Consider the following 72,089-nt stretch of genomic DNA (forward strand, 5'->3'; position numbering starts at 1 on the left):
TCCTTCTGCGATTCATCAGTCTTTTCCATGTGTCCATGCCCGTGGTTTCTGCTCCTACATTGAGTCTCTGCCCCCTGGTGGTCAGTGCGTATCATAGCTATCAGCTGGTTGGCTGATGGCTGGTTACTTAGGCTTTTATATATATAGACTAGAGGCCTGGTGCACAAAAATTTGTGCACTCGGGGGGGTGGGGAGGGTCCCTCAGCCCGGCCTGTGCCCTCTCACAGTCTGGGAACCCCTCGGAGGATGACCACCTGCTGGCTTAGGCCCACTCCCTGGGGGATTGGGCCTAAGCTGGTAGTCAGACATCCCTCTGGCAACCCGGGAACCCTCGTTGGATGTCCACTTGCCAGCAGGGAGCAGGCCTAAGTTGCAGTCGGACATCCTTAGCGCTGCTGAGGAGGTGGGAGAGGCTGCTGCCACCACCACTGTACTGGCAGCCATCAGCCTGGCTTGTGGCTGAGCAGAGCTCCCCCTGTGGGAGCGCACTGACCACCAGGGGGCAGCTCCTGCATTGAACATCTGCCCCCTGGTGGTCAGTGTGTGTCATAGTGACCAGTCATTCCTAGTCATTCTGCTGTAGGGTCAATTTGCATATTACCCTTTTATTATATAGGATGGTTGCTTTAAAGTCTTTATTTTGTGAAACAATCATCTAGGCCAGTGGTCGGCAAACTGCGGCTTGCAAGCCACATGCGGCTCTTTGGCCCCTTGTGTGTGGCTCTTCCACAAAATACCACGTGTGGGCGTGCATGTACAGTGAGATTGAAACTTCGTGGCCCATGCGCAGAAGTCAGTTTTCAGCCTGGGCGAGTCTATTTTGGAGAAGTACTGTTGATATTTGGCTCTGTTGACTAATGAGTTTGCCGACCACTGATCTAGGCCTTCTTACAGGCAGTTTCTATTGCCTGTTTTTGTTCCTGTACACAAGTCACACATTTTTTCTTTTCTCCAGATCATGTTGTTATTGTTTGTTTGTCTACTTACTCAGTGATTTAGCTGGACTGTTTTAATGAAATCCATTTTCCCCAGAGTGTGTAATTTCTAATGTCACTCCTCAGAAGGCACAGCCTAGGATGCACATCTTCACCCTGCAATGACAATGGCTTTAGCAGGGTTCTCTTTGACTTGCTTATGCCCCTTTCACTATTTTAAGCTGTCTTCTTTTTTGGGGGTATCATACCTAGCTGTTAGCCTCTACTAACTGCCAATTATTGCTTTGTTGTTTTTGACAATACCCTAGAACATAAATTGTAGGGTATATTTCCTAGCCAGTTTTTGAGGTTTGTTATAACCCCAAGATGACTCTTCTTAGCTGTTTTTTTTTTTTTTTTTCCCTTGCCCTCTCTGTTAAACTTGCGGGCCTAAAATTTAGCCTATTCTCATAGAAATTCTGGACTCTTCTTAATTGTTTATCTCAGAATCTCCCTTTGTTGAGGACCAACTTAGGCTCAAATTTCCCCACATTCTGCTCAAATATAATCAGTTTCATGGGGAGAGCTTTTTAGGTCTCTGTCTGTATAGCCTGCCTCTCTCTATAAGTAAAAATCTCTGAGCTACTGCTTCAGAACTGAGAATGGGGATAGTGTCTCATTTCTGTTGGGAGGCACACAGGTTTTAAGAGAAGCACTCTGGGCTGAAACAGTGTGTCTGGTATTCTGAGTTTACATTTTCTAAGATAGGACCTAAATTCTAAATGTAAACTGGGACAAAAGTGGGGGCCCCATTATTCTCAGTCTATCATCTATCCATTAAGACCTGGGGGTTAAATGGAGAAGGGACCCCATGAACTTGACCAGGATTTGGCTTCTGCAACATAGCACTAGGACAGATGAGAAATGCTCATGGCCTGCCCCTTCTCCAGAGATGCTGTAGCCCTTGGCTGCAGCTGACTGGGAAGTGAGTCTCGCCTTTTTGGCCACATGTACCCAAGGTGGATCTTCCATCAAAATGAGCTGGGTGTTTGGGAACTGAGATGGCTCTTTGTAGCTCAAGTGACATAGACTCTTATTCTTTTTACAGATTTATTTGATTTTCTTGAATAAGTAATTTAAGAAAATTTACTTGCAGCATATCCTTAAAACAGCTTCCAGATACTTTCAATGGTAGAGGTTTTTTTTTTTAAAAAAAAAAAACAAAAAAAACAAAAACAAAAACAAACAAAAAAAAAAAACACAAATAAATATCATCAGTCTGGGTTGTTTTGTTTGAGAATGCACCTGCAAAACTTCCCATGTCACTATTTCAAAAATTGTTCTTTTTCTGGGGCATTTGAAACTAATTTGCTTCTGATTTTATCATTGTCTTCCTATTCTTTATCTTTTTTTAATTAAATTTATTAAGGTGACACTGATTAGTAAAACTATATAGATTTAAAGTTCACAATTCTATAATGCATCATCTGTACACTGTATTGTGTGTTCAACACCCAAAGAAGGTCTCCATCCATCACCATTTATCCCACCCCCCCTATCCCATCCTCCCGCTTCCTCCCAACCCTCCTCTTTCTGGCAATTACTAGTTGTCCATGCCCATGAGTTCTTTCTCTATTTCTTTTTCTTTCTTGTCTAGAATGTGAGTGTAGAATAGAGATGGAGCAGCCAACCTATAATCAGCAGGTGACCAGAATGAGCAAAACAACAACAAGATTATTTTGCAGCAGAATAACAGCCACTTCTCATCTTTGGATTTACTGTTCTATAAGAGAAATAAATCAGTGTGGTTAAGTCCGATTGTGGGTTTTCTGTTAAATGAAGACAAATAGGATATTAACTTATACAGATGCGTATTTCCTATTTTCTTCAGAATATAACATATGACTTAAGGCATTCCAAACAGCATAAATAACCCCAAAGTCTTCTTCCTTCATTTCCCCCCATTTTACTCTTGCCTTTTTAAAGGCTTCAACAACTCCAGTCTCCCTAGTCCAAAGTGAGTATGATGTCTAATACTGTTCCATTTCCGACATCTACTGAGTCACAAAATCCTATTGTTACCTTTTTAACAATTCCTTAGGTTCCTTCTCTTTTCCTAGCAGTACTATTTTATGTGAACTTGATCAAACATCACTTGAAATATTGTAGGAGTCCCATAATTGTGCTTCATTTTTCATACCGTGCTACAGATAAGTTACGCAGTTTAAAAGATACTTTTGACACATCCCTCCCCTATTAATATGTTTTCAATGCTTCCTTTTTCTGTAAACTGTAACAGGCTGTAATCTTTCTTAGCATAGCAGCAAGGGTCTTCATAAACTCACCTATGATCAACTCTTCTGCCTTGTGTTTTACCTACCACTCCCCAAACAAACCCTGTACCTTGGACAAGCTGAAGGTGGTACTCTCTTACCTTTAAGTGTTTTGGTCTATTCCTTCCTCTACCGGAAATACCGTCTTCCTTTTGTCTGCATTCTGAATTACATTAGTCTTAAAATCCTGCCAAAATATGACCACAAGAAGAAGACTTTGACATCTTCTTTTAATATTATAATGGATACCATATTGCAATAAATGTTTCTTTGTTATTTTCCTCTTCTTAGAATATAAGCCCCCAAAGTTCAGTTCGTTTGTGTTTTCTGTGTGTGTGTGTGTGTTTAATTATCAGGGTTCCTGATACAGTGAGTGACTGAGATGTTGCTCATTAAATTGTTAAAGGGGAAAAAAATAAAAAGAAAATGCAGGAAGACATTTTGAGTTTATGATCACAAGAAAGAACATGTAAAAAATAAATGTTATTGTGAAAGCAGCACATATACAATTGGTTCTTGTAAGTACATGGTAGTAGTCAAAGAGACATTAAATATCTTATTATATCAGAATCTAATGAAGAAGTTACTAAAGCTTTCACATGAAAAACAGCCCCTTTCTTAAGCTGGGTTAAGACAACTCCAAATGTATCCCAAGTTTTATATGAGACCATTGAAATAAATAAAGTAGAAACATTAATTCTTCAAATGATTGGATACACATCCCCATGTACATTCTAAACCAGTATTTTCTATTCTGATAATAAAGTCACATAACAATATTCTCTGTATATGCAAAAAAATGCAGTCAAGAAAATATTTTAAAAATCATGGTGCCTTCGAAGGCTGTCTATGAATTAGCAAACAGTTTACCTATACAAAGGATGTTCCCATGAATTCTATTGTCAATGTTAAGCACATAAGCTCTAATTCTCAAAGAGTTAAGAATAAAAATGAAAATGGGATAATGCACTTATAATACACATAATTATATTCAGCAATAAAATGAAATAGGTGCTGTGATATAAGTATAAGGCAGTGGGCAAAACAGAGTAATCAATTCTGACTTGAAGAGGTAATGTCAAGTGAGGAAAGGAGCAAGAATGCCCTTGAAGTGATATCTCATTGTGGCTTTAATTTACATTTCCCTGATGGTTAGTGACAATGAGGACTATGTTTGGGAAAACAATTTGTAACGTCTATGATTGTCTAACCAAGATACTGTACATCTGAAACTGATACAAAATAACACTGAATGTAAACTGTAATTGAGAAATTAAAAAATAATAAAGAAGAAAAATAATGCCCCTGGAGTAGAATGATGCTTAAGATAACTCTGAAGGGAAATAGTTCATTAGAATTCACCACAGGAAGCAGAGTAGCCTAGAGAGTGAAAGCAACTTGAACAAAAATATCAAGATTTAGTTTCCCTGGTGTCTTCAGAAAAATGTTAAGTAATGTATTCAGGGGGGAAGGAGGTCAAGGTGATCCAGTATGAGTCTAATATTACGATGAGCACTGAGGCTAGAAAGAGGTAGAGGGAAGACTGTAAATGAAGGGCCTTGAATGCGAAGGATTTAGGTAGAACTACTAAATTGTTCTAAATAAGGTGGTGTCATCATTAGCTTTCAGTTTTAGAAGGATTTCCCAAGCTGTATGGCAAAGAGATACTGGGGATCAGCCACACTAAAGAAGCAGAGGAAGAGCAGGTAAAAGCCTGTGTCAGTCGTGTGGACAAGAGAGTATGATCTAGCCTGGCCAGCATGGCTCAATGGTTGAGCAGCCAGCTATGAGCCAGGAGGTCAGGTTCCGATTCTCACTCAGGGAACATGCCTGGGCTCGATTCCCAGTGTGAGGTATGCAGGAGGCAGCCAATCAATGATTCTCATCACTGATGCTTCTATCTCTCTATCCCTCTCCCTTCTCTAAAATCAATAAAACTATGCTAAAAAGAGAGAGAGGAAGGTCTAGATCAATTAATTAGAAATGAGGAGATGATTACATGTAGATCATAGTCATATATTGTATTGATCTAGAAAGACTTCCAGTTTCCTGAGTTCGATGGCTGGAATCTGGATGACATGATAAATCTGGAAGACTTGATTTTAGATGCAGAATGGATCATTTAGTTCAGCCTCTTTATTTTAGAAGTGATAAAAATATATAGATGTTGAGTGATTGGCCCAAGTTCTGGCAGCTGTTTGTCTAGTCCTAGAAGGACTAGAATATGACTCCCAATTACCATTGCAGCCCACTTTCTAACATAGAGAACTATATTCAGATATCCAGTGCTCTTTCAATTTTCATGCCAGGCAAGATGACATAATGGAAAATAAAATAGATGGTGTTCCAGCTTCCTAATTGTTATAATAGGATTTGGGGACTATCTATCAGACAATGACAGATTTGCCATTTGAGGATGTTATCTAAAATTTATGAGACAATTATTATAATCTAATCATTTTATTTTTAGGAATAAAGGTTCAAATTCCATCCAATTTTGTAATGTTAAAAAAATCATGACACTTTTTCTCAGTGATATATCATTTATCATCAGATGTAAAGAAAGTGAAGTTTTATGTTTAATAATAAGGCAAGCTCTCCTCCTGTAATGTCAGGAAAAGTTTTAAAGATAAAATTGGGTTCAGTTAATTGCCTTGGCAACTTTGCATATATAAAAATGAATATGGGTCAATTTTCAAAATAGGAGGGTGTATACAGTGGAGGCATTTTGGAGAATATTCAGATAGATTTGTGTGTGTATGCATGCATGGGCTTTTTATTTATTAATTTTTTTTGTCCCAAGACAATTTTACAGATCACAAAACTAAGTATAAGACAATTTATGCTTGTCACCGATGTATGAGAACCAGTACCAAGATGTGACCCTGTGCATGAAAATAGTGCAATCCAGGCGAAATCTTGATCACTGCAGCTATCCTAATGGAGGGAGTCTGGAGTCTGCACCAACTTCTCATCTATTAGACTGCCTCCTCAGGTCTGCTGATGGAACAGAATAGGACTGGTAGAAGGGAGCATTTTCTGTATTTTTACATTTAAAAGTTAAACCCAACTTTGTAATAAAATTTCATTAACAGTGCTCACTCTATTTCATAAACCTTCCACAAATAATACCTTTTTTCTACTTCTCAGACAAAACCGCTTAGTCTTCCTGTGCTTACTCTTCCTGTGATGGGTTCATTCATCTGAACTTAACCACAGGCCTTGCACTCTGACAATATTTGTTTGTGGAGCTCCTTTTCCTTGCTTCAAACAAGTAGCTCTTTTTAAAGTCAGTCCTTTCCACAAACTTCTGTCAGCAAACATAGCTTCCCAGCTGAAGTAAGTCCTCTTTTTTAAATTAACCACCATAAAGACACCAGTTGACTAAAAAAACACTGAAGGTCTTAAGTTACCCTGTATATCTTGGTTCCTCTATCTTATGACCCCTTAAGTCATTAAGCAGTGGATAATCATGGACAGTAATTTCAAATGGGACAAAAATTTCTTCTAAAGTAATGAATTCTCTTCATTTGGTTCCTCAACTCCACGTTAATTCCTTATGTGACTGTTCCCCGTCTAATATAAGACTTAGTACAAAAGCACAGTGCCTCCTGGCTGGCATGGTGCTCAGTGGTTGAGCATGCACCTATGAAACAGGAGGTCATGGTTCAATTTCCCATCAGGGCACATACTTGGGTTGTGGACTCTATCCCCAGTGTGGGAAGTGCAGGAGGCAGCCGATCAATGATTCTCTCTCCTCATTGATGTTTCTATCTCTCTCTCCCTCTCCCTTCCTCTCTGAAATCAATAAAAATATATTTTAAAAGACAAATCAAAAGCACAGTGCATCACAGGCCTGGTGTCGGACCCTGTTGGCCTTAAAAAGTCATGGAAACTAAGGTAACTTTCATCATTTGCTGATAGAATCATTTGACTGAAAAAAAAATTGTTCTTAACTTGGATAGAGACTAGGAGAGAAATAATCAATAATAGTTTAACACTGTTTACATTCTTATTTATCTAAGAACAGATAAATAAGTACCATAGTATGGCTTGTAACAAAATTTCAAACCATTCTAGAACCCCTCTGAAGAAAACCTAGCATGCATAGAACCTGAAATGCCCTCTCTCCTGCACTGTTGAGATGAACTGGTCTGAAATTACTTCTAAACAACCTTCAGCTCTATCATCATATGATTTATCTAAAGCATATCTTACAGTTCAATGTAACCCATTTAAACTCACCATCACACTGATACTAATAAATATCACTGAAAATCCTTTCACACATGGAAACATTAATGAATTAATTATTATCTTAATTCACTGCACATATAAGTACCGTGTGTCTAATATGTGGCAGGTTTGAACAGAATAGTTTCCAGAAGGTGTCACAGATTAAACAAAAACAAAGCTCAGAAAGTTAAATACTTGTCCAAGGTCACACAGCCAGTAGTTAAACACATGGTCAAATCATACCAAAGTCCATGTGTTTTTCATTCCATTCCGCTGACCTCAAGGAGCTCCTGGTTTAGTGGAGGAAATGTATAACCAAATAAATAATTCAAAATACAACAAGAAGGTGTTTTGCTCTAAAGTCCCTTGGAATATCCTCTTTCTCTGAGACCCTTTATAAATCTAAGAAATACCACTTAAATGTCTTCTAAAGTAGATGAAGTCTGAGTAGCTCATGAAACTCACATGTAATATAGCTTGGATGTAGTTTTCTTTGCTGATGGTTTAAAATGTAAATATGTATTGGCTTTAATTTTGACTTTTACAAGAACAGTTATTTTTACTTGGAGAGTCTCAACATGTAAATTTCTGGGCACCCCACGAGCTACCCTTGAAGCAAGTAGGAGGCCAGGCCTCTGCCAGTTTGATCACTTTTAATTAAAAACCAGACTCTATGAGCAGAGAGGTTGGTTAAGGCTTCTTTCTAAGGCAACCTAACAAAGCACATCTCACCCTTGGCCATGTGGCTGCTATTGTGGTTCTGAGCCCTAAGGATAGGGAAGTTCCCACATTTCTTTTTCTTAAAGATAAGATTCCATCTTTCTCCAGAACAATCACTGTCAGAACAGCATGGCTGCCCCTTGCTCAGAAGTGCTTATTCTCCTACTCTGCATAGAGGGATCAGAGATTGAAATCTTAACTGTCTACTTTGGCTTGAGCATTTCCAATGTTCATTCCACTGGTTTGCAGAGGGAAAATGAAAGGAAATTAAGATGTATCTCTTTTATTTCATTTTATATGTGTCTCTGCTTTTGTATACAATTCACTCACTCAAAAGAAAAGTAGCCTGCACAAGTTTTACTACAAAAACTAAAAAAAAAAAAAAAATTTAAAAAATTCACCAGACATACCTAAAGGCTGTAACTTAGCTAACTATAAAAGGCAAAGAAGCATGGAAAAGAGAGGAATGAGTCATGATTAAGAGCAGGAAAGTCCTGAAGATGTCATAGAGAAGCCAACATTGCATCAGAAGAAAAAAGAAAAGGAATTTTCAAGCTAAGAAGGGCAGGAATTCCAGGCCAATTAAATGGCCTGGGTGTTTTTAAAGTCCCTGTTGAAATCTGACCCCAGGGTACTCCAGGAAGGAGAGAGGGAGGTAGTTGAAGGCTGAGTTGGTTAAGACCAAATTATAACTACCATTCTAAGGAGACTGAACTTTTACAACAGGGGTCATTTTCACAGATTTCTTTTTCTGAGTTTGATTACTCAGGAAGAAAACATGAATGTAGTGATGTCTAAGCAGTAGCAGAAAAGTGTTGCTGGTTTTCATGACTAAAAGCATTGATCTTTATTTATTCTTCCCTCTTAAATATTTGCTTCCGGAAGAAAAAACTCTTTTTAATTATTTACAAGTTAGATAGTTTATCCCAAAGGTATTTTGGTGCATAGCCTCACACTGTCACATTTTTTTCCATGCAACTTTCTCATAAAATTAGAGGCATGCTGCAAAAACAGCAAAGCACCCAAAACAGAAAACAGGAAATTCTTCTCAAGCCAATGTATCATTAACTCATGAAATTCGCCACTGCCTGAGAACACCGAAGTGGTTTAGAACATTTTTTAAATGAGATCATAAATTCATATAAAGTAAATTATATTTTAAAGTTATTAGAACAACTCAAACAAAAACATAAATCCTTAGGCAGCAATATCCAAGTTGATCAGCAAATATATCAGGCACTAAATTGCCTTCTGAAATTATACTATAATTTAATAGCTTTTGCATAAAAATTGGAAAAACATCTTTGAAAGTAGCTTATTTATGATTCCTGATTATCTTCCTATTACATTATTAAAATAACAGGCATTTATACAGCAGTGTTTATAGTCTATCCTGTGATTTGTTTACATATATTGTAAGATATGACCTTTATAATAAAACTGATTTTCACAATAGCACTGACATAGTTAGCATGTTTTCTATTTTACAAATGATGAAACTAAGACTAATTGTTTACTCAGCTGTATATACCAGCGTAATAAGTGAAAACTTTGAAATCAACCTTAAAAATATAACTTTTTATTTTTAAAAGAATTGCAAGTCATTTTATGAGAATATATAACTTAGATATAGTTTACTTTCTTTTCTTTTTTTTCATTCACTAGTTAATCCTGGAAGGAACAATCCCTTCATAGTCAGCAAAGCCCCAAGATGTCAAGATATCAGATCACAAAATATTAAGGCATGTGAACATAAAGGATGGCAAGAGAGGAAGCAGGGAGACAGGGAGGAGGCTGTGTGGTCAGTCTGTGAGAAATGATTGTGACTTGCACTAGGGGGTTTACAGTGGGGAGTGGGGGGTGTGGCTAAAGCTTTTCAAGAAACTGTATTACACTGCTGGTGGGAATACAGACTGGTAAAAACACTATGAAAACTGTGTGGAGTTTCCTCAAAAAATAAAAAATGGGACTGCCAATTGACCTGAAACACCAATCAGAATGAATATCCTATATAACAAAAGAGAAACATGGTAATTAGCGTACGACCGCTACCCTTCCCACTGGCTAATCAGGGAGATATGCAAATTAACTGCCAGCCAAGATGGCGGCCGGCAGCCAGGCAGCTTGAAGTTAACATGAGGCTTGCTTGCTTCAGTGAAGGAGGACTCTAACTTTCCCTGCCTGCCTTGCAGGCCTCTGAGCTTGCAGTTTAAGAAACATTGTAACAAATATAGAAGTTAAACAAAACCCCAGAAACCTGTTTTCAGCAAGCCCGGGATCTCAGAGCTGGAGTTATATATTGTTTTGATTATAGAACTGAAACAAACCAGATACCTTCTTTCAGCAGCAGAGGCCTCAGAGCTCAAGCCAGAGCTAAAGCTGACCCAGAATAAAAAAAGAAAAAGAAAAAAAGGAGCAGTTGGGAGCTTCAGTCGGCCTGAAAACAGCCCTCAGCCCCTCACCCAGACTGGCCAGGCACCCCAGTGGGGACCCCCACCCTGAAGGGTGTGTGACCAGCTGCAAACAGCCATCAGACCCTCACCCAGGCTGGCCAGGCACCCCAGCGGGACACCCACCCTGATCCAGGACACCCATCAGGGCAAACCAGCCAGCCCCACCTGAGGCAGGGGGTCCCGCAGGGGTGAGGCCGACGGAGTCCTAACGAAGCATGCCCGACTCTGGAGACCAGGTTCAAAGACGCAGATCTGAGTTTATTGTATAAGTGCAGCAACATATATAACATTCCAGACCAATCAGAAGTTTACAGCATCCTTACGGCAACCAATGGTAGGAAAGATCAGGGTACTATGTAGGGGCTCTAGGGGGCTTACTCAGGCAGGCGCTGCCACTTCCCAGTGTGCCGAGGAAGCTTGTATAGGCGGAGTGCGCTCACGCCATTGCATCTGCCACTGCACTGAGATAAATCTCCTGAGCTCTTCCCACACCCACCCATGCACCAGGCCTCTATCCTATATAGTAAAAAAGTAATATGCAAACTGATGCTAACAGCAGAAAGACTGGAATGACTGGTCACTGACCACAAGGGGGCAGATGCTCAATGCAGGAGCTGCCCTCTGGTGGTCAGTGAGCTCCCACATGGGGGAGCTCTGCTCAGCCACAAGCCAGTCTGATGGCTGCCAGTACAGCGGTGGTGGTGGGAGCCTGTCATGCCTCCTCAGCAGGGCTAAGGATGTCCAACTGCAGCTTAAGTCTGCTCCCCGCTGGCAAGTGGACATCCCCCGAGGGCTGCCGGGCTGTCAGAGGGATGTCTGATTGCCAGCTTAGGCCCAATCCCCCCAGGGAGCGGGCCTAAGCCAGCAGGTAGTCATCCCCCGAGGGGTCCCAGACTGTGAGAGGGCACAGGCCGGGCTGAGGGACCTTCCTCCCCCCCGCCCCCCCGAGTGCACAAATTTTTGTGCACCAGGCCTCTAGTAGAAATATAACTTGTTTAACAACTAATTTAAGTATACACATTAAAGTGGCAATATTTAGAAACAAGAATGAGAAGAACCATTGCCTATAAGGCACCCAGTCTATGAAGCCCAAACTGATGGTGAAGTTAATAGTGGTTCAAACTGATTAGACACCAGCCCTCTTATTTCCTGGAATTCAAAGGCAATGCTATGTCAAATCATGCACGTTTTCTTTCCTATTAGTCAATCTGTACTTATTCTATACACCATAGTTGCAAAAGCAGTCTACTTACAACTAAAATCTGCAAAGTTAGCCAAGAATATACAATAAAGGATTTGCTGCTATATTTTTACAAGCTGGAAAAGAATTTTGATCTGAAGAATGTGGGTATAATGCAGAGAGCCAAATGTTCTAACAACTGCAATAAGATTCTCTTCATGAGACTCTCAAACTCCAAAAAATAGATCCCACTGCACCTAAAACATGCTGATTTAATTGGAGTCATGAATTAAAATAAAATTTTATTTTGATTAAAGGGAATGAAGTCACTACATTGAAGGACTTCTAGTCATAAAATAAATCAGTATAGGTCCCCAGGCAAAAGAACTTCGAAGTCTCCAGATATATGGTCAAATCGAAGAGCACTCAGTTAATTTGTTTACTACACTAAAATGTTTCCATGAGTCTTAATATAGAAAAACAAAAGTGACCAGTGGTCTGTTATACTTTTCAAGTCAATGATTAATGTTTTGAATGAAAAGACTAATTTATAAGCACCGCGCGCTAACTGATTGCACCATTGGAGCTCCTGAAAGACTAATTTATATCAAAATAATTTCTTTCCATTTTGGTTCCTTCTTTTACAAAATATTTCAATATATTCATACTTGTTTTATGTCATAGTGAATCTATAAATACAATGGAAGAATTAAAAACATCTATCAACTTAATCCTTAATTCCTATAGAACAGTAATGTCTAATAAACACTTAAGATTCATGAATCTGGTCAGAAAACCTGTTACGGTAAATGGTTTTCTTATAAAATATTAAAATAGCTGTTTCTGCAAATGTGTTCAAGTAAAGGGACAGATGTGGGTGGGAGATGGATGGTAGTTTTGACATTTGACTGCTTCCTGGTATGTTGATTGGACCAGTGGATGCAGGTGTTCAAAAATCGAACTCCCCATGTGTAAGTGGGTGACAGAACCTCTGGTTCTCTTTCTTTATTGTATGAAGTTTGGGGCCTGTTATCAGTTCACCATTAAGTTTCACGCGACAATTGTCGCTCATAAAAGAGGTATGCGTGCCCATGTCACAGACTAAAAACTCAGAATAAGGACTCAGTACTCTGTGTATCTGAATGATGTCATCCTGTTTCTCAATTTGCTTTTCTCCACCATCCTTAGCTAGACACCAGTCTCAACAAAATCATCAGCTTTTACCCATAAAAATAGGAAATGCTTGGTTTTCAGAGGAATAAAAGATCCTATCAGATGGTTAAAGCTAATTTCTTCAAATACATGATTTGTCAGAAATAGTTTCTGTTCCCTTCACAGGAAAACCAACTTTTAAGGAGAAAAATTCATGACAGATATCTTTTTAGTCTACCTTAAAATCCATAGTCCTTGCAGCTTTTGGAACAATGAAAAAATCTTCATGATTCAATAGCTAAAATGTCTTCTTTTCCTCCAATTATCTTTAAACTATTTCTATATTTACTGCAATATACTTTAGAAAACACAGAAATGTTATGATAATACAGAGATACTTTTAAAAAACATTAAAGACAATTTTAGAAAACCCCATGATTTTACAATGGAGATACTGATTGTATAAAAGACAAACCCACCCACATTATGTCAAAATGGATGACTTATAGCTCAGATTGTTTTACTATGAAACAAAAAACTTTCCTGAAGCATACTGGAATCCCAAATACGTGACTAAGCTACATCCTATAAATAGAAGTGGCTCCAATTAAATTATCAGTGAGGCAGTAAGTTAGAACATTCTTAGAGTTCACGAACATCATGTGATCTGTGTGTACAAAGATTTTAAAAATAGAAATTTGATTCAAGAGAGAAACTATTCCCAGAGCATTTGTTTATGAGCATAGTGTTGAGGGGGGGTGATCTCTGTACTCTTCCCCACAAATGATTTGCTTTGAGTGTGTGTGTGCACGTGCACATAGGCATACGTGCACGCAGGTTTTATGTGTGTTTATCTTATAGGCCTTATTTAAATTTGCACAGGGCAGAATGAACAGTTACTGAGAAATCTAACAGATATTTTCTTTTATGGGAGCTGCAAAATTACATAAAAGAGAAATGGCTATCTTTTGTATCCAATTGACTGCAGCAGAACCCTTTGCAAATGACTGAAATATCCATTGCTCTTATGATCTGAAAAATATTCCTATTTTTGAGCACAGTATTTTAGTTTAACATCTGCAGTAATGCAGCACATTAACTATTAGGCAAGTTAGCATGGCCTTTTTTTAGATGGATTGATGGAATCCATTTTATGTGTAGAAATAGAACGAGATTAATTCATTTTAAAAGTAATAAGATGTAATCCAAGTAAGATTTTTTGGTCATTAGATAGTACATGTCTATTAAAACAGGAAAGAAGATTCTTCTGAATAATGGTAGTGGGTACTATATAATTCATAGTCAAACCCATTCAATTAAAAAAATCAGTTGATAATTTTCACTATTCATTGTTTGTATATTTCCATAATTATTTGAGTTACTCAAGTGCACGTTCAGTATGATTTGGAATTAGATTCACATGATTTTGATTCTGACAGTGTTAAGTCCTGGGAAATAACATCATTGTATCTACATCAAACACCATTCAAGAAGGAATGTCTTGGGAAGATTTTGTTTCTGGGTGGAATAAAATGCTAAGACTCCTGCAACTTTATCTGTGAATTTAGAGAAAAATTAAAATATCTTGCAGGCTTACAGAAAAAAAAACACATTAATATAGCATTTTGAAAACCAAACATATGCTCAACAAACGTTGCATGTTGTACTAGAGAAGACAACTTGGAAATTCTCTCTGAGATGAGTCTTAGAGTCAGTACTGTTAGAGCTTCATTTATTTTCAACACTTCCCATGAGCACTTAGTGGCAAATGAACATATTAAGCTATCATAATTTATTTGTGAAACTCCTAAAATAGAATTTGCAGAGACTGAATTTTTAAATGAGGAATGATAGTTCTGAAAGTCTGGATTTCAATTTAACTATATTCAAAAATTTCTCCTCAATTTTTACTCTTCTTGATTGGAATATATGCCACTTCCAAAGGAAAGAAATGATGTAGAAAACTGTGAAGTTCTGAAAATCTATACACAGCTTCTACACATTGAAGTTAGCATCTTAGATGGGAAGTAGTTCAAAGATTCACCATTATCTGCTTGCTTTTAGATAATTAGAAACTAGTTAAGGGAATCAAGCCCTCCACATACTATTCTTTAAAAAAAAAAAAAAATCCTCACCAAGGGACATGCTTTAAAAGAGAGAGAGAGAGAAACATCAATGTAAGAGAGAAACATCAATCAGTTGCCTTCTGTATGTGCTCTAATCGAGGATGGAAACTGCAACCTAGGTATGAGAGAGAGAGAACCAGTATTTTATTGCTTTATACCTCAATGTATTTTTAAAAACCTTACTGAAAATCTTTTAGAAACTTGTTTTGTTAATGCCTTCATAATTTAAATATTGAAACAGAGCAAGCTCTTTTAAATACTGGTAGTAAGATGTTATTATATAATATAGAATTTGACTGGCCTTTTTCTCTGGTTCTGGGAGGGACTTCTAACCTCTTGGCATTTTCAGAATGATAGGAGTGTTTTTGTTTTTCATAAAACCCTGAGATCACACTCAAGTTATGCTTATGAGGTGACTTTAGGTGGGCCTCTAGAGAGTTTCAGGGTGGGACTGGTCACAAGAAACACCAACTATGCAATTAGAAGGTTGGGATTTTGAGCCAGCTTAACCTCCAGGGAGCGAAGAGGAGTTGGAGATTTAGTTCTATCACATAGTTAATCATGCCCATGCAATAAAACCACAATTACAAGTCTGGTCATTAATGTTCATAGGAGCTTCCTACTTGACAAGAACATTGATGTCCCAGGAGTGTGATATGCCCTGACTCTAAATGTCTTTTCATTTGCCAGTTGCCGATTTGTATCCTTTGTATTTTAAATGTAATTATGAACAGAGTGCCTTCCAGAGTTCTGAACAAATTATCAGACCTGAAGCAAGCGGACCATACGAACTTCTAGAATTTGTAGCCAATGGGTCAGAAGTGGGGGTGGGGTCTTCACTTATGTCTGACATCTAAAGTGAGTACAGTATTATTGGGTACCATGCCCACTATCCTGTAGAACCTCCTAATATCTGCAGTACCTCCTGATGGTTAGTGCCAGAACTGAATTGTTGTACAACAGTTGGTGTTGCAATAGGTATAATACATAGGGGCTGTTAAATAAATTATAAAATTCTGGTAAGGCAAGGTTTATTTTATTTTATAGACATTCTAGTGGCCTGGTGCATGGATTCATGCTCATTGAAAGGAAATTAATTAGAAGAAATAATTTAATATTGCTATTCACCACAGCTCAGCAGTAAACCAGATTCGGGACCAACAGTGTACCAGGAACAACAAAACCCACTGCCAAAGGTGGAATCCTGTGGCCCTGTGAGGAATTGGACTCCCTCCTCTCTGGTTCCTGGGTGCATCACCCAAGAACTACCACTGCCAAGTCACTGCAGCTCGGCTGCTCCAACATTGAGTGTCTGCCCCCTGGTGGTCAGTATGCATCATATGTACCAGCCAGTTGGACAGTAGACAGTCAAAAGGTCACTTAGCCATATATACATACATACATATATATGTATATATAATATATATAATATATGTACATATTATATATATATATATATACACACACACACAGAGAGAGAGAGAGAGAGAGAGAGAGAGAGAGAGAGAGAGAGAGAGAGAGAGATTTTTATTGCAATGAAAGAAGAATTTAGTAGAAGATAGGAAATAATAACTAAAGAAGTGTTTTTTAAATGCTAAGATGCCATTTTCCAGGCAGTACTCAATGAGAAGCATGAAAAAAATTTACATCTCTTTCTTAGTAATGGAAAAATTATTTAAAAGTAGACTTATCATCAAATGATGATGGTACAATTGGAAACCAAATAAAATGAATCATTAGCATTCCTCATACCACATGCAAAAATTAATTCAAAATTGACCTTGGGCCTAAATATAAAATCTAAAACTATATAATTTATAGATGAAAATAAAGGATAAACTTTTGTAAACATGATTTTGGTACTGTTGAGATACAACCCAAAAAGTATAGCGTAGGGCCCGGCTATAGGGTTAAGTCTCAGACTGATCTGTTAGTGAAGCCACAAACAAGTCCCAGCTTAGAGGGCACAGTCCTCTTAGCATAATTAGGATTGACTTTATGACGCTCCCTAGATCTTATCTGGGTAGCTAATGGGCTGAGGGAGATGCAGCAAGTGCTACCAAAACAAGTGAAACTCACAAGAACATTGTAACTATGGTGACCATTACCTTGTTTACCTCTGGCTATAAAATAAAGGCTCAACTTGCCTCTGGATCTCTCTCTGTGGCCTCAGCCAGGCACAGGAAGATCCACCTAGACCCAGCTTATTCTCTTTGTCTGTAATTTCTTCATCCTTCACCACCCTCTCTCAGGCTTACAAAACCCTTGGCTGATCTGGCTTGGCACAGTATAGTCCAGTGATGGCGAACCTATGACACATGTGTCAGAGGTGACATGCGAACTCATTCTTTTGGTTGATTTTTCTTTGTTAAATGGCATTTAAATATATAAAATAAATATCAAAAATATAAGTCTTTGTTTTACTATGGTTGCAAATATCAAACAATTTCTATATGTGACATGGCACCAGAGTTAAGTTAGGGTTTTTCAAGATGCTGACATGCCGAGCTCAAAAGGTTCGCCATCACTGGTATAGTCTATACAAGAACAAATAAATTAGTTGATCTTTTTAAAAATTAAGAATTTCTACTCTTTGGCATACACTGGTAAGTAAGAAAATTAACAGACAAGCCACAGTCTAGGAGAATATTTATAAACTAGTGGCCCAGTGCACAGATTTGTGCACATTTAAAGGAAATTAATTAGAAGGTGGCTGGGGGGGGCAGGACTGGGTGAGAAGGGCTGGACACACCCTGGAGCCAACCTCTCACAGTCCCTTCCTGGCCTGCGGCACCTGGGGTAGCACCATGGCTCGAAAGGTGTCTGCGGAGTGAGTGGGGTCCTCAGCCTGGCCTGCGGGGATTAGGCCAAAAATGGCTCTCCGACATCCCCCGAGGGGTCCCAGAGTGGGAGAAGGCACTCTGCAAAGTTGCTGTCGCTCAGCAGCTCCTGCATTGAGTGTGTGCCTCCTGGTGGTCAGTGCACATCATACCTACCGGCCGGTTGTCTGGTTGCTTAGCCTTTTATATATATATATATATATATATATATATATATATATATATATAGTAAAGTTTATGTATTTATAATTTATATAAAAACAGTGTCAAAACTCAGTGGTAGAAAGCAAACAGTCCAAGAAGAGAGAGAGAGAGAAAACAGTCTAATTTAAAATGGGCAAAAATTAAACTTTAATGAAGACAGACATATAAAATGGCAAGTATGCCCATGAAATGTACTCAACATATTTAATTAAAATAATTCATATTAAAACCATAATTAGATACCATACATCACACAACTGTTAGAATGACTAAAATCAAAGAAACTGCTGGGGCTGGTTATAAGTGGGTAAAAGGGGGAGAAAATGGGGGACATCTGTAATAGTGTCAACAATAAAAAAAAAAGAAATTGTCAGTAATAAGGAAAAGGAAATTTCAGACATTGCTGGTAAAAATGCAAAATGATAGTCACTTTGGAAAATATTTTTGCTGTTATGAAATTAAACACATGTTTACCATATAATTAAATAATGTGACTCTTGGCATTATGCAAGTGAAATGAAACTTTATGTGTACTGAAAAACCTGTATGCAGATGTACCTAGTGGCTTTATTTGTAATAATCAAACTGAAAACAATCCAAATATCCTTCAACTGGCAAATAAATAGTGGTATATCCCAACAATGGAATGCTACTCAGCACCTAAAAAAGAACAAACAAGTGATTCACACACCACTATCAAGGACGAATCTCAAATGCATCATTCTAAGTGAAAGAAGCCAGTCTCAGAAAGATACATATTCTATGATTCCTTTTATTATATTATTAGAGGCCCCGGTGCACGAAATTTGTGCACTCCGGGGGGAGGGCATTTCCCAGTCTGGCCTGTGCCCTCTCACAGTGCGGGAGCCCCACGATCCATCTCCCCAAAGAGGTAGGCCCCACCCACCCATTTTCGGCTCCTCGATGGATTGCCCCAAAGAGGTAGGCCAGAGTCAGGGGTCCCGCCTCTGTGCCACACACACAGCATCAAGTCCCCACCCACCTGCGCATGATTCGCCACACATGCAGCCCCACCCACCCACGTGTGCCCGCACATAGCCTCCTGGTGATGGACTGTTAGGGCGTGAGGGCATCACGGCATGAGGGTGTGACGACCACATAGGCTTTTATTAGTATAGATGTTCTTTAAAATTAAGACTATTTTTAGATTTTAGCTCATAACAAAATTGAGAGGAAGGTACAATGATTTTTCTCTTATATTCCCTGCCCCCACACATGAGAAACCCCCTCTACCCTCAAGTACATACTATCACATCCCTACCAGGCTGGTACAATTTTTGCTATTAACTGTAATGAACCTACATTAACACATCATAATCACCTGAAGTCTATAGTTTAGATTAATGTTGATGTGTCTACATTATATAGGTTTTAAAAATGTGTAATTACATGTATCCACCATTATGGTGTCATACAGAATATTTTCCCTGCCCTAAAAATCCTCTGTGCTCTGTCTATTCATTTCTCCTCTCCTCTATAATTTCCTTTATATGACATTTTAGAAAAGGCAAATGGAAATTTACACATAGTAACTATAGTTCCATACACATGATTTTATAAAGTGAAATTTAAAAAAATAATAATGAAAACAAATAATAATTATAGTAATAGCATCACCTTTTATTTGTGTAATGTATGATATTGAAAGTAATTTATTTTTATTATCTCATTTACTCCTCACACCTCGGAGAATTTGTGTGTATATATCTATATAATTTGTGCTTTAACAGAATTATACTGTAAGTCAACAAGTTACCTCCACTGCTTTATTTCCATTTTATATCCCTGCAATTTATCAGCCAGTAGAATCTCATGTTATCAACAATGATTTATAGTAATATCAGCGATAAGGATGGGATTAATCGATAGTATCAATATGTCTTATTCTCTCACTGCACAACTAATGAAAAAGCACCTAAGCATTAAGAACAAAAGCTGTCTTTGCACTTTGACTAAAACAGAGTCATAGCCATAAAACACCAAATGTTGTCCTAGGCAAGTACTAAAACTTGGGACATAGGCCATGACTAAAGCTAGATGGAAAATGAAGAACCATATGTTTTTTACAGTCTATACTTATGAGCTAACCTCTGCCTGACCTATTCCCTGAAGCCATATTCATTGTAATATATTTTCACAATGTCAGCTTTTCAATATCATATGGGTTATTAGAATTTCTGTCTGCAGCAACCCAAACATTTGAGAACATACTGAAGGAAATAATTTAAGGAGAGAGTGAAGAAAGGTCTTTATCATTTATAGTTATAACTAGTACTGTTTTTAGCTATGCTCAGCAACTTTGGTGGCAAGATTTTAACCTTGCCCCTGATTATTTTAATTTGTCTATACTTTTGGAACATAATTGTCACAAAAATACTGAGATATAATATATATGCATATGTCTTGCATTTCCTCAAATAGATTTCACAAATGGCTCTCTAGCCAAAGCTAGAAAATTGCATGAATATATACATACACATGAATATAAATAACACTGGTACACTGATACATTCATGTTGCACGATTTTACATCTATTTTTTCCATGAGCTTCTATAGGATTTCCATAACGATGTCGTTTTAAGGACAATAGGAAGCAAACACTTTCTAGCAGTGCAATTAGGTCACCCAACATCACGATACCTACATATACCATCTGACAACACGGCATTGCTATGAGGTAACTGTTCCAACATCTGCAGCTTAAAGTTAATGATGACTCCGGCAAGAACATTCTCCTAGTATGCTGCATGAGAGAGGCACTAATTAATCATTAAGTGGCCTTATATCAGACAGGGCTGCCGCTTCTGTTTCAAATCAAATGGAGTGGTGCAGAGCTGCACTGGCTGTAGAACAGCTCCAAACATTGAACATGACGGGGAAGTATGCATTACTGACATTCTGAGGAGACTGGAGTATGGAAATGATACTTGAATTGTTTAATAAATAAGCGCCCAAACTCACTACTGATTGATGAGCTGTAGTAGCCACATGCCAGATGTATTTTATAATTCACACTAAGGGGAGCTAAATTTTCCTTGATTGTGGAGGTGTGAGCTTTCAAGACTCCTCCTTGCATCATGATGGAATCTGATATGCTGAGATCAGTACTTTCCAGTGGCCTCACGTATATAATTCAGTATTAGAGACTTTACCTCCAAACACGCCACAGAATGTCTACAGTCTGAAATATTTAACTAGTTTAAACAGACAATCATGATGATAGTATACTCCCCTAAAAATATTGACACTCACTTTTTTTATGTGCACATTATAAGATTTTTGGAAAATATTGAAGAGATCATGGGTAAAAGTAAGGTATTTTAATATCCACAAACCAAATAAATCCAGTGTTAAATCTTGGTGTATATATAGGGTTTTTTTTTCTTTTTATCTTATAGAAATATCTAAAGTTCACTAAGACCTACAGTGTGCCAGACAATTTCTAAGCCCTTCACATGTATTTTCTTACTTAGTCCTTAAAAAAAAATAATAAGACATTTGTTATTATTATTATTGTTGTTGTTGTTATTTTACATATAGGCAAACTAGGACACAGAGAAATTTCCTGGTAACATGTTAGACCAGGTTCAACAGAGATAGTCGAAAGCAGAGTTGGTAAATAAAAGTCTGTTTGCACAGTGGTCTCAGGCTTATTTTTATATGGTTCATTATCTAAAAATGTTTTTATGTCTTTAAAATATAAAAAAAGCAGATGAAGAAAAATATGACACAGACCATATACAGCCATGAAAACCTCCTTTTACAGAAAGCATTGCCAACACCTGTCTAAAGGAATAGCAGTATGGAAAGGCTTTGCCATTAGTCACAAACTGTGCCACAGCCAGGTCGCTTCAGTTTTCTCACTTCTAGTGCCACTGCTCAGTCATCAGTCCCATCTATCCATCCTTTAAGATGAGATGGCACTTGAAGACCAACGCTGCCTTTTCCAAGAAGTTCCTCAATCTGGGTTGATTAAGTCCATCAGACATACAGTAATAGCATTGAACATCAAAAAGGAAAAGCTCAGGATCTTACCCTGCCCCTTGGAAATAATCCTTGGGTGCCTTAAGAAAATAGCAATGTGGGAATGTTCTATTGCACACCCAGCCTTCAAAACCCGAAAAGGAAGTTCCCAGGGTGCTCTCCTTCCAGGGAGCACACCCATGCCATTCCCGTCCTCCTCTCTTTCCCCCACAGGCATGTATCTCCTAAACTCCAAGGATCCCCAGGAGACTTGCAACCAGGGGAGCAATGGGCAGACACAGCTGGTCCCAGGCTAACCCCCTGAACCTGTCTCTAAGGCCCCCTGTGCTCTGACTTCCTAGCGAGCCAAAGCAGCCTAGCTTAAGCTCTCCTGTTGCTTCTTCTATGCCTTACCTTGTTTCACTGTGCTAAGTATATTTTTGCTGCGGTCAATAAATTCTTGCTTGCTTTTTTTAGAAAGAAGGAAGGAAGGAAGGAAGGAAGGAAGGAAGGAAGGAAGGAAGGAAGGAAGGAAGGAAGGAAGGAAGGAAGATAGTAACACAAATGAATGCATAGGGGCACTAATTTTTCCCAACTATTTTACTCATCCAATAAAACCTGACTGGTTTCATTTTATCTATGAAGTATTCCAGGGCAGCTTCCAAGGATATTGTGAGTATTTCTTACTAGTGTTCTATTTGTCCCTCCTATCACCCAAATGACTCATATTGTTTTGTTTCCATGTTTGCTTGTACTCTTCTTATAGCATATTACAACAGGCTTCTTCTGAGGCAACTACAAATTTTACTTCATAGGTAGTAGGGTTCATGAGATAAAAACTCACAAAACTCAACAATAAAAAGAATAAGGCAAAATTTTAAACAGACATTTCACCAAAAAAGATATATTGATGTCAAATAAGTACATGAAAATAAGCTCAATCCTGTCTGTCATTAAGGAAGTGCAAGTTAAAACCACAATGAGATACACTACACTCAATTAGAAGAACTAAAATTTAAAAAGACTGATAAAGTGTTGGCACGAATGTGGGCCATGCAGAACTTTCATACGCTATTTTGGGGAATGTAAAATATATAGTCACTTTGGAAAAATAGTTTGAAGTTTCTTACAAAGTTAAGCATACAGCATACGTTCCACTCATTCCATTCCTAAGTATTTCCACAAGAGAAATGAAAGCATATATCCATTCCTGGCTTATCAGCTGCCCCTTCTCAATACTCTCATGAAGCAGGAAGAGAGACCACACACTTCCCAGTGTGGTTAGGATGGAATCTTCTAGTTGGTCTAAGCTGAAGTATTGGTCAGAATTAGCTAGTCTATCAACAGAGAAAGATTAACTTTTTAAAGTCAATTTTTAATGAAGCATAATATGATATCAAATACAGCCTGATTAATTATCACAAAGTGAATAGATCAAGAAATAAAATTTTCCCTGCACCCAAGAAATTATCCTTATGTTCTCTGTGCCCCTACCCAGTAAAGTAGCCACTGTCCTAATTTTAAATTATTACAGATTAGTTTTGTTTTGTTGTTGTTGTTGTTTGTTTTGGGTTTTGTTTGTTCTTTTAGTTCAGGGCAAAATATGATTAAGAGAAAGCCTGACACTCTCAAGGCAACTCTCTTTATGTCAAGAGAGATAATTATAAAGGCAGAATGGCAGAAGAATAGAATAGATCTGAGAATTATGGCTTGGAAAAGGCTGTAGCATTATTCTTAGCACTTGGAATGAATTGGAATCATAAAAATAAGAAACCTATTATATATTTGTAAGAATTGACCTGCCAAACCAAATACAAGTCTAGACTACAAAGTCCTGTAACTGCTCAAATTAACCTTCATACAACAGGCAGTGAGCTCAAAATGCTGCTCAGCTCCCAGCTGGCTCATTTTTCCCACTGCTCATTTTAGATGGAACTTGTGGGGGTGAAGGGGAAGAGAAACAATGTCCCTATAGTAGAATCAGAGACCATTAAGAAGAGTAGAAAAGTGAGCAAGATTAGGTCCGCTTTAAGGAACATATCTCACCCTCAGAGTAAGGAATCTTCACCATATCCATCCAGTAGGACTTGGGAAATGTGCACCAGTGACTACTTTGTGGTACTCATTCTTCTTCTTCCAGGTGATAATGTCTACTGTGAAACTTGTCCTTGGATTACCACATTACAATATATACTATACTATGGTGGGAAGATAACTTGCCTTTAGAATTCATTAATCTCCAACCTAGACACACCGCTTCCAAACTGATGTACAACACAATGCACAACACTTAGAGGTCCTAGATTTTGAGCTAAGCATGTTGATTGGATTGACTTTGGTTGACTGGACTCATGTTGTAAGTGTAGAAGGAAAGGAGCAAAAAAATATTTGATGGCCAGAGAAATGCACTGTGACAGAGACAGTGGTCCTCATCAAATCTGCCACCGGATGTCCCAGTTTCTTTATCTCTTTTGAGTGGGTGGTACACCTGGGGTTAGCCAATGCCATGTAGATGGGACTCACATGTTACCTCTAAGACAAAAACTATAGAAGAGATTGATCTCTTCTCCCTTGCTGCGGTGACCCAGTAAATTCTGTTTTATGTGGTGTAGTTGCATAAAAGTGGAGCCTCAATCAGCCTGGATTTCTGAGGAAATATATAAAGGACAACTTTTTACTTTGTTAAGACACTGAGATTTGGAGAATTAGGTGTTATCACAATAATACTTAGGCTATATTTTTCTAACACAAATGGAATACAAAACATGTTTCTCATGGCACCTAGAATTTTGCCTAACAGTTTTTCAAGTATTTCCAAGAAAGCATTTTTCCAACATGTTTGTAGCCCAATCCTCTAGGGGGTCTGAGATGAGATGAAAGTGAAGTTAATTTATCACAGATTTTTTAAAAAGAAAAACCTTTTTTCACAAAGCTTCCTGACCAATGTAACATGATAAAATAACTGACCAAGAAACTGACCAATGTAACATGATAAAAAAAAAAAAAACACAGAGAGAGAGATAAAATATACTCATTTCCATGTACCCAGAACTCCCCCTTTCAAAGGGTTACGAGAACCACCTCCTCAGATTACAGAAAGTGTCCTGAGATGACCTGGTTTGTCTCTTAGTATTGTATCATATAATACTTAAAGGTTTGTTTTTCCCCCAAGTGGTCACTATTTTTGCTAGTTACAGTGATTTACAAGGTTGGTAAAATTGTAAAAGATCATAATCTGGAATACTTTCTTTCAAACATTTATTTTCTTCTTTACTTATCTTCTTATTCATTGTCATCACCATGCTAGAATGTGCACACTGCATTGTGCTATCACTAAGACGTTGCATGGTAGAGTAAAGAACAGACTATGTACTCTAGCAGGACTTGAATCTAGACTATGCACTGTAGCTCTAGGGCACAATATGTAACCATTTGCTGCCTTCATTTCATCTTTGGTAAGATAACTAAATATTAATTCCTACATCATAGGTTTGGGCTGAGAATGGCATGAGTTAACACACTGAAGGCATTCAGATCACATGTTGAGTGTTCTATAAATGTAGCTGACTCCATATGAGCTGGGATCTTCTCTATACTGCTTACTAAGGTATCCCCAGTGACACATATGGCGTTGTGCATGGCACCAGAAAACAATTCAGAGACAACAATGAATACATGTACCTATTGCTGTAACAGTAACTATCTTTGTCCACAATCCTGCAAATGACTTCAACTATGTGAAGAGTCAGTGTTATTGGACAGTGGATTATAATACGATATAAAATATTCTTAAAGCTGTTTTACACTGATATACGTTAAATAAGGAAATCTCAATCATCCAGTATCGAATTATCCATTGTATGAAGTAACTGGACCCTATTTCACCTACTTATCACTACCAATGTATTATGACTCTCAACTAAACAAAAGGAAGATAAAAGCAAGGAAGACAGAGAAAGCCAATTCAGCTGAATTCTGCTGCTTATTTTCAACTGTTAAGATCCAGCCAGAGGGAGGAGCGAAAGATGAGAAAATGAGGGTTAAAATCAAATGCTCAGTGAAGCTTCGGTTTTCCCTGCCTTCAAGTTATCTGGGTTATGAAAACCTCCATTAGTATAGACAATTAAGAGTTTCTAAATTGAGGATTCTGTTTATTTGGTGTAGCATTTAAGATTTCTTAGGCTTTAAATTATCAGCACTAAATGTGCTACCATAGAGGGGAGAGCATGCAGTCTATTTTGTGGTAACAATTTGGGGCTTTGCTGGAAGATAAATTCCAAATGAAGGAATCATTTTCTCAATAATGCTAATGGCTTCAAGGAAAGGTGTAATTACAAGAATGGGGCTGAATGTAAATATTGTATAAAACTTTGTGGCTGGAAACAAAACCCTGCAGAAAACATCGCAATATAATGGACACTTATCTTTGGTGGAGGAAGAGATTAATGTCCATATAAAACAACCTCTAAACTCTAGAGCAGTGGTTCTCAACCTGTGGGTCGCAACCCCTTTGGGGGTCGAACAACCCTTTCACAGGGGTCGCCTAAGACCATCAGAAAACACATATATAATTACATATTGTTTTTGTTATTAATCACTATGCTTTAATTATGTTCAATTGGTAACAATGAAATTGGGGGGTCACCACAACATGAGGAACTGTATTAAAGGGTCACGGCTTTAGGAAGGTTGAGAACCACTGCTCTAGAGGGAACTACAATTATAGATTTCAAGGTTATCTGCTATAGTAACAGCTATGTTTTGGAAGACCAAGTGCAAGCCTGTCTTGCACTGAGCTTTTATTAGAGTTACATGCAAATTGGCCTTAGGCCAGACTTTTTGTCACAAAAAGAAACTTGTCTTGTTATTCAAAACTGGAGGAATGATACTTATACGTAAGACCCAAACTCATACAATTCCTGGAAGTAAACACAGGCAGTATACTCTTTGACACTGGTCATAGAAATATCCTTTTGGATACATTTCCCCAGTCAAGGCAACAAAAGCAAAAATAAACAAATTGTACTAAATTAAACTGAAAAGCTTTTGCACACTGAGGAAAACCATCAACAAAGGAAAAGACAAGCTATTGAATGAGAGAAGATATTTGCAAGCAATATGTTCAATAATGGGTTAAAATACAGAGTATATAAAGAACTCATTCAACTCAACATCAAAAACACAATCTGGTTAAAAAATGGCCTGAGGATCTGATTAGATACTTTCCAAATAAGATATACAGATGGCCACAGACACACAAAAAAATGCTCAACATAACTAATCTTCAGGAAAATGCACATCACAACTACAGTGAAAAATTGCCTCACACCTGTCAGAATGGCTATTGTCAAAAAGTCAACAAAGAACAAGTGTTGGCAAGGATATGGAAAAGGGGAACCCTCATGCACTGCTGGTGGGATTGTAAATTGGTGCAGGCACTATGGACAACAGGATAGAGGTTCCTCAAAAAAATTAGAAATACCACCCAGCAATTCCCCTTCTGTGTATTTATCCAAAGAAAATGAAAATACTAATTTAAAAAGATATCTGCACCACTATGTTCATTGCATGATTATTTACAATAGCCAAGATATGAAAGCAACTTTGGAACCTTGGTATCCATTGGTAGATGAATGGACAAAAAATATGTGATATATTAGTATTATTCAGCAATTAAAAAAGATAACTTTTGCCATTTGTGACAAGATGGATGGAACCAGACAATATTATGCTATAAGACAGAGAAAGACAAGTAGTGTATGACTCCACTTACAAGTAGAATATTAAAAAAAAACCTACAATAAAAACAACCTGAAAAATAAACAAAAGACTTGTAGATAAATAAAACAAATTAATGGTTTCTAGAAAGGTAGAGGTGGGGGAATAGGTTCAAAAAGGTGATGGGAATAAGAGTTGCAAACTTCCAGCTATAAATTAATTAAGTCACAGGGATATAATTTTCAGCAGAGGAAATATAGTCAATAATATTGTAATACAGTGACAAATGGAAAAAACTGGACAGATACATGCAAAAAATATTACTATGGTAATTACATCATAGGTATATAAGTGTTGAATCACTTTGTTGTATCAGGTACATCTAAAACCAATATTATATTGCATGTCAACTATATGTTAATAAACATATTAATGAACCATAGGTTCCATTGATACAAGTAAAACCTCTGTCCTTGATATCTTATTGTCTAGAATAGTTACATATTTTTCTTTATGGTAAAGAAAGTATCTTTAAGGATAAACCAAGATGGCGGCATAGGTAAACACCGGAGATTGCTGCCTCGCACAACCACTTCAAAAATACAACTAAAAGATGGAATGGACATCATCCAGAACCACAGGAAGGCTGGCTGAGTGGAAATTCTACAACTAGAAGGAAAGGGAAAAGCATACTGAGACTCAGAGGAGGGGCATTGCGGAAGTAAAATACTAAGGTGCGGAGGTACATGCGGAGCAGGCTGGAGGCTGAGGGCGCGGTTGTCATTTTCAATCAGGAGGGAGCCTCAGGCTCTGAGCTCCAGTTCCGGGTGAGTTTCTAGGGACCCAGACTCATACAGGAGAAGCAGGACTGTCTGGCAGTGGTTGGAACTCGAGGGCAGCTTTCTCTCTGAGGGGCTTGCAGTGATTTCAGGGACATTGAGAAGCAAAGCCTCTGAGGGCAGGACTGAGAGCAGCCATAACTGCTCGCTCCACCAGCCCTGTTGATCCCATGGGACCCGCCCCACCCAAGCCCTGCAGGGAGGCTTTTGCTGGATAACCTCAGGCAAAGGCTAGATTGGCACCTCCCTAGAGATCCAGGAGCCAGGAAGCCCAGAGGTCAGAGTGGGACCATCCAGTTTGCAGCTCCGTGGAAACATAAAGGACACACTCAGGGGGCAGACTCAGTGAGCACCAAAGCCCCATTGAAGCAAGTCTTGCCCCAGAGGGGTGTCTCCAGCACAGAAGTTCTCCCATAGTTTATGTTTGAAAAGGTATCTCTTGTTGCTATAGTAAGAATATCATGTAGCAACGTAGGACAGGAAACAGGGAGACCAGGTAGCAGGCTTTTCAGGATTCCTGAAATATGATCTAGATAGGATGATTTAGGGTAGCTGCTGAGAGTTACTGAGAAGTAGACATATCCATGTTCCTTTCATACCTCTCTTTCCCTCACACCTCATACCCATGTGTCAAGAAATCCTACTGACTCTACTTTAAAACAATTCCAGAATCTTACAACCTTTCACCATTTTGAATCTTAATACCATGTTCCAAATCTCATTTCTCCTCTGGGGTTCAGAGTGGCCTCCTCATAGCTCTCCTGCATTTCCCTTGTCTCACTAGAACCAATTCTCAAACAACAGACAGAACTAGGCTTTTAAAATCTCACAGTATGTCCCTCTCTGTTCAACACCCTCTAATGGTTCCCCATCTCTTTCAAAACAAAATCCAAGGTCAAGACAATAACCTACAGGGATGTCCATGAGCTGGTTCCATTCATTTCATGATTTTTTTTCTTTTTGAGTTGAATCCCCAGCCCATTCCATCAGGTTTCTTTGCTATTTTCCCGAGATATGCCAGTCATGCTTCCAACTTAGAGTTTTTACTATGTTCTGTCTTTTCTCTCTTATCAATTCTATTCCCCTTATCTTTCCTACAATCTCACATTCTCACTGAGGCCTGTGCGTGTCAAACTGTTAAGTGAAATGACATGCACCACCTCATCACACAATCTTATTCACTGCCCTTGCTCAACCTTTTTCATCATGTATATCACTTTCTGACATTCTCTATGATTATTTCATGTGTCTATGGCAGGGGTGGGCAAACTTTTTGACTCGAGGGCCACCATGGGTTCTTAAACTGGACCGGAGGGCCGGAACAAAAGCATGGATGGAGTGTTTGTGTGAACTAATATAAATTCAAAGTAAACATCATTACATAAAAGGGTACGGTCTTTTTTTTTTTTTTAGTTTTATTCATTTCAAATGGGCCGGATCCGGCCCGCGGGCCGTAGTTTGCCCACGGCTGGTCTATGGCTTATTATCTATTCCTTACACACACACACACACACACACACACACACACACACACACACACCTGGAGTATAAGTTCCATAAATACAAGTAAGTATCTTTGTTTGTTTTATTCACTGATGTCTTCAAAAATCTAGAATAGTGCCAGGCACATAGAAGGCACTCAATAAATGAAACTGTCTCAGTTAATGAATGAATAATATATAAGTGAAGGCAGGGAGCTAACAGATAATATGAAGGGACAGAATTTCCTCTTGAAAGATACAGTATTTTATCACAGATATAAAAGCCAGTAAGAAACAGAAAAGGTACTCCAGAAGGGGCCTATTGGATATCATTGGCCACGGTATTATTCAGTCTGTATTCATTCAAGGAACTCAGGGGCCATGTTTATTTGGAACTTGTACAATACTGGATGAAGAAGGCAGTCTAGCCAAGGAGATTAACTAGTGAATAATAAAGAAATCCACACTGAAATAATATGCAAAATAATCCATGTCCAGTTTGTTTCAGTTTTTGCAAGCTGCCCTGGTTAATATGGTCTGATTGCAAGCTCTCAGTTTTTACACTGAAAATAAGAGAAGATAAAATATACACACCAAGATTAAATCTTTAATGTCTAAGAATTCAAAGCATGTACAATTAATCTCAGGGTATGTTTTGGAGGTTATAATAAAAGGCATATATTCTGTGTTCAAGGTGAGAATTACTCCCACTTAAATAGAAAGCAACAATAAGCATGCCCACTGCTCATGTCTAGCTCTGCCAGCTAGTGTTATTAATTCATGGAAGGTAAAAGAAGTGAAAAAGATTTAACAAAACAACTGAACAAGAAAGGCCCTGAGAACAAAGAGAAAGGGTCCAAATTAAGTATCACTGCATGAATCTAGCTCATTCTGTGTCTATGGGCGCTTCATATTCAAGTCTCTTTCTGTTATTTTGTTCATTTTTGGCCATATTTCTCATTCTAAGGCTATCCTCTTTTTTTTTCCCCTTTAGTCCCCCATTTTCATCAATAATCCAATCCAAGTGAAAAAATAGCAAAAATGTTAGATCCTTATGCTGAGTACAATGGGCTATACATCCTTGGAGTATTCACTCTGGAACTCTTTCTGCTCTAAAAGCCTTAAGTTTGGCACCTATATTTTATACCTGCAGGATATTTCAGTCAACAAAAAAAGGATATCTTTTTTTCCTGCCTAGCATTGTAATCAAACACAATCGAAAAAGTGACAATGGCCACTATGACCAAGATTCACTCATATTTTATTTGATATTTGGAATAGCATAGTGACTGAAAATTTGTCTCTATAACACAACTTATCTTCAACTATTCATTTCTTAATATTAATTATTGTGTAACTAGTAAAGTTAGTTTGCTAATAGGAAATATACACATATATAGCTATCTACAATTATATATTAGTATCCCAAAATGCAGAATAAATCTATTCTTATGCTTAAATTTCAGTTAAAATTTATAGAACATACATAATTCATGCCAAGTTTAATACTCTGTTGAGAATACATTTTTTCTAGTAGAAAAAATAATTTTGTATAACAATTCTCACCACCTGTGAAATATGAACTATCACTTGACACTTGCTTCACATGTAAATATACAAAAAAACCCAGAAATGATAAATACAATAATCACTTAAATAAAAAAAAATCTTTATTGATGCTTTCTGTTATTTTCTAATAGTATAATATAATGGCTTATGTTAAGGAGAGGATGGTGATAAGAAGTTCATAGCAGCCATGGAGTTCAACCCTTAGAAACACTTTAATCAGTAGCCATATCTATGCCCTGGCCAGTGGGACTCAGTTGGTTGGGCGTCGTCTGGTGCACCAGGAGGTTGCCAGTTCGATTCCCAGTCAAGGGCATATACCTGGGTGCGGGCTTGATTCTGGGTAGGAGGCATACAGGAGGCAGCTATTCAATGTTGTGCTCTCACATCAATGTCTCTCTCTCCCTCCCAGTCCTTTCTTCTCTCTCTAAAAATCAATAAACTATTCTTTAAAAAAAGTCGTATCTAAGCTATAATTAAGGAAGCTAATGAATGTTTGATGATCTTGAATATACCTTTATATCAACTCTAAGGCAGTAAACATGGGCAGGACAATGGAAAAATATCCTCAGGTGAGGATTAAAAAAAAAAAAAAGAAAAGAAGAGAAGGAAACATCAATGGTGAAAGAGAACCATTGATCAGCTGCCTCTTGCACACCCCATACTGGGGATCTAGCCCACAACCCAGACATGTGCTGTGACTGAGAATCAAACCGTGACTTCCTGGTTCATAGGTGGACACTCAACCACTGAGCAACACTGGCCAGGCTTGATTTTTTTAATCTATTTTTATTGATTTTTTTACTACAGAGAGGAAGGGAGAAGGATAGAGAGTTAGAAACATCTATGAGAGAGAAACATCGATCAGCTGCCTCCTGCACACCTCCTACTGGGGATGTGCCCACAACCAAGGTACATGCCCTTGACTGGAATCGAACCTGGGACCCTTGAGTCTGCAGGCTGACGCTCTATCCACTGAGCCAAACCGGTTAGGGCTTGATTTTTTTAAAAAATCAATTTCCAGAGAAGGTGTAGTCTAGAATTTGAGAGAACAGATCTGGCAAGACCATATATGACAATAAAACACTAAACCACAAATTCACCACAAATAAGGTCAAAAGTCCAACCTAAAATCTCTGTAGTAACAGGCCCAGAATGATCAGGACTTGGTCAAATGATGACTGACAGATTTCTATTCTGTGGCCTAGCTCCTATCTCACTAGAGAAAGTCAGATATGCTCATGAAACAATCATAAAGGAGGCCCTTCTCTAGATAGCCTACCAGCAGCTTTCCAATGCCAATCACCCCCAATCAGGGCATATGTAAAGACTTCTCTTTTTATCACTGTAAAGCTTTTCTCCTCCCACCCCCCTGACCTGTATTTGAGTCTGCCAAACCCACGTGGTGGTGGCTGACTCACTTTCAATAAATAGCAAGCTCTAAATAACCAGGTTTTGTTTTTCTCTTTTGGGTGGTCTTCATTTATTTCCACAAGGTAAAAAACATTTAAGAAATGACTGAACTTGAAAGTCTATGAAAGAATTTGAAAGAATAATTTTTCTCAGAAAAACTTGTCCCACTGCTAAGGTCTGATATAATCAAAACTTCAAAGGCAAAATTTTCTTAGCAATAATTGGAGTAAAGTACCTAGCTAAATGTCCTTGGCCCATCTACACTGAGTGTCCAGATTATTATGACCACCTGACGTTTGTAGGCAAATTAGCTATAATTTCGAGCTGAAGTTGCTAGAGGGCCAGACCATTATAAATAGGGAAGCAGGTTGTTTGCTATGACAGTAAAAGTGATTTTTTTCTGAAGATATGGGTAAACAACGCAATTTAACAGCCTTTGAACGTGGGATATATTTGAATGTGAGTGGCCACATTATTATGATCACCCCATCAGTACTTCATTGGGCCACCTTTTGCCTTCAATACTGTGGTGATTCTTCTTGGCATTGACTCCACAAGATGTTGAAAGGTGATGCGAGGTATCTGACACTATGTCTGATGAGTAGCACTGACCAGTTCTGTGAGATTTGATGGTTGTGGAACCAGCTGCCTGATGGCTCTTTTAACTTCGTCCCACAAATGCTCAATTGGATTGAGATCTGGTGATTGTGGGGGCCACCTAAGCAAGGTAAAGTCTCCCTCATGTTCTTGAAACCACTCCTGCAAAATACGAGCACCATGGCATGGCACATTGTCTTGTTGGAAGAAGCCATCTCCATTGGGATAGCCATCAACATGATAGGATGAACTTGATTAGCAATGATACTTAGGTATGTTTTGCTATTCAGACATTGTTCCCCACAAATTAAAATGCCCAAATCATGCCAGGAAAACATGCCCCAAATCATAACTCTGCCCCCACCAGCTTGAAGGATTGTACTCATGTATGTGGGGTGCATGTTTTCATGCTGTTTCCGCCAAATTCTCACTCTGCCATCTGCATGATGCAACTGGAAATGTGATTCATTGGACCACATGACTTTTTCAAATGTTCGACTGTCCAATCCTTGTCTTCCTGTGCAAATTGGAGACATTTTATCTTGGTAATTGTAGACAGCAAAGGTATTTGAACAGGCCTTTGGCTTCCATATCCCATACAATGAAGTGTGTACAGCTAATTTGCCTACAAACATCAGGTGGTCATAATAATCTGGCCACTCAGTGTGTGTGTGTGTGTGTGTGTGTGTGTGTATATATCTCCCATATTCAAAGGCTGTTAAATCGCATTGTTTACCTATCTCTTCAGAAAAAAATCACTTCTACTGTCATGGTAAACAACCTGCTTCCCTATTTATAATGGTCTGGCCCTCTAGCAACTTCAGCTCGAAATTATAGCTAATTTGCCTACAAACGTCAGGTGGTCATAATAATCTGGCTACTCAGTGTATATACATGCACAGTTTATATGAATGCATCTCAGAATGAATTTGTCTCAGTAGACTGAGGTCAAACCAATACTAAAAGAAAAAAAGATGAATAAAGCTCTTGAGAGTCAAGTGGACTTTTTAAAAGTACCCAAATTACAAAGGGAATTGAAATGATCCAAGAATGCCTTTAAGCATGGAACAAAGGCCAATAAGAAAAAGATCTCAGCTACTGTGGAAATAAAAGTATCCGTTTTTAATGTGGCAGACTTTGGTGAAATATTCAACTCCTGGAACAATACAAAGCAAAGAAGAAATCATTTTTAGATAAGAGAACAAAACTAATGGATATTCTCCACAAGCCTAAAAGCTATGTTACCACAATAGTGCAAAGATAATGGTTTCCACTTCTACAATTTCTTTTAATGATTGTTTTGCCAATATACAGCGTAAAGGAAACAAAGACTAATAATTGCTTGTCAGCATTGACGAAGCATGACTGGCACCATGAAGGGGAAGAGCTGGGGGAAGGTGGATGGCACCTCACAGCTAAAGCGGATACTAACAGTCTGTGCAATATTCACACCCAAGGAATGACAGAGGAAGGAACATTTGAAGGTCAAGTTAAATGAGCTGTTTATATAATTCTAGTTAACAAAACACATTTCAAATGCCAAAGGATTTGAGTCATTGAGGAAATTTTAAAAGGTGAAAAATAATGCAAGAAATCACATTAAGAGTTAGAACTCTGGGTGCCAGTTCCAATTATATGTGGGTGAGAGAAAGCTTGACTGTACAGTCTTATAAAGCAAAATTGTAAGCCATCAAATCATTTAGGGAGAAAAGCCCTACATTACAATGAAGTCCAATTCCTCAATGATATGCAGTACAAAATACTCAAGCAGATGAAGAAATAAAATGGGTTTCTGAGATTCTGCAATAAAATGAAAACATAGTAGATAAAAATTAACGTGTTCACTTTGAAATAAAGTAGCCTTAAGGGAGCAAATATTAAAGAATGCATTACCTTTAAACGTGTGTTGAATTCTTACATGCAGCCTGGAACTAGAGGAACTCACAGGGCATGAAGGGTAAAATAAGATACTCATGACTGTTAAATGTGTACTTACAGGCATTTAGTGGCTCTATACTCAGTAACAGGATGAGCAATTTGTGTATCAAGACCTCCCAGCACAAATGAAGAGCTGTAACAAGATGGATGGATAGGGATAGAATGTGTTTAAAAATAGTAGGTTTATATCCACATTTAACTGAGTTCCATAAGGATTTAAAAATAAATTCATTTTTATATCTTCCCTTGACAAATACTGTAATAATTCCAGTAGTACTTTGAGTTGAAAAGCTTTATATATTTCTCAGTAGGGTTTATCTAGGCATCTGCTTGTATTGACAAAAATATATAAATTGCTTGAATATTAGTAACATTTAACCATATCATGGTCAGGGTTGTCACACACAAATTTTGTCATTATCCACCTACATTTCAACAGTAAAGCTCCTTTAACAGGTGTTTCTCTCCTGGCTCAGACTAGTTGCAACTTTCTCAAGGATAGTGAGGCAGGGAACATTAGCAAAGCTCATTCTCAGTAAGAAATTTTAAGGCTATTTAAATGCAAGTTTACTTTGTGCTTAAGTACCTTTCCTGATGAACAACCATCCAGATTCAAGGGAGGTGGGAGTGAATCCCTGTAGATTTTTCTGCCGGTAGAAAAATCAGCAGTAAAACAAAATAAAATGTTGTTTATGCTCCAGAAAATGGTACTCTGATGTTAACAGGAGAATCCTCTCTTTTAAAGTTTGAAATATAAACATTCAGCCCTAGCTGGTTTGGCTCAGTGGATAGAGCGTTGGCCTTTGGACTGAAGGGTCCCAGGTTCGATTCCAGCCAAGGGCACATGCCTGGGTTGTGGGCTTGATCCCCAGTAGGGGATGTGCAGGAGGCAGCTGATCAATGATTCTCTCTCATCATTGATGTTTCTATCTCTCTCTCCCTCTCTCTACCTCTCTGAAATCAATAAAAAATTTTTTTTTAAAAAAGAAATATAAACATTCACTTTATTTGGTAGCTTCCTAAAACAGTATCAGAAGGTCAAATGCCCATACACGTTGCCTAATGTTATTCCATACCTATATGCTGTGCACTAATTTTACATAGTCTTTTAATGATTACAGTCCAAAATGTGACATCATTCACCTCATGTCTACACTTTACATCAGCTATGTACTTACATCAAGGATGGAGATTCAACCCTTCTATACAGCCAGTTTCTTTTTTAAAAAATATATATTTCTATTGATTTCAGAGAGGAAGAGAGAGGGAGAGGGAGATAGAAACATCAATGGTGAGAAAGAATCATTGATTGGTTGTCTTCTGTAAGCCCCCCACTGGGGATTGAGCCCACAACCCAGGCATGTGCCCCAACTGGGAATCAAACCATGACCTCCTAGTTCCTAGGTTAACACTCAGCCAGCTTTTTATGTAAACAAAAACCATAAATGAATTGTCTAATGCCCTCCTTCCGTTTTGCTTAAATTACTTTTCTACTTTTTTCTTTGCTTCAACAGTTTTATCCAAAGACTTGTATCTATTTGGTATATTTTCTCTAATTGCATCCACACTAAAGAATCAAAATCCATGTTCTACTCTTTCTGCCCTTCAACAGGAAATGTCTTTTTTAGCTATCAGTAAATGACACCCTTTTTTAGTAACTTCCTGTAGACCCCCATCTACCTCTCTCCCACCCAGCTGAGGTCCTCATTGTATCTCACTGGGGCATTCACAAGTGCTTTCAAAACTGGCCTTTTGCTATTATCTCTTTCTGTTCAAGTCTATGCCTAACACTGCTGCATATGTTACTTCCCTATGCCCAACCTCAGGTCATGCTACTTTCTGCTCAAAAAGTGTATTGTTAACTCTTTTTATTACTTACACAATAAAATAAAAATTTCTTAACTTCATAAAGAATATGCCCAGGATTCCATTTTAGCATTTTCCTTCCTTCCTTCCTGATAGATAATAAACTTCTTCTGATAATAACTCCCTCACTATGCCTGTCATTAGACAAATTGAAGATGATAGGAAATTGCATGGTATACTCTGAACTACCTCTCATTTCTCTTTCATATGGTAAATGTATATTCACTTCTAGGATGAGTTCAGGTTTCACATTTTGGGAGCCCTGACTTTCTTAGGATAAATAATTTTTACCTTCCTCCAACTTTTGAAAGAACTTTGCCCATAAACTATTATAACACCTATTTCATGTAACTTTTATTTATAGATGTATGTTCCTATTTACTGATTGTGATAGTCTAAAAGGAAGGGCTTATTCATTTTTCCATTTTTAAGACCTTCCTTAGAATATCCAACCCACAAAAGTTGTCAACAAATTTTGTTAACTTATTGAAGTGAATGAGCATATGAATAAGTCAATATTATAATATGCCTAGAAACTGTGCATTAATTTTACAAAGTTTTTTTAATGATTACAGAAAAAAACCTAAGCAGTTAATGTAGATGGAGCAATATAAGTACATTTATACGTAAGGATAAAAAATTGAAGACAACATCTGAATATGTACAAGAAACATATAGAATATATAGGAACTCCTATAATAAGGAAGACTAACTTTAGTATCCTCTGTATCTCTTGAAAGATCTTGCCCTTTTCAGAAGCATCCTACATAGAATACTGTCAATTTTCAGAGTATCAGATTCAAAAGCTTTCCATAAAATTTGCTTCCTCCATTGGTATACATGGATAGGAAGTAGTTCCCTGACTTCAGAAATTAGAGGCACTCTTATACTATATATATATATATATATATATATATATATATATATGTATATATACATATATATATATGTATATATACATATATATGTATATATATATATACATATATATATGTATATATATGTATATATATATATCAACATGACTATATGTTCTAGAATGTTCTGAATTTAGGAGATTAATTGATGAAAATTACATAAACAGGCAATGACTTGTTTTACTTCAGAGCTGATTTTTCTCACACCATATGGAATTTTATGTTATGCAACTTCTTGTCTCATAATTAAGTTATTCAATTTCTTGTCTCATAATTAGTTATAAATTTTTAATTTAGTAAAATAATTAAAGTAGAAAAATGTAACTTTTGTAGAGGCAGTTTTAAAATAATCATTTGAGTCAGTGATTTTTTTTAAAAAAAAAATTAACTAAAGAATAGCAATTCCTCTTAACAATTACAAAACAAAACCATGGTAATTTTTGAAGTATATATTTATTTACTTGCTCTTAGATTTCCTTAAAGAAATAGAATACATAGGAATATGGCTGTCACATCAAAGGGAGACAGAGAAAGATGGTTATCAGGAGTACGAAAGAGTAAGGTCTGAACAAAGAAAATGTATAATATCCAAGACTTTAAAATCAAAGGTTTGCCCTAGAACCCTAGTAGGTCCCACTGGGGAAAGTGCTTATATACTTTTCTATATTTGGAACATAGAATCTGATAAAGGCTGTTTGCTGAATCTAACAAAATCTCAACTTCAATTTTATTTGCTGGAAGTTTAAATTTGTCATTTCTACTTTCATTACCTTTTCCCCCCACTCCTATTTCACACTCTCTTTATCCTATTCCAACATCATGATGTTAGAGATAGCAAGATTAAAGTTCCTTAGAATTATGTAAAGAAAATATTCATTTAGTTTCCTACACAAACTAGTGTTTGTTTGTTTTTGTTGATTTTAGAGAGAGAAAGGGAGAAGGAGAGAGAACTAGAAACATTGATGAGTGAGAAATGTCAATAGGCTGCCTCTTGCATACCCCCTACTTGGGATGGAGCCTACAACCCAGGCTTGTGCCCTGACAGGAAATCAAACCAGGGACCTCTTGGTGCACAGGACAATGCTCAGTACACTAAGCCATACTGGAAAGGCCACAAACTTGTTTTTGATAACCAGTTAATCACTATTTGAAAACATAAAGAATCCAAGATTGTCTTCTTTTCATAACCCTGAAGTACAGTTTGTAACTTTTCATTAATATCATATCACTATCATGTGATATCTCCCAAAGAGCTTGAGAAAGTGGCTATAGGAACAATTTGATAATGATGACAAATTAACCTTATTCTGTACTCTCAATATGGAAGGCACTATGCAGGAAAGATTTGCTAATCACAAAATGCTTCTGCAATAAAACAGATTAAAAGTCATAGCCATGTTCACATATATCCTGACAACCTCAGAATAAAACCCCACAAATAGACACAAATATGCTAACCAAAAATTAAAGGATTCCTCCTGCAGAATAAAAAAAAATTCTACTTACTTCCCAAATCTTTCAAATAAATGTGGCTCAAAAAGAAGTTGAGGAAGGGAAAAACAAGTAAGCTTGTAAAAACAGAGTAAGCAGAACCAGAATTAACCGGTAAGACTGACCATTAAGAAGAGGGTCCTCAAAACTTCTGCACAAGACTTACTTTAACGAGAGGCATAAAATACTTGAATAAAAACAGGCAAATTATATGAGCATGATCAATGCTATAAAAATATCAATTCTTCCCAAATTACTATATTGATATAACACAATTCCAATTATAATTAGAATGCACAAAATGAGAATTTGAAAGAAAAAATGGATTATAATACTAAATGTACAATTTGGCCATTCCTTTGGGGGAAATATATATATATATATATATATATATATATATATATATATATATATATATATATATAGCAAATATTAATGATGATTTTCCCTTAATGGGAAGATCATTGTTTTAATTATTTGTGTCATGTATGACATTTAAAAAAGTAGTTAACTTGGAAAGTTCTTGTGAAGTTTATTGTTATTGTGATGCTCAAATGAAATATAAGTGGAAGTGTTTTACAAAGTATAAAATATCATACAAATATCAAAGTTTTAAATTGCATTTATTGTGTAATAAACATTAACATTTTGCCTTTTCAATATAATTGATTTTCATGGGCTTAATAACTATATGGCACACCCCTTTTCTCTGAACATTTTTTGCAGAGTATTTTCTTTTTTTTCAATCTTTAATCTCTTTATTGATTAAGGTATTACATATGTGACCTCATTCCCTCCATAACCCCCCCCCCCAACAGACACTCATGCCTTCACCGCCCTGTTGTCTGTGTCCATTGGTTAAGCTTATATACATGCATACAAGTCCTTTGGTTGATCTCTCGCCCTTACCCCCACTCTCCCCTACTTACCCTCAGAGGTTTGACAGTCTTATTGTTGCTTCTCTGTCTCTGGATCTATTCCTTCTCGTCAGCCTATGTTGTTCATTATATTCCACAAATGAGTGAGATCATATGGTATTTATCTTTCTCTGACTGGCTTATTTCACTTAGCATAATGCTCTCCAGTTCCATCCATGACGTTGCAAATGGTAAGAATTCCTTCTTTTTTACTGCAGCATAGTATTCCATTCTGTAGATGTACCACCGTTTTTTAATCCACTCATCTGCTGATGGGCACTTAGGCTGTTTCCAAATCTTAGCTATGGTGAATTGTGCTACTATGAACATAGGGATGCATATATCCTTTCTGATTGGGGTTTCTGGATTCTTGGGATATATTCCTAGTAGTGGGATCACGGGGTCAAATGGGAGTTCTATTTTAGTCTTCTGAGGTAGCTCCATACTGTTCTCCACAGTGGCTGTACCAGTCTGCATTTCCACCAGCAGTGCAAAAGGGTTCCTTTTTCTCCACATCCTCTCCAGCACTTGTTGTTTGTTGATTTGTTGATGATAGCCATTCTGACAGGTGTGAGATGATACCACATTGTCATTTTGATTTGCATCTCTCGTATAATTAGTGACTTTGAGCATGTTTTCATATGTCTTTTGGCCTTCTGTATGTCCTCTTTTGAAAAGTGTCTATTTAGGTCCTTTGTCCATTTTTTGATTGGATTGTTTATCTTCCTTTTGCTAAGTTTTATGAGTTCCCTCTAACTGCTGGAGATTAAACCCTTATTGGTGATAACATTAGCAAATATGTTCTCCCATGCAGTGGGCTTTCTTGTTGTTTTGTTGATGGTTTCCTTTGCTGTTCAAAAGCTTTTTATTTTGATGTAGTCCTATTTGTTTATTTTTTCTTTAGTTTCCATTGCCCTAGGAGCTGTATCAGTGAAGGAATTGCTTTGACATATGTCTGCAATTTCACTGCCTATGTATTCCTCTAGTATTTTTATGGTTTCCACACTTACGTTTAAGTCCTTTATCCATTTTGAGTTTATTTTTGTGTATGGTGTAAGTTGGTGGTCTAGTTTCATCTTTTTGCATGTATCTGTTCAATTTTCCCAACACCATTTATTGAAGAGACTGTCTTGACTCCATTGTATGCTCTTGCCTCCTTTGTCAAATATTAATTGGGCATAGTGATTTGGGTCGATTTCTGGGTTCTCTATTCTATTCCATTGATCTATAAGTCTGTTCTTGTGCCAGTATCAAGCTGTTTTAAGAACAGTGGCTTTGTAATAAAGCTTGATATCTGGTATTGAGATCCCACCTACTTTGTTCTTTCTCAGGATTGCTGCAGCTATTTGAGGTCTTTTTTTATTCCAGATGAATTTTTGGAATGTTCGTTATAGATCTGTGAAATATGCCATTGTTAGTTTAATGGGGATTGCATTGAATCTATAGATTGCTTTGGGTAGTATGGACATTTTGATGATGTTGATTCTACCAATCCATGAACATGGTATGTTCTTCCATCTGTTTATGTCTTCCTCTATCTCTTTTTTCAGTGTCCTGTAGTTTTTAGCATATAGGTCTTTTACTTTCTTAGTTAAGTTTATTCCTAGGTATCTTAATTTTTTTGGTACGATGGTAAATGGGATTGCTTTTTTAGTTTCTCTTTCTGTAAGCTCACTATTGGTGTAAAGAAATGCCATAGATTTCTTGGCATTAATTTTGTATCCTACTACATTGCCAAATTCGTTTATTAAGTCTAATAATTTTTTGATGGAGTCTTTAGGGTTTTCTATGTACAGTATCATGACATCTGCAAATAAGGACAGTTTTACTTCTTCTTTTCCAATTTGGATGCCTTTTATTTCTTCTTCTTGTCTGATCACAATGGCTAGTACTTCCAGTACTATGTCAAACAGGAGTGGTGATAGTGGGCATCCCTGTCTTTTGCCTGTTCTTAGGGGAAATGGTTTTAGTTTTTGACCATTGAATATGATGTTGGCTGTGGGTTTGTCATATATGGCTTTTATTATGTTGAGGTATGATCCTTCTATTCCCACCTTGCTGAGAGTTTTTATCAAGAATAGGTGTTGGATTTTGTCAAATGCTTTTTCTGCGTCAATTGATATACAATGTGATTTTTATCTCTCAACTTGTTTATGTGATGTATCACGTTTATTGATTTGCGAATATTGTACCATCCTTGCATCCCCAGTATAAATCCTACTTGGTCATGGTGTATGATCTTTCTGATGTATTGCTGGATCTGATTTGCTAGAATTTTGTTGAGTATTTTGGCATCTATGTTCATGAGGGATATTGGCCTATAATTCTCCTTCATTGTGTTGTCTTCATCTGGTTTTCGTATTAAGGTGATGCTGGCTTCATAGAGTGAGCTGGGAAGTGTTCCTTCCTCTTGAATTTTTTGGGATAGTCTGAGGAGGATAGATTTTAGTTATTCCTTGAATGTTTGGTAAAACTCCCCTTTGAAGCCATCTGGGCATGGCTTTTGTTTGCTGGGAGCTTTTTGATGACTGCTTCAATTTCTTCCATAGTTATTGGCCTATTGAGATTTTTAGAATCTGTCTGATTGAGTTTTGGAATGTTGTATTTTTCTAGGAATATGTCCATTTCCTCCAGGTTGTCTAGTTTGTTGGAGTAGAGTTGTTCATAGTATTTTTTAATAATCCTTTGAATTTCTGTGGGGTCTGTTGTTATTTCGCCTCTTTCATTTGTGATTTTGTTTATTTGGATCCTCTCTCTTTGCTTCTTGTTGAGTCTGGCTAGAGGTTCATCAATCTTGGTTATCCTTTCAAAGAACCAGCTCTTGGTTTCATTGATCTTTTGTATTGTTTTTTTGGTCTCTATGTAATTTATTTCTGCTCTGATCTTTATTATCTCCTTCCTTCTGCTCACTCTGGGCTTTTCTTGTTGCTCTCTTTCTAATTCTTTTAGATGCAGAGTTAGATCATTTACTATCATTTTTTCTTGTTTTTTTTTGGTTTTGTTTTGTTTTTGTTTTTGTTTTTGTTTTTTTTGTTTTTTTGAGGTATGCCTGTAGAGCTATAAACTTCCCTATCAGGACTGCTTTCATTGTGTCCCATAAATTTTGGACTGTTGTGTTTTTATTGTCATTAGTTTCCAGGATGTTTTTAATTTCTTCTTTGATCTCATTGGTAACCAAATCATTATTTAATAGCATGCTATTTAGCTTCCAAGTGTTTGAGTTTTTCCCATTGTTTTTATTGTAGTTGATTTCTAGTGTTATGCCACTGTTATCTGAGAAGATGCTTGGTATGATTTCAATCTTCTTGAATTTGGGGAGACTTTGCTTGTGACCCTATATGTGGTCTATTTTTGATACTGTCCCATGTGCACTTGAGAAGAGCATATAATCTGTGGTTTTGGGGTGAAATGTTCTGAAGATGTCAATTAAGTCCATCTTATCTAGTGAGTCATTTAAGATTGCTGTTTCTTTGCTGATTTTTTGTCTAGAGGATTCGTCCAGTGATGTCAGTGGTGTGTTTAAGTCCCCTACTATGATTGTCAATCTCTCCCTTGATATCTTCCAGGAGTTTTTTATGTATTTTGGTGCTCCTGCATTGGGTGCATATATATTTATCAGGGTTATATCCTCTTGTTGTATCGATCCCTTTAGTATTATGAAGTGGCCTTCTTTATCTCTTGTTATGGCCTTCACTTTGAGGTCTATTTTGTCAGATATAAGTATTGCTACCCAGCTTTTTTTTATTTCCATTTGTCTGAAAGATATTTTTCCATCCCTTCACTTTCAGTCTGTGTGAGTCCCTTGTTCTGAGGTGGGTTTCTTGTAGACAGCATATATATGGGTGATGTCTTCTTATCCATTCAGCCACTCGATGTCTTCTGATTGGAGCATTTATTCCATTTACGTTTAAACTTATTATTGAAAGGTACTTGTTTGTAGTCATTTCTATTTTTGTGCCTGTATTCTTTCTTTTTATTTCTTCTTTTTACAGCATTCCCTTTAGCATTTCTTGCATTGCTGGCTTGGTAGTGATAAACTCCCTTAGCCTTTTTTTGTCTGTGAAGCTCCTTATTTTGCCTTCAATTTTGATTGATAGTCTTGCTAGATAGAGTATTCTTGGATTCAGACCTTTGCTTTGCAACACTTTGTATACCTCCTTCCATTCCCTTCTAGTTTGATGTGTTTCTGTTGAGAAATCATTGATAATCTGATGGGGGATTCTTTGTAGGTAACTCTCTGTCTCTCTCTTGCAGATTCTCTCTTTGTGGTGAAGATTTTCCATTGTAATTATGATGTGTCTTGGTGTGGGTCTTTTGGGATTCATCTTGCTTGGGACTCTTTGTACTTGTGTAACTTTTTTCTTCTCCATATCTGGGAAGTTTTCTGTCATTATTTCTTCAAATAGATTTTCTAATCCTTGCTGCTCTTCTTGTCCTTCTGGCAGCCCTATTATGTGTATGTTACTTAGTTTCATGTTGTCCCAAAGCTCCCTGAGGCTCTCCTCCTGCTTTTTAATTTTTTTCTCCAGTTGCTGTTCAGATTGAACTTGTTTCTCTACCTTTTCTTCTAACTCACTAATTCGGTCCTCTGCTTCTTCTAGTCTACTATTGAAACCTTCCATGGTGTTTTTGATTGTAGCTATATCACTTTTCATTTCTTCCTGATTCTTGCATAGGTTGTTGAGTTTTCTCATCCATCTGGTGAATGAATTGTACAACCATTACTCTGAATTCTTTTTCTGTCATATTGCATGCTTCAATTTCACTAATTTCCTTTCTTGGCGACTCCTCATTTTTTCCCCCTGGAGATCGTGTCATCTCCCCATTTTGACTATCACCAGAAGGTTCAAACGTCGAGTTGCGTGGGCCTGGGCCGTGTGTAGTGGGAACTTCGCACTACCCTAGTGTCACTGAAGAGCTCCGACACTAAGATGTGTGACTGTCGTGGGTTGGTCAAAACCAGGCTCACCCAGAGGCAGCGTTACCAGCACTCAGTGTGGCCTGGTGTGCGCATGTAGAATCAGGGACCCCACCTGCACCATGCTGAAACAGAGACCCCCCTGGCATGTGTTGAACATCAGAGCCCCCTAGCATGTGCCAGGAGTCAGAGTTCCCCAAGAATCCAGTATCTCAGCCTCACGCTGAGATTTAGGGTACCTGTGTGTGAATGCACCAAGAATTGGAGTCACTGGCTCTTAGTGTGAATGCCCTGGGAATCAGGGATCTCAGGCACGTGTGATAAAAAACAGAGTCAAGTCACTGGTGCTTAATGCTGCCTCCCGTCTGGAGAATCTGGGTCCTGGTCAGCTTGGGGGACTTCAGTGAGTGCTTGCCCAGAATCAAAGTCAGGTGGCACTACCGCCCTGCATGGGCTTTGGGTTTGGTCACTCGATTGCCTTGCAGGGAACAAATTCCCAGTGTCTAAGCACTCCTAGGCTCAAGTTCCTGCAGAGGTGCTGCAGGGAACAGATTCCCAGTGTCTGCAAGCTCTCAGGCTCAAATTCCTGCAGTGCTGCACACCGGGCGAGGGGCAGGTCTATCAGTTACTATGGCACTGCCTGCAAGCCTGTGGGGAGGGGGATGGGCTCTGTTACTCACAGAAATCTGCCGCGGGGATGTCTGGATTCTTGGTGTCTGTGGGTCTGTAGCTGTGGTCGCAGGTCTCTGTCCCCAGTGACTGCAGGGTCCTAGTTTGTGTCTGAGACCAGACTGGGTGGTGCTGAGGCCAGGATCCTTGTCTCAAGCAGCTCTGTTTCTCAAGATGGCGTGGTCTCAGTGCCCACGCTGGCCGCCCAGGATTGTCCGCGCTAGGAGCGGGGATCTGCCGTCTAAGACTGCCTGGTTTGGCAGCCCCTTGGAAGACCTGCAGAATCTAACTGTCCCTAGCTCATACACACACACACACACACCACATGTTCACACACTCCTCTATCACTCCTTCATGCTCTCACACTCTCTCCCTCCCTACCTTCCTGCTGGTCGCCATTTCATGTCACAGAGTATTTTCTAGAATGCTCAGAAAGGGTCCTGCTTCTTCAAGACTATCTCATCCATCTTTCTCTGCAGAAGGCTTTCTATTCTGCTTTACAGAGAAAAGGAAGCTCTCAGACCAGATAACCCTCCACACCACCAACACATCCTATTAACCTACATTCATGGACACCTGTTTATTCTTCCATCCATCATTCTTTTTTATTATCAGGGATGCTCTTCCTTTCACAAAGTTACTCTCTTCCCCCTTTTTAGTAGAAACTGTTCTCTCATATCTTCTCAGGAGATATTTTTTTTTCTTTCACATCCCTCTTAAAAAGACATTTCCCTTGTGAGTTAAAAGTATCCAATTCTTCCCTTTAAAGGCAATCTTTTTGAGGAAACTCCATACTGTCTTCCATAGTGGCTGCACCAGTCTGCATTCCCACCAGCAGGCACGAGTGTTCTTTTTTCTCTGCATCCTCTCCAGCACTTGTTGTTTGTTGATTTGTTGATGATAGCCATTCTGACAGGTGTGAGATGGTACCTCATTGTTGTTTGATTTGCATCTCTCATATAATTAGTGACTTTGAGCATGTTTTCATATGTCTCTTGGCTTTCTGAATGTCTTTTTATTGAAAAGTGTCTATTTAGGTCCTTTGTCCATTTTTTGATTGGATTGTTTATCTTCCTTTTGTTAAGTTGTATGAGTTCCCTATAAATGTTGGAGATTAAACCCTTATCGGTGATAACATTGGCAAATATGTCCTCCCATGCAGTGGGTTTTCTTGTTGTTTTGTTGATGGTTTCCTTTGCTGTGCAGAAGCTTTTTATTTTGATGTAGTCCCATTTGTTTATTTCCTCTTTAGTTTTCAATGCCCTAGGAGCTGTATCGGTGAAGAAATTGCTTCGGCATATGTCTGAGATTTTGTTGCCTTTGGATTCCTCTAGTATTTTTATGGTTTCCTCACTTACGTTTAAGTCCTTTATCCATTTTGAGTTTATTTTTGTGTATGGTGTAAGTTGGTGGTCTAGTTTCATTTTTTTGGTGTGTTTCTATCCAATTTTCCCATATTGTGCTAATACCAGGCAGTTTTGAGAACAGTGGCTTTGTAATACAGCTTGGTATCTGGTATTGAGATCCCACCTACTTTGTTCTTCTTTTTCAGGATTGCTGTGACTATTCCGGGGAAGACAGTATGGAGTTTCCTAAAAAAGTTAAAAATGGAACTCCCATTTGACCCAGTGATCCCACTTCTAGGACTATATCCCAAGAAACCAGAAACCCCAATCAGAAAGGATATATGCATCCCTATGTTCATAGCAGCACAATTCACCATAGCTAAGATTTGGAAACAGCCTAAGTGCCCATCAGTAGATGAATGGATTAGAAAACTGTGGTACATCTACACAATGGAATACTATGCTGCTGTAAAAAAGAAGGAATTCTTACCATTTGCAACGTCATGGATGGAACTGGAGAGCATTATGCTAAGTGAAATAAGCCAGTCAATGAAAGAAAAATACCACATGATCTCACTCATTTATGGATAATAAAAACCATTATAAATTGATGAATAAAAATAGATACAGAGGCAGAGCAGCATTGAACAGACTGTCAAATTACAGTGGGAAGGCCAGGGAAGGTTGCGGGGGGAGTAAGAGTTCAACCGAAGGACTTGTATGCATGCATATAAGCATAACCAATGGACACAAGACACTGGGGAGACATATGTAATACTCTTTGTAATACTTTAAGCAATAAAACAAAATTTTAAAAAAATATTGAAAAAAAAAGAAAAAATAACAAAGTAAAAAAATAAATAAATAAAGGCAATCTTTATTTTCACTTTTCTCCTTTCATCCATTATTAAGATTTTTAAAGAATTTCTTTTTTATCTCTCTGTTTCCTTAACTCCCATCATTCACCCCACGCAAACTAAGCTTTCTTCTCCCATCCATTGGCTCTTGTTAAGATCACCAATTGCCACAAAGTCCCTTAAAACCAATGAGCTTTTTCCCTTACACTTATTTTTTAATACTGTGTTGTTGGCATGCACTTCCCTGGACTTTTGTGCTACCACATTTGGCTTATTTGACCATATTTATACCAGATATTCATATCTCCAGAATCCTCACTTGAATTATGGAGCCATATATTGAATTACTTGCTTTTTTTGGATGCTCAAAAGGTGTCACAAACTTCATTTGTCCAAATTAATGAATCTCCCACTCACTCTATTACCATCTTACTTTTTTCAAAACTTATATTTATTAAACACTATAGCATAGTATATAAGAACATGGGCTCTTGATCAAATATCTGAGTACAAGTGCCAGGACTACCACTTAAAAGATGAAATTGTTAGATAATTTTCTTAAACTCTGCCTGGTTCTTTATCTGAAAAACATTCAGAGTCATTTTGAGAATTAACTGACTTAATCTAAGTAGAGTTTTGGATATTACTTGACCTAGTAAACATTTAATACACATTACTTATTATTATTTCCTTTCTCACAACCACTTAGCTAGTTATGAGATATAAATCTCAGTCATGCTTGAAATGTACTGATCACTGACTTCCATACTAATTCTACCACTAATCCTCAATGTTTAAGCTCCTATAAGGCTCTGAAAAGTGTCTTTTTTATTCTGTATCAGTCTTACTATAGTACAAACAACCATTAAAAATCACTCTATTCTCCCCCTATTATTGCCAGACCAGATTTCCCATTTTGCTTACAGGAATATTTCTGGAGAAAATAAATCTATTTAGTCTCCACTTCACTATGAAACCAACTGAAAAATTCAATTTCAAAACTGCATTCAAGTGATTTTAATTTATTTGCAATATGTCATTTGCCTTCAAAGAGTACCTACAAAGAGAAACAAGAGCTTTGTAATCAAATAGCTTTGTGAAAGATTGTATACTATTTCCTTTCTTAGAGCTTTACCAACAATTAGTTCCAGAAAAGACACTACTTATTGTTGTGTAGCTTAGCATTTCCCATGTCTTTGGTCACCATACTTTATTATCCATAAATGAGTGAAGTAATGTTATTAGCACATTTTTGGAAATGCCTTTTTATATAATGAGGATTTATGGATATTTCAGCAGGGAAGGGACAATAATAGAGTTTTTTTTTTGTTTTAGAAAAACAGCAACATGAAGAATGGTTTCAATATTATATGAAAAAAGTAAGTTATTAAGGACAGTATCTAAAATATTCCTTAAGTAGTTTTAAAAAACTACAAATTCATCCTTTTCAAATGATATCCTAAAATATTCTCTCAGTCAATATTTATTCTCTCGGTTTCCTGCACTGTCCAGATACTTCTAACCTCACTGTTGTCACACCATTGAAGCCCTTATTATCTATAAAAAATGAAATAATTAAAATATCTCAATTTCAACCTCTATCCATATTATACCTCTAAGACACACTAATTTTATTAAAGCAGCTATTGAACAGGCAATTTCCCTATAAATGTCACAAATAGCTTTTCTTTTTTTTTTGACACTTTGTTTTCTTACTTTTTTCCCCCTTTATTGATTAAGATATAAATTCAGACTGTGTGTAGAAGGCAGGAGTAGGCTTTAGGTGAGAAGTAGAGTCACATTTGAAAGAGAAAAAATACAAGGGAAATCAAGAAAACACTTAAACCAAATTCAACAGAGGCTTGGAAAATGTCAGAAAAGAGAGTTGTACAAGTTGACATTCTAGAGGAAATTTTATCAAATTTCGTTCCCTAATAATATTCGTCCATATTCAACCCTACTATTACTTCATATGATAGTGCTTCCATCCTCAGGATGCTACAATGGTACCAAGAGAAGCATCTGAGGCTCAAAAAACAGATGAACTTCATTGTTTATAAGATCAAGTAAAAGCCCTTCACCCAACAATCAAAGTTCACCACACTCTAGTCATAGTCTGCCTATCTGGTTTGTATCTTCACAATGATATAGTACAGATTCCTCTCTCTAGTCAATTGTATGTATCTGCAGAATGGATGTGACAGAAAATTCTAGAACATATCCACATCCAGTTACCCTTTCTCTCTTGGTGTCTTGGAGGATTATTCTTCCCAGTGCTCTTCCAAAATACATGGCTCAATGCAATAAGTTGTGGCCAATGGGTATTGCCAGAGCAGTACCTTTCAGTTCTCTCTCTCTTTCTCTCTGCAGAGACTGATGAAGACACCTTTCTATGAAGCTCAGCTTCAACATGGTGGAATCTTTGCCAGCCTGCATCTATGAGCAACTTTTGGATCAAAGTCCCCCAATTGACATTTGTGGGATATGTAGAATTTGGAAGAGGTAAGACTTGACTTATTTAGCCACTGAGATAGAGGGGTAGTTTGTTATCTCAGTGGAACCTAGCCTACCTTGACCAACAAAATGACTTATTCATGCCACCTCTGAATTTTTATAAGAAATGTGGCTACAGATCATTTGCTTCCTGTTTCTAGTAAAACAGGGCTATTTTATTTGGAGTGAGGACAAATAGCATAGCTTAACTCAGGAGAAAGATATAACAAGTCATATTAAAGGAATCCTAAGATTATACTAGAATGTATCCTCTAGTAAAGACTAGTATATTAGTAGAGAAGCATGCACATTTTTTCTTCTCTTTCTGTCTTTTTTGGTTATCATACTATATGGCTAAAGAGAGGACATCCATCTTAAGAACAGCAATCTCCTCAGCAATCAATTCTGCACATTTTATTACAGTCATTTCACTTAAAAAATAACTTAGTTCTCAGAATAACATTTTCTAAAAGAAAGAATGTTCACAGGAGACACATCAGAAAAATATCAAAGAGCCAGACAAATGAAGAAAGAAGAATTCTCTCTGTGCTTATAGGAATAAAACCTGCACATTCTTTTCTGAGCTTATGACAGTTTAAAGTCTATATGTTATTGTTATCAAGGACAGAAGGCTTGGTTATTTTCCGTGATAGTGTGTTGTCTGATAGTGTGTTGTCTGAAAGATATTTCCCCCTTTTATTTGTACTTACCTTCTTAGGAACTCTTTTTGTATTAAGTTATTTGAAGTATTTTGGGGCACAGTGATTTGAAAAGGATTACTACTCACTACTTCCTTCTGTCCTACTTCTTAGAGTTCTTCTCTACGATAAAATAGCTTCATGCCATTAAAATATGGATGTTTTATAGCCAAATTAAATTTCTCCCCTTTGCTTTATCAGAAACACTATTTCCCAAATGTGTTGTTGCCATATCATTACATTCCACTATTTGAACTCCCAAAAAACCCAGATGGGCTATGCCCTAGATGAAATAAAGAGAGGCCACAGCATTTTTTCATGCCTTCTCCTTTAAGGATGTTGGAAATAAAGTAAATCTGTAGCAATGACATATAGGCAGATGAGGTGGGAAAATCTCCCCCCTTTCTGCTGCCACAGGTCCACTTTTTCCTCCACATTCTGATCCTTTTAGTTCACAAAAGTCCAGGCATCTCTCTCCTCTCTCACCCAGGGAAGAACTGGATTGAATTATTGAGAAGATAAATCATCCTCACATATGAATATTGAAACAAAATTGGATCATTGTTAAAATTTCATTTTGGTTGAATAGCCTTAGGATAACAATGAAAACTTAAAATATGGCCTTGTCTTGACCTTTGCTTTCTTATTTCAGATGGTCATTGTGGAAGGCTTTAAATAAAAGATGATCATATTAACTGAGCCTCTTCAAAGGTCAGCTGGTCTATTTGTCTGAATAGTTGTGTTATTTTAAGAGACAGTCATGTTTACCTTTTGGGGCCATCCATATACATGGTTAAATAGTATTCATTGTTTCATAAGCGGGAGCCTATAGTTTTGTTTAAAATGCAAAGCATTCCTTAGAAAATTTCAAGATGCATTTCCTGCATTCCTTGCCATTATAGGAAAGAACCTAGGCATTGAGGAAATAGTGGCTTCCTTGGGAAACAGAGGGAAGTGCTCAAAGGATGTGAGGGGAAGACACAAAAAGAGACTTTGCCTACTTCTCCATTTTTTCTAGGAATATTTCTCCCCACATTAACATCACTTCTCCATATATACTTGCATGTAAAGTGAGTTTCACATGATAAAGAATTGTCAAAACAAAGCTCAACCTGAAAATTAACTCTATGTTAAAGGAAATAGGACTGTGAGTGATGTTAGAGAGAAGCAAGTTGACTTTAAAATACTTGGTTTGTGACTATTGACCAGAAATATTTGCTCAGTGTCCCCAAGAGCATGAAGTTGTGGTAAGTTAAATATTGTCTGGGGGTTGGCGGGGGGGCGGAAGAGGGAAGGACTTATTTAGCATGGTTTTCTGAAGAATTTCCTTGAAAAGAGGAACCTCAAATAATTCTGCATTTTAACCAAAGGATAACAAAATGATATAAATACAATAATACTATCTTAACTTGAGAATATTAAAATATTGGTTTTATATATTTATATTCCATTTAGGAAACACTTTCCAATGCTGTTGTTTGACACATATAATCAGAAGTAAGAGATATACAGAGATAGCCCCTGCCCTCGGGGACTTCAGAGTAAGCAATACTAAGAGCAATGCAATACAGGGCTGTTATTTTCAGGTACATGAGCTCATCATCCATTTTTTTAAGGCTTGTATTACTGTGTTGGGAACCCAGCATGCATCTACTTTATAAAAGTGGAGTAACCTAATCATTCTAACTTACCTTACTCAGTTTGAAGGAGCCCGACATTGCAAAGTGGAAACAGAAAAGAACTGTAATTTTATACTGTTTCAAAGTGTTGTTGTTTTTTTGTGACTGCAAAAGCTGTTACAACTGATTTCCAAGTGACTTTATCTCACATCCTTCTTGTGTTCACACACATTCTGGGTCACTGGGAGGGAAACAAAATTTGTCAAAACAATTCTATATTAATATTTAATTTTAATTGTCTTTACGTAAAATAAATTCTACTCCATTTTAGGCAGCTATCAATTTATACTGTGTGAAAATATCTGTAACTAAAAATTTTAAAAAAATTAATGTTAAACTAAAAATGAAATAATTTCTTGCAAGCCATTCTCAAATTATATAAGGTGTTATGTTTTTTGGGGTTTTTTTATGACTAGAAAAGAGGCCTCAGGGAAAATAACTTGAGCTTTCTAATTTATACTAGAACAACATAAATGTTTGGTTCAACTTTTATTTCAATCCCATTATATGTTCATGTTACATATTTGTATTTTACCTTATGTGCATTTATGAACTGGTTCAATGTGAGTGAATCTATAGTAAAGTGCCATTCTGAAGAATAGCACTGTTAATCAGTTCAGGAAAGGTCATGCTTTGTTTGCTTGTTCCATAAATCATGCACACATTTCTTCTAAGTGGCTCAAAGATTTGCAAAGTCGCAATTCCTCTAAGCAAAGTAACTGCATATTTTTGAATGAACATTTTCAACAGCTATAATGAGAGAAGTGACATGGTTCACATTCTACATAAACACAACTAATACTACCTTCAAGAACAAAAATCAGCCTGTGAAAATGAAAACCCAAAATGACTAGAAACAGAGGGCACACACTCACTTAGTCATTGATTGATTTTTTGGGGGTGGGTCCCAGGAAAAAGCTGACATTGATTTATCTTTTAATCTAACAGAATAACAACAAATCTTAAAGCAATCAGTTTTAATGGTCTTAATAACTCCAATCAAATTATTCAACTTCCACATTAATATGGGAGGTTGGCTTCATATTTATTCATCAAATTTGTCAAATAAATATTACCATTTGCCAAACTAAACCCTAGTCCTTTAGTTCTAATGGATTCTATTAGCGTTCCATTTTTAATTGCCCTCCCCTCATAATTAAGGTGACTGTAGGTCCCAGTTTTCCAGGCATGGTCACAGTCCTGGTTTATGCTTTCCACACTGGTATAATTTTTAAGAGAGTCTCTCCAGTTCCTCAAATGTCCTGTTTTGAAATATCAGGCATGTGGTCAACATGCTCATAACTCTGCTTTTATTATTCCTGATGTCTTTGGGGCCTATTAAAGCTAAATGTCTTCTTTATGATCAGTATGAGCAAGCATATGAAAAGACCACGACTTAACAAATCTATATATTTCCTCACCTACCCAAAGAAAGATCTTTTTCTCAGCTACATCACATGTCTGAGCTCTAAAAAATAGTAGCTTGGTAAGATGAAACTTTGCTGACAGGCTGTTCTATATTCTATAAGCTTTTCTTTTCAAGGACTCTATTTTAGAAAAAGAAATATTTTTTTGTTTGTTTTGCGTGTGTGTGTGTGTGTGTGTGTGTGTGTCCTTCTAACAATAGCAGAAACTGAGATGATCCTTGTGAGTGAATTTAACAAGAAGAGCTGCTTGATTTTATTTGATCTGAACTTTCCTAATACAAACTTTATAAGTTTAAGGTGGTGATATCATAAAAACTTATCACTGTTTACTACTATTGATTACATTTTGCAATGGTCTTATGTTCTAACACTACAGAGTTATATTGGGGTTGCAAATAGTGAGCAAACAGGAATTTTCAGGATACTGTTGGAGTCACACAGAAGCTTTTACCATCAAAGCAATGGTTCTGCCTTGAGGTGTGCTACAAGGGCCACCTGGAGCTCTCCATGGGGTGAGGATAGGTGAGAAAGATGAGCAGATGGACAGGAGGGTGTGTTCAATGGGTACAAAGCAGGGTTGATACAGGGAAAGAGAAATCAATGTCTCAGCAAAACAACTCCTACAGAGTTTCTAACTAATGGATTTCTCATTTAGCTAGACTGTAAATTTGATCCTGTGCAACATTCACTTTCTTTATTTAGATCAGGATTAAAATGGAAGACCTAAAAAGGCCACATAGGATAAAAGAGACTGAGATGCCTTCAAAGGGATGAACATTTCCCAGTGGATATAAATAGATTGTTGTTTTGATACATTTAAAAGGTCATTAGTCAAATGTTCTGTTTCCTTTTCTCTCATTCTCTTTTCTCTCCATCTCTTTCTCAGACACAGAGGCAAACATTAGAAAAAGAAATTAAATCAATAAGCTAACCCATTCCCTGGCTCTAACAACAAAACACAAATTGAGAATTAACTTTTTAGAGGTTTTAAAATTCAACTTCCACGTGCATTTTTGATAAAGTTTTTTTTTTAATTTAACCAAGTTGCACTTGAAATAATTTTAAAATTAATGAAGGATGAAATCAAAAGCCTTCTTCCACCATAAAAACAATGAGAAGTTATGATGGCAAATTTTTCTCTCTTTCTAGGATCATAACCAGATAAAACCTTTAACTTGATGTGTTCTGTTCCTCTATTTAACTTTTATATAAAGGATCTAACAAATTACTAATAGCTGATAATCATCAGGTTTTACCAGGTTTACAGAGCCAACCTTGAGGTGCTAATAGGTCCTTGGGGGGAAATCAGTCCTCAGTTAAATAAATAAATCATCAGGTTTGCAGTAGCATATTTACTATGAACACAGAGTGCAAAATGGACAATCTCATGTGTAGTCTAAAATAATGTTCAAGTGAATGCTATAAAAATTATCTGAGCAGTACGTCAGACAAGATGAGCAATGACAAAAAAGAAAAGATATAATCTTCAACTCTGAGTTATTTATACTTAACTGGAAGGAGACACATGCATAAAACAACAGAGGATGATTCCAAGCACACCATGCTACACTAACATTTTATAACCCCTGGTGTGCATGGCCTATGTCTTAAATAAACAACATTTAATATTTAACAAATATTTATTAAATACTGATTATCAGGCATCATATTGGACACTGGGATTATGCCAGCAGCAAAAATGCAATCCTTCCTATTGGTGGATTTACCTGATCTTAGGGGAGAGAGTAATGAATCAAAAGGAGTCTTCCCTATGGTGGTGACAATCACACACTGAAGAACAATATAAGAAAGGGAGAGTCCAGATGATGAAAGGGCAAATGAACTATACGATTTCCCAGAAGTGAGGCAGAGCATTATCAGTGTCACAAAGAATTTGACATATCTTAAAAACAGAATTGAAGAGACACAATCTGTGTCTTGGCTTTTTCCCATTGAGTTTTAGGGAGAGTGGAAGGAAGAGGGTGAGACAGAGAGAAAGATCGATGTGAGGGAAACACATCAATTGATTGCCTCCTGCAGGAGCCCTAACCAGGACCCGGGCGTGGGAGGAGCCTGCAACCAAGGTACATGCTCTTGACCAGAATCGAACCAGTGACCTTTAGGTCCCCGGGCCAACGCTCTATCTACTGAGCCAACCAAACTGGCTATGGCTATGCAGGCACTTTTAAAAATGTTTTTCAAGGCAATATTTTTTTCTAGATTTTTAAATTTTTTCCTAACATTCAATATTATTTTGCACTAATTTGAGGTGTACAGTAGATTATAGAAGCAGTTTACATGATCATTTTTCCATTCTGTCTTGGAGAGTGACATTCTCAAAGTTCCCTTCTCCACTGCTTGCCCCACTCTGAAGTCCCTGCACTTCCTATGATGTCTCTGCAAACCACACATTGCCTTCTGAATGTCCCACAGAAGTCCCAAATGTGACGGGTCTAAAAACTGGGCTCTGCATCCATTATTCCAAATGTAGTCCTTTCCTCATATCCCATATACTAGTGAAGGCAACCTGCTTTCACCCTGAATTCAAGCAAAAAGCCAGGTAATCTTCCCAGGATCCTCCCTCTCCCTTATCTTGCCCCATCATTGGATCATCAAATCATCTCAGTTCTACTTCCTAGATATCTGTAATCAGGTCTCTTGTTCATCTCCATCGACTATATTGGTTCAACCCCAGTATCTGTGATCATCTACTAACCTATATTTTTGTCTATTACCTTGCAAACTGCCCTGCCAGAATAATCTTTCTAAAATGTTCCAATGGCTGTGCAAGATCCCTTTACCTAGAATCTCCTCCACAATAAATGAGACCTTTTCATATACTTCCATCGTAACACTGATCATACACCATTTATTTGTAATTTAAAGATTTAAAAACTTATTATGAAAAAATGCAAAAATATAAGGAAAAGAGAAAAATTGCAACATTCATGAACCTAACAACCAGACCACCTGACTTTCAATAATTTGCTATATTTTGTATTAGTCTGAGCTCTCCTGAGAGGATTTCTACCGGCCTCTGCTTAATGGAAGGGAATGTCCCCAACCTAATACCATGTTAATTTAATATCTCAGCTTAAGGTTTCCCTGACTAAATGGTTAGTGTAAATTTGAAAACCAGTCTTCTATGAGAGCAGATTGATGACTACAAATTGCCTTAAAGAGAATTATTAACGACAATTTCCCCTGTAGCAACCTAGGAAATGACAAACATCCTGGTGAAATCTATTTTTTGACTGGCAATTTTTATTTTTCCTAGCCCATTGTTTCACTATGGAACAGCCCCACTGAGGACCTAGGACTGTTTGAGGATGCTCGGGCATAGATTCCCAACTTTGTAGGGGCTGCAAAGCTTGGTCTCCAGTTCTTCATGCTTTTCAAGTCATCTAGAGTTCACGGCTCTATTTTCATCTGCCACATCATTTACTTATTTGCATCCTTGCTTGTTTATTTTGGTCTATACTGAGTACCAATATATTGTTTCTAGCTCAACAGTGAATTAAAATATTTTATTCAGTGTGTATTTATATTGTAGCATGAGGAAATTTGTAGAAAATGTAGCTTGCTATGCCATCTAAAGTTGAGGTGCTCTACTGATTTAAGCTCCTTGAAATAGGAAAGTATGTTTTGTTTTGTTTACTAACAGTATTTCTAGTAATGTGGGGCACAAGGTGAAATCAAGAGGAGCTGAAATACATAAGGAAAAATATTTAATGTATCATATTTTAAAATTAATTTTATAAAAATCTTAACAGCTTTATCAAGGTATTGTAAATGACCTATAAAAACTATACTTATTTATAATGTACAATTTGGTAAGTCTTGATGTATACACACATTCATGAAACTATAACCACAATCTGGATAATAAACTTATTCATCACCCCTTAAAGTTTTCTCATGCCCTTTATAATTCCTGCCCCTCTCTGCCCCCCAGCTATCCCTGGGCAAACAATTATCTGTTTTCTGTCCTTATATATTAATAATATATGAATTGGGTCATCCAGTATGTAATACTTTTTGTCTGGCTTCATTAAATAATTATTTTGAGTTTCCTCAAATTTTTTGTTTTCACTAGAAGTGCACAATAGTTCTCATTACTTTACTTGCTAGAGAACTCTTAGAATGGGAGTTCTATTAACTTATAACCATTGTAATGGTGTGTAGTTGTGTCTCTTTGTATTTTTAATTTGCATTTTCTAATGATAAATGATGTTGAGCACTTTATTCTGTGTTTTTGCCATCTTTAGTCAATTGTCTGTTTAAATCTTTTTACCCAATTCTTAAGTTGTTTGCTGTATTATTATTGAATTTGAAAACTTCCTTTATATATGCTAATATAAGTCATTTATCAGATTTAGTATTTGTAAATATTTTCTCCCAGTCTGTGATTCTTTCCCTATTCTTTTACAGTGTCTTAATGGTCAGGTTTAGTAATTTGTTCTTTTATAAATCATATTTGTGGGACCATATCTAAGAAATCCTCACCTAATCCAAGATCACATTTTTACTTCTACAAGTTTCATAAATTTAATTTTATATCTAGACTCATGCTTATTTTTAATATTTGTATATGGTGCAAAGAATAAAATGAAGTTAATTTTTCTTATATGTCGATATGCAATTATTTAAGCAGCACTTGTTAAAAAATAGTAAACTTATTTTTGATGATGCAAAAATGTTTCATGCTAATTAAAGAGAACATTTTCTGCTGTACATTTGCATTACAGAAACTCTTGCTAGAGGATGTTTCTTCCATTATGTAAGATGCATATAGAGCTAAGAATTGTCAAGAAAAGCTGTTCCTCTCAGAGAAGATCACAAGCAAGTTTATGTTAGAGGAATTTGAATATGTAAAAATGTCATCTATAATCAGCATCGTATGTGGGTTCTTCCCTCTAAGTTCAAATGTCCAATATCACATCATTTTTTAGAATAAAACATCTTAATGATTGTGTCATTTCCATTTAAAATAAAAATCAATTACATTCACTTTGTTATCTGCATTTTACCCTATTTTTTTCTGTTATATTCATCAGAAGGGAGGCAGTATCACAGACAATTATTTTTCCTCACATACTAATGTCCACACTTTGCAGAACCGATTTTCTCTACAATCCATCCATATTCAAAAAATAATGCGTCTCAGAGAACTTAAACTCTTGAAGTCACACAGCCAGTTACTTATATATATATAATACAAAGATTAAAAGCCAAATAAATGCCCAATTTCTAGTTTTAATTTTCTTTTCTTTTTATCCATTGTTTAAATTATAGTTTGCATTCAATGTTATTTTGTATTAGTTTCAGGTGCACAGCATAATGGTTAGACAATTATATACTTAACAAAGTGCTTTCCCTGATATTCCAGTACTCAAACTGGCACCATACATAGTTATTACAATATTAGTGGCCCGGTGCATGAAATTCGTGCATGGGGGAGTGTGTGTGTCCCTCAACCCAGCCTGCACCCTCTCCAATCTGGGACCCCTCGAGGGATGTCTGACTGCCTCAATGGGATCGGGCCTAAATGGGCAGTCGGACATCCCTCTCACAATCCAGGACTGCGGGCTCCCAACCACTCGCCTGATTGCCCCTAACTGCTTCTGCCTGCCAGTCTGATCACCCCCTAACCACGTACCTGCCAGGCTGATTGATGCCAAACTGCTCCCCTGCCAGCCTGGTCACCCCCAATTGCCCTCCCCTGCAGGCCTGGTTGACCCCAACTGCCCTCCCATACTGACCCGCTCACCCATAACTGCCCTCTCTTGCTGGTCTGTTGACACTAACTGTCCTCCTCTACAGGCCTGGTTGCCCCCAACTGCCCTCCCCTGCAGGCCAGGTCCCCCAACTGCCCTCCCCTGCAGACCTGGTCCCACCCAACTGCCCTCACCTGCAGGCCTGGTTGCCCCCAACTCCCCTCCCCTGCAGGCCTTGTTGTCCCCAAATGCCCTCCCCTGCAGGCCTGGTTGCCCCTAACTGCCCTCCCCTGCAGGCCTGGTTCCCCCCAAATGCCCACCCCTGTAGGCCTGGGTCCCCCAACAGCCTTCCCCTGTTGGCCCAGTCACCCCTAACTTCCCTCCCGTGCCAGCCTGGTCGCCCCTAACTGCCCCCTCCTTCTGGCCCAGTCACCCCTAACTTCCCTCCCCTGCGGGCCTTGTTGCGCCCAACTGCCCTCCCCTGCAGGCCTGGTTGCCCCTAACTGCCCTCCCCTGCAGGCCCGATCACCCCCAACTGCCCTCCCTTTCAGGCCTGGTCCCTCACAACTGCCCTCCCCTGCCGGCCATCTTGTGGTGGCCATCTTTGACCACATCTTTGACCATCTTGTGTGTTGGAGTGATGGTCAATTTGCATATTACCTCTTTATTAGATAGGATAATTGACATATAACAGTGTATAAGGTTTAAAATGTGAAGATTTGATGCACCTATAGATTGTAAAATGGTTACCACAATAAGGTTAGTTAACAAATACATCATCTCACATGATTGCTGTGTGTGTGCATGTGCATGTGTGTGTGCGCATGTGTGTTTATGTATTGAAAACATTTAAGATCTACTCCTTTAGAAATTTCCAAGTATATAATACAGTATTGTTAAGTATAGTCACCATGCTATACATTGGATACCTAGAATTTATTAACCTTATAAATGGAAGGTTGTAAATTTTGACCATCTCCCCATTTCTCCCTTCCACAAACCCCTGGAATCCAACAATCTACTCTGTTATTCTATGAGTTTGGCTTTTTGAGAGTCCACATTTAAGTAAGATCATGCAGGGTTTGTCCTTCTTTGTCTAACTTATTTTGCTTAGCATAAAGACCTCATGGTCCATCCATATCCTAGCTTCTTTACACATACCTGCCTATGCTAATGGAATGAGTTAATTTTATTTTGGTCAACACCACAGAAAATAAATCTAAATCCAAAGATAAACAAGAATATTATTCCAAAGCCAAAATAATATTTTACCTACATTATTTTTTGCATTTATATATAGCAATATTCCCATAGCTTAGCCTTATTGAATGTAATTACATTATGGGTTTAATGATGATCAAGAAAGCCTGCGAAGAATTCCAAAAAGGAATCACATGGCACTGTGCTAAGGTAGGAGTTCTCGGTTCATGAGCAGGCTTCCTGGGTTCATATAAAAGTCAATAGATCATTTAATGGCCATATATCTTGGATGGATTTAGAAAGTTACCAAATCCCTCTAAAGTGTGGTGCTTTTCACCTATTAAGTGAAGATAAGAACACCTCCATCATTAGATTCATTAATATCAATAGAACAATATATATTGAAAATTCAGTATAGTAAACATTCCATAAATGCTATCTATTATCATTAAAAATCCATTTACAGGGAACAGAATTCCAAAAATTTAGCCTGAATTTCAGATATTAAACTATTTCTTTAAAGCCTTAAAGACAACATATCCATATTGAACTCTTTAGTATTTATGAAAAGTTATGCTTCTCTCACAATACAAATACGTTATCCAGAAATAAAGATATACAAAGAACTCAGGTATAAATTTCTTTGTATATCCAACTTACTTTGATCATATAGTCACTTACTGAGATAAAGATTAATGGTAGCCACAGGAACAAAATATGAGTAAACAAAATATCATCAAATCCCACTAATTAGTTTGAAAAAATATAATTTGTTTTTAAATCTAATACTTCGTAACACACATTTTTAAAAACTGACTGAGGCATCAAAAATTCAAGCACCTAATACATGTTCCATATTGATGGGATTTATAGCCACTATGTACAAATGAAACAAAACACTTTGCAAAATGCTAAATACTTAATTTCTCCTGTTCCTCCTAAAGAAACATAATTCCCAGCATTGGGTATTTGTATACATTGCTTAGTTACAAAATAATCTTCAATTGAGCAAAACTGTAAGCTCTTAGAAAATGATTAAATGCAAAGCAACATACAAAGAAAGGAGGAATCCAACGAGAGAGAAAAATGAAAATATTCCACTTAATCCTCCCTTTCAAAGACTACCAAATATCCCTGAAATTATTTAATTACTTGGGTAGATACTTTAGAATATAAAATAGGATATTGTTCAAAGTGATTCTTAACAAAACTCTATGTCCCTTCTTCAACTTAATTTGGCAAAGCAAAACTAAAGTGGTGATCAAACTGTAAGGTATGTTAATGTAGAAACACAATGTTGTACACCTGAAATTAATATAATAGTGTATGTCAACTATCTATCTATATAAAAACCTAAGCGGCCATCGTAACCAAACGAAAGACCGAACAGGCTGCATAGGTCGAACAGGCTGGCAGGGGGGTTAGTGAGGGACGACCAAATGAAAGAGCAGCAGGCTGCATGGGGCGACCAGGCCAGCGGGGGAAGGGGGGGGGCAGTTAGGGGCAATGAGGCTGGCGGAGGAGGGGGCAGTTGGGGGCAATCAGGTCGGCAGGCAGAGGCAGTTAGGGATGATCAGGCTGGCAAGGGGGCAGTTAGGGGTGACCAGGCTGGCAGGGGTGGCAGTGAGGGGCCACCAGGCTGGCAGGCAGAGGCAGTTAGGGGCGATTAGGCAGGCAGGCAGGTGAGCGGTTTGGAGCCAGCAGTCTAGGATTGGAGCCGGTGCAGGCTGGGCTGAGGGGAACTCCCCCCCCCCCCATGCATGAATTTCATGCACTGGGCCTCTAGTACTTAAATAATAAAAAAAATACCAAAGCCACCATGCCTGTCAAAATCAAAACAAAACCTCATTTGATGTAGCTCAAAAAAAAAAAATAGCTTTAATGACTTTTCTACACATGTATATATCCTCAAACACAGAATCATTTCTTTTCTCAAAGCCCTTCTCATAGTTTTAGCTTGACACCCCTGAACTTTGCAATTCTTCTAAGCAGCTCTAATTTTACCTCCAAAGGAAGATCAAACAAGTATTCACATTCCAATTTACTCTTTTTTCTCCTGATGAATGCTTTGAAATAAATATTTTGGATCATGCTTTCACTTTTTATTATTTCAACTTTCAAAATGTGATTTTATTTTCTTTTTGTAGTAGAGGTCAAAAGACATTGTCTATTAAGAACAATTTTTTTCTGTTTCTTTATACTTATTTTTATTTCATGAATAAACAAACCATGAGGGGAAAGCTTTAAAATTCACCATAAGTCCATGTCATTATATATAACTTTTTTTAATAAGAAAGGAACATTGCACGGAACATGATTTCAGCTAAACAGGAAGGACACAGAAGGTGAACACAGGAAAAGAATGTTCCATTGATGGGGCAGTGTACCTGGGGAGATGAGCAGCAATGCATCCAGAAATCCACTGGAACCTGGTGTGGAGGCTGGTGTGACTCAATGGTTGAATGTTGACCTATGAACCAGGAAGTCAGAGTTTGATTCCTGGTCAGGGCACATGCCCAGGTTGCAGGCTCATTCCTCAGTGTGGGGTGTGCAGGATGCAGCCAATCAATGATTTTCATCATTGATGTTTCTATCTCTTTCTCCCTCTCTGTTCCTCTCTGAAATCAATAAAAATATATTGTTTTAAAAAAGAAATCCAGTGGAGATTAACCAAAGTACTTATATGCACAGACAATAATGAGATGAAGGCCTGGAAAGGGTGCAGGAGTGAGGTGAAGAGGGTCAATGGGGGGAGGGGGAAGGAGGACATCTGTAATACTTTCAACAATAAAGATAAATACATTTTGAAAAAGAAATCCGTTGGAATGATTCGTCTTGAACAGGAAATTAAACACTCCTCTACTGACCAGGAGGAAAGGAGTAGTATAAACAGAAAATTATAAATAGGGAATGGCTATGACTTTAAAGAGGTTCAGTTTGACAGTTCATTTTATTAAGAAATCAAAGGCAAATTCAAGTGGTCAAAGAATAGAAGTAGAGTAATTTTAGAAGCCTTTACATGAGTAGCAAAAATACAAAATAGTTGTTGAAAGAAATGGGAATGAGATATGAATAAAAGATTAGAATTCTTACAAAATAAGTCATGTTGATAGTTAAAGGAAAAAGAATAAATGCAAAGAAATATATCTGTGTATAAGTAATATAATCAATGTTAATTACTGAGTAAATATTTAGGTACTGTAATTGCCTGCCTAATAGGAGAGGATGGAAGAACAAATAAAAAAGTTATTTAAAGAAAAAAAACCTCAAAATTTAAACCAGGTACATTGCATCTTGTGTTTTTTGTTTTGTTTTCTTTTTTCTTTTCTTTTTTTAAGTTAATATATAACAAGGAGAAGCAGCGTATTTTCACAGAGGGTAAAACATGGAATTTGGACAGAGAAAGCCTGGATTTTTTACATATTTTACTATATTCATAGTTTTTTAGTCTAGTTATATATAAAGCTAGTTATTTAAAATCCAGAGTATCCAGGCTCTTAAGCTATAAAATTAATGAAATACCTGCTCTTCAACCACTACATAAAATTATGGAGAAGCAAATTATTATTACTGCTTCAAAAACCAAGAGGAAAATTATTATAGGTTTCTTCTAGGGTTACAGCTAATTTGATATTGACCTTTGAACTTTGCTCTTTACTGCTTGAGAAGTCTGATTAAGACATGTTGTGCAAATGAATTTTATAACATGTTAATTTTACAATAGCAAGCAATTAATGAAAATGCAGATACTGTAGAATTTCAATTATCTTCTTAGCATTAATGCTTTTCAGGAGTCATTTTTTGAAAACTACATTATAATTTATGTGTATCAAGCTATCAGAAGAAACATTATCTTTATGACCAGAAAACAAGAAAGCTTTGAAAAATGGTTCTCTCTCTCTCCCCGCCTTTTTCCCATTAAGGTGCAAAGTGAGGGTCAAGTCTTTTTTTTAATCCTCACCTGAGGATATTTTTCCATTGATTTTTAGAGAGAATGGAAGAGGGAGGGAAAGACAGAGAGAAATATCGAAGTGAGAGAAACACATTGATTGGTTACATCAATTGGTTGTCTCAGGCAGGAACCTCAACCAGGGCCCTGGCCAGGAGGAGCTTGCAACTGAAGTATGTGCCCTTGACCTGAATCAAACCCAGGACACTTCGGTTCGCAGGCCAACACTCTATCCATTGAGCCAAACTGGCGAGGGCTCAAGTCTTTAGTTCAGTTATTTAATAGGGATACAGTTCACTGGTTTTCATTCAGATGTCATTTACATACACTAAAAGTCACTCCTTTTAATGTATAGTTTTGCACATTTTGACAAGTCAAAATATCAAATAGTCCCATCACTCCAAAATATCCCATTCTGAATCTTTCTCGCTATCCCTCCTCCCCCAAGCCCTAGCACTGACAACCCCTGATTTTTCTCTCCCTGTAATTTTGCCTTTGCAATATTATAAAAATTGACTAATTCATATATATAACCACTTGAGTCTGGCTTCTTCCACTTAGCATAATACACTTGAAATTCATCCATATTGTTGGGTGCATTAGTAGTTCCTTATTTTTTACTGCTGAGTAACATTCCAATGTATCGATGTACTACCTACAGTTTTTTTTATCTATTCTTCAATTCTGGAGCATTTTGATTGCTTCCAGTTTTTGGAAATAAAGATAATATGAATATTTGTGTGAATATTTTAATGTAAACATAAATTTTCTGTATTTATTTATATATTCATTCATTTTTGTAGGTTTCTTTTTTTAGTTGGTTAATAGGATTTCTGACTCAAATGCTAAGTGTATGTGTAACTTTATAAGAAACCACAAAACTGTTTTCCAAAGTAGCTGTACTGTTTTATAATTCCAGCAATAATATCTTTAAGTCCCAGTTGTTCTGTACCATCTCAGGTCTTGTATTGTCAGGTTTGTTTTTTAAGCCATTGTTATAGATATGTAATACTATGCCAGTCACAGTGGTAGGTTAATTTTTAAAACTAGTTCTATAAGCTCAATATCCTCTGGTTAATGCAGAAAAGTTATCAAGAATAGTCAATGAGGTGAATATATCCAGCTGCAGGGAGATGTTAATGACCCCTCTTGAAATATGACTGCTTTGGAGACCCTACTTTTCTGCAGTTGTTACACAGTGGTTAAGGCACCACTTATGTCAAAGGACTACAGCTGTTATATCTAAAAAGAGGCTTGGTTCCTCTTTAGATCTGCTGAGAAAATCAGTGGTTTCATGTAATGCTGATAGACAAATGTAATGAATACATAGAAGTGAAGAAATTTTTATAGCCAAAACTCAGTAAGTTCTACAAAGTTCTGATTATTTATAAAATTCAACAAGCACTGACCTAAGTATAAACATTAATTATCACTTTTCTATCTCCTTTTTCAAGTGAGATAATCATATCACATTTTTAGAATACTCTCTTATATAGCAAACATATTCTTTTGTCTATCCTACATTTCAGCATGAGAGGTGCGCCTACACACCTTTAAAGCGTATCTCCTCTACATCTCCGTTGTCTGTGCAAAGAGGACATTTTCTATGGAATTTTATCAGAAGGCAAGTTGTAATTATTTTAGAGGGTTGAATATGGGAGGACAAAGGAGAAAATATCAAAGAAATCAATCTTTTGTTAGACTCCAAGTGTAACTTCAAGAATTTATGGCCTCAATGGCACAGTTAAGCCAAATATTTCCTAATACAACATCCACATTATTAAATTTACTATAGGTGCCTAATTTTAACCTTCAGTACATGAATTTCAAAACGTTTATAAATTCCTTGAAATTGTATGTAAATTTGATTTTTGTGTCTATGTGTATGCTTTTGGAGTTTTATTTGTTTTTTGTCCTGGAGCAAAGATTCTTCATTTTGCTGAAAAGAAGTTGAGAATCACTACTTTAAAAAGCATCAAGGAATATACACATTGTAATTTCCCAAAAGGTTAGTATTACATTAACAAACACCCAGTATGTGGCAAGAGCAGTGTGTAAGGGAGGGCTAGCTCAATAGTCCACACTCAGTATCCAGACTCTAAACACAGTCTTTCATGAATGAGCACCAGAGAAAAGTAGATATTACGTACCTGTTCCTATCTCAGACACAAATTCAAGCACCTAATTATTTAAGAATTTCCACTATTTTTCTATTCTTTATTCCTAATTATTAAATTCAGTAGTGTGTGTATGGTGTGTACATTGTAAAACTCAGGGATCACTTCACATATATTTGGACACGAATGATCTTGAAAATTACTTTTGAAAAGCATCAAATTAAATCAAGATAACAATACCCTTTGTATCTTCAAAAAATGATAACAATAGTTGGGTACAATCTACCTGGAAAGATGCTGTGCTTGGTGGAGGCTTACAAATAATTTGTTCAGAATCCCCCAAATTTACTTTCGTTCTAAGAAATGCAGGGCCCAATAAATAGAGTGAGTTCTAAGTAATTTGTTAAATGTGAGAAATAACTAAAGTAGTTAAGAGCAAAATATCCTATTGATTACAAATGAAGGCTAGATTGTAGAACCTAACAAAGGTATATGTTGCAACAGTGGACTTTCTAATACCAAATGGCATAATTTGATAGGAATTGTCCCCACAATACTCCCAGTCATAAGCAAAGCTGTAAAGTTCTCCCTAACTACCTTTGTTTACAAACCTTACCGAAGTATGGCATGGAGAAGCAGCACAGATACTATGTTCCTTGAGCTGAAGGTAGGGAAAAAAGACTGATCTACTCATGTACTGTTTACCTCCACAACTCATCAATAGTCAATCTTATTTTCCTGGGAGAAGCCAGGGATGTACAGAGTTGTAGATCCTCTACATAAAAAGAAACATTATATGTGACTCATGAGTGCTGTCTCCTTACAGGAAAGGGTCTTAATAAGGTCTGAGGTTATTTGTTAACTACAAACCATGAAGGAATGAGGTCCTACCCCAGCTATAGATACTAGCTATACTTTCTCCGTGGCATTATTTAACAAATTAGAGGCCCAGTGCACGGATTCCTACATCAGTGCACCCGCTCACAATACAGGACCCTTGGAGGATGTCAGATAGCCGGTTTTGGCCCAATCCCCATAGGCCCGACCCAGACAGGAGGGAGCCTGATCCTATGTGTTGAGCATTTGTCCCCTCGTAGTCAGTGCATGTCATAGCGACCAGTCGACCGGTTGTTTGGTCATTTGGTCACTTAGGCTTTTTTATATATACTAGAGGGCCGGTGCATGAAATTCGTATGTGTGTGTGTGTGTGTGGGGGGGGTCCCCTCAGCCCAGCCTGCACCCTCTCCAATCTGGGACCCCTCGAGGAATGTCTGACTACCCGTTTAGGCCCGATCCTGCCAGCCTGGTCACCCCCAACTGCACCCCCACTGGCCTGGTCACTCCTTATTGCCCCCTGCATCCTGGTTGCCCCCAACTGCCCACCTCTGCCAGACTGGTCACCCCTAACTGCCCCCCTGTTGACCTAGTCACCCCCAACTACCCCCTCCCCCGCTGGCCTGGTTGCCCTCAACTGCCCCTGCACTGGCCTGGTCACCCCCAACTGCCCTCCCTGCTGGTCTGGTCACCCTACACAGCCTGCTGTTCTGTTCAGTCATTTGGTCGTCCTTCACTAACCCCCCTGCCGGCCTGGTCGCCCCATGCAGCCTGCTGTCTGGTCGTCTGTCTGGTTGTTTCAGTTGTGATGGCCTCTGGCTTTTTATATATTAGGATAGATAGATATGTGTGGACACAGGAAGAGGAGGAAGCTATCTAACCCCAGGGTAGCTGAGTTAACTAAAATCACCAATTATAATAACATCTCCTGGGATTTGCATGATTTCAGAGAGTGGCTGCTATGTTATTCTAACATTGATATAAGAACATGGGTTCAAGTGAAAATCAAGAAGGTTTTTCTCTTTTGAATTGCCTAAGGAGAACTCATAGCTAGCATGTTTCTTAGCCGGAAGTAAGGAGGAGAGAGATTGGGTTCTTCAAACTGAATTAAAAATAGTAGGTCTAGATACTTTTAAAAACATTTGTCTAATTGAAAAAATCTACAATTTTTTTCTCAGCATCACTTTTGGCACTTGACCATATTACTTCAATTAGTTATCCATAGTGAACAGAGTCTTGTTTTTCTTACCACCTCAAATAATTTTATAGGCTCTTGGATTGTTATCATGCGTCCCTGTGCACATATCTTTCCTATACTCATATAATTCCTATACTACACTTTTGGTTACCCTAAGAGGTCATATTAACTTTATTAAGAGTATTTGGTGAAATATTATATTTAGAAAAGTAGCAAATATTTGTCCAAACATCCACATGGATGTTTGCTTATTGTTGTAGTTACAAGTCACATGATAGTAGAGTTACATCATGCAGTAGCAATGTTATATATAGTAAAAGGAGTGATGGAGACAAACTAGACCTAGAATTGACATTGTGGATCTCAGAAACCAATAGAGACCCCGCCAAATTATTTTTGGTTTCTGCTTTATCAACCAGGTAGTATTATACCTCAGTACCATTGCCCTGAGGAATACAAAGGCTGAAGTAGAAGACAGAATGTCAGTTAGGAGATGACTGAAAGATTATAGTTTCTTCTTAGCAGGATTTGTATAAAGAAGGTTGTGCCAGTAGAAGCAATCATCTCCCTAATCAAAAGCAGATATCTATCCAGGAGCTGTCTTACTTTAATCCCTGAAGTGTCCAGCTTCTATCCTCTCCTTTCCTAGTCAACATTAGCTTTGTTCTGCCTCATAAAAATGGAACAAACAAGAAAGTGAGATATGGATCTTTAAGACACTTAGTCTAACAAATGTTTGTAATCTTAGAAGACATCAAAAGGATGAAATTTCAAAACTTTGCAAAGCTAAAATAATTACTATTGTTTATATTTCAGAGAAAGAAGAGCAACTTGAATACAAACATTTAATATTAAGGGGTGAAACTAAAAGATAGTGTTGGTAAAAATTCCAACTTTTAAATTTGATCTCAAAGGATACCTGGTCTATGAATTTAAAATATTTTGTAAGAATAATTGTAAGAATAAAGTAATTCCACCCATCTGGCATGACTCAGTGGTTGAGCAATGACCTATGAACTGGGAGGTCACAATTTGATTTCCAGTCAGGGTATATGCTGGCTTGATCTCCAGTGTGGAAAAATGAGAGAAGTTAACACTAAAGATTATGTGAGAATAGAAAATTTTTGAAAAACGATGAATAATGAATGAGGACTAACACAAATATCCATTATAATATAGCAATTCTAAAACCATGGAACTGGCTCAAGAGTGGACAGATCGCTTGAACAGATTAGAGAAAAGCATAAATATTAAAATGTTAAAAAAATAAAAATGGCATTTCAAAGCAGTGGGGAAATATGGCTCATGCAATAAACTTTTTGGTCCACTAAGATTTTTATTTGGAAAATAAAACCTTTGTTCTTAACCTATAATTTATACCAAAATAAGTTTCTAACGAATAAAATATTTAATATAAAATAAAATAAAAAAACTAGAGAAAACATGAACAATTATCAAAATTTGCCAGTCATGAAAGACAGTCATACAAAGATACATTGGTCTACATAAAATTTAAAACCCTTTAAGCAACCAAATATTATGGTAAATTTTAATAGGTAAGTGAAAAACTAAGGGAAAAGTAACAAAAAAAATAGTAAGTAAATTCCCAAGCTGCAGTAGAACACCAAACAAATACCAGTATGTGTCTATTAACAGATATAAACATTAAATGTCTGTGTTAGTGATTATGTGGTAAAACATACATAATTATATACCATTGTTGAAAATTTATATTGGCACAACTAGTATGGACAGTAGGTTAACAATATCTATAAAACATTTAAAGACACCCTCCAGTAAACTAGAGAGTGTAATTGCATGAATTTGTCCAACCAACAGACATAATTACTCATGTATTCAAATACAGACACACATATTATCACAGCATTGATTATGATAAAAAATGGAAAGAAGCAATTTAAGAATCTATGAATCAAGAGGCCACTTAAATTTACACAATACTGTTATAAAAAAGAATGAGGTCCCCTTACACTTGAGAAATATAAAACTGTCAAGATATATTAAGTGAAATAAAGTGTAGGTATAGATCAGTCTCTATTAACATGCTCTAATTTGTGTTAGAAAGAAAGGAGTATACGCA

The sequence above is a fragment of the Myotis nattereri genome (genome assembly GCF_964212035.1).
Source record: "Myotis nattereri genome assembly, chromosome: 6".
In the NCBI taxonomy this organism is placed as follows: Eukaryota; Metazoa; Chordata; class Mammalia; order Chiroptera; family Vespertilionidae; genus Myotis; species Myotis nattereri.